Raw genomic sequence first — 72089 nt, 5'->3', positions numbered from 1 at the left:
TAAGTGAATGGCCCATATGAGGATCAAATCCACACCCTTGTTAGTATGAGCACCATACTCTAAGCAACTGAGCTAATTTCAGGGTTTATAATGCCAGGGATCTGCAAACATCTCACCAGGAGACAGTTTAAGAAATTTGGATGTGGGAACTGAGGAAACTTAGTTTTAGAGTAACAAAGATAAAAACCCACAAGTGCCTAAAGTCATGGAGTTTCCCTCACTGAAGATACCAAAAACTGTCTGGACATAATCCCATGCAATGTACTTTTGCTGATTTCAGATGGGGTACAGTTAATTTCCTTCACAGTGGATAGTATGGGGCTGTGTTTTGTATTGATAATGTGGAAGATGTTTTTCGTATTGATGAGCAGTGCTTACACAAAACCAAGGCTTTTTCTGCTTTCTGTACTGACACACTGGTAATGAGACTGTGAGTGCATGCATGGGAAGCTGGGAGGAGACACAGACAGGACAGGTGGCCCAAAGTGACAAAAGGCATGTTCCACATCATACAACATCAAGCTCAGTATATAGAGCAAAGAGGAAGAAGGAGGAAGGGGGGATATTTGGAATGATGGTGTTTGTCTTCTCAAGTAACCATTACATGTGATGGTGCCCTGCTCTCCTGGAGGTGGTTGAACACCTGCCTGCCCATGGGAAGCAGTGAATTAATTCCTTCTTTTACTTTGCTTGTGTACATGGCTTCTACTTTTCCTATTAAACTGTCTTTATCTCAGCCCACAAGTTTTCCAGCTTTTACCCTCCCTATTCTCTGCCTGATCCTGTTGGCGGGGAGTGAGTGAGTGACTGGGTGGTACTCGGCTGCTGGCTGGTAAACTGTGATGGTCCTCTAGGATGACCCTGCTTGAGCAGGGTGGTTGGACCAGATGACCCACTGTGGTCCCTTCCAACCTTCCCCATTCTGTGATTCTGTGAATGATATATAGCAACTGTGGAAGTAGTCATAGAAGACTCTACTTTAATAGTTACTATGGAGAGAGTAACTATAGTTCTGGAGAGCATGTATTATTTATTATTAAGAAATTTTCTGTAACAGTGATTTTTTTTCTGTGATTTGGTCTGAACTAATTATTTTTTTATTAGTAAAGGTTTCTATAATTTTTGCTATTATGTTTAAGGTGTGTTTTCTTTTTTGCTTATTACAAGATTTTGCTCATAACTGTATGTGTGCATGGCACAATGTAGAGATCTTTGAGTAGCAATAGGAATTTGATATATATTTACATAAAAGTCTAATACTTTTAGGTACACCAACGGTGCTAGAGTTAAGTTCTGGAATGGACTTTTGTCCATTCCAGAATGTCCTCTAATGTGTGGGATAGCTAAGTCTATCATCTTTTACTCCAAATGAAAGCATAAAAGTACTTATAAAATGAGATTATGTTTATTTTTAAATCTCCTGGCACTCATACACTGTTTCTAACATATAATATCAAGAAACACAGGAGTTTAAATTAGTGGTGAGTGGCAGCATAGGAGGGCTGAGACTAAGAATCCTACAAGTGTCTGGAGGTTTTCTTTTGAAAGGAATCTAGTGATAAACAAGATCCTTGGTAAGGAATAACACAGACTTTTACCACAAAAGGCACTTATTTTTGACAAATTTAACTAATTTTGTTATATATCACTTAATGATCATATATTCCTCTCCCCTTCTCATGCTTGCCTGAAATCAGTCAGGGGACTAAAAAGTTATTGCAATGTAAATAAAGACACATGTGCATGTAGTTCCACATACATGTGGAAGTAATATTTTCAGACAAGCCTTGTTTGTATAAGAAACTCTTTCTTCCTGAGGACTAAAACTAATCTGAACTTGCCATAAGATATACTAGTATAAAAGCTTTAATAAGTCTCTGCTATTTGGTTTATCAGTGAAAAGTTAAACAAAAAAAGTAACCAAATGTGGCTTACTTTTGGGAAGAATGCAGCTCAAAGATCCCAAGTGTACACATCCCAAGTGTATCAAATGTTAGGAGCAATTTATATTTTCAAGCGGTGTTATTCAGTCTCTCTTTTGCAGTAGGACACGTAAGTCAGTAAGTAATGCAGGACTCGTGATTGGTCATGCAGGTACTAACAGTGTATGAGTGCATGCAGATTTCCACATTAAAAAGGTAACACAGAGAAAGCTGCATGATTTTCTGTGCTGAACTGTAGTTTGGCCACTCTTTTCTACATTTTTCCTTTTATTGATACCTGATTTAAACCTTCTGTGTCTTTACTACGATTTTCTCTCAAGGTTTCACATCTTGACCATTACCCTTCTTACTTTATTTTTACTGGCATATATCATTCTGTCAAGTATCAGTATCTAGTATCTAGTATCTAGTGCACAGGTTCTTTACTTGCAAGTGACAAGTCTTTTATTTGTATTGTTTCCCTCAGGAAAGGAATAACTTGTCTCTTTTATTGCTGTATCTCTAACCATAATATTTTCCTTTTTCCACAAATTTGCTCAAAGTCAGAAGCCTCCTACAGTTTAGCATACTCTGATAGATGTCCAGAACTTAAATGTTCCTATGCATGTTGGAGCAATAAGCAATTTATAATTACTGTTCTGTTTCATGATGAAAGTTTTCAATCACAAGAAAAGCTTTTAGCTCTCATGGTTGTGTGGATAACCTTCATGGGTGGGCTGAACTGAACCTGTGCCTAAACCTGAGAAGACACTGCAGAAGAGACATATACATGTGCATAGATGTATTTCCAGTGCCCTTACTTTATGTGGATTGAGAAACAGGAAAAAATGTGACCACCAGGAATCTCCTAAATTCTGGTGACCTGAATCTTCTAAATCCTCATAGATTTATAAAGTTCTGAAAGGAGACTGAAATCTGTCTTTCTATTCAGGCTTTTCTAAGTGTGAGGTGATAAAAAACCACCTCCTTATCTTAAAAAGCAAGCTGAACCCTGTGTATAGGAAGGCATGCAAACTAATGTGGTTAAGCTCCAGCAGAAGAGGAGCAGACAGCCACTGCTGCTTGCTCAAACATGCCACAGAGGGAAAACGGGTGAGATGCCACCCCAGAGGTTGTTAAAGGCTAGAAACTCCCAAAGAAGCTGTCTGTTCAGCGTAATCAAATATAGACCTCTATTTCACCCTCCTCTCAAAACAATGTAAAGTCTAAGCTCTTCTGAAGAGTTAGTTAGAAGAGGAAGGATATTCTTAGAGAGCCTCCATCATTTTCTTTCTCCTGACTCTCAGGAGGTTTCTTTTATCTGTTGAAGTTGTGGAAGGAAAGTATGGCTTTTTAAAATTATGCATCTAAGTTCCTGATTATTACACAGGTTTGTAAAAACTGTGATAAATCTAGATGTCACCAACAGTTCTGTTACAAGTTCTTTTTAACTGGACTATAAGCGGTTAACTCTTAAAGAAGTGCCTTCAGCTGTAGCTAAGTTTTAAAAGCTGCCTACATGTAAAGGTATATTTATTGCACAAATTGTTTTGTCCGCCAGTGGCTTGTCATTTATACCTAGCTGTATCCTGTCCTATATATCTAGATAAACTAAACAAAAGTGTGTAATATTACAAAGGCACTTTCAGTCTTTTAAAGTATTTCCCACAATGACCTTAAATCTTTTTGTTGATCTGTGTTCTGCTTTGTGACTGCTTTTAGTTAAGTCTCTGTGATAATATTCTGTTTCCAATCTCATCATTATCATATACTTTGTTTAATAAACTGAGATAATTTATCAGTCCGTAAACTAAAACTATTAAAAATTAATTAATTTTTTCTGCTTCTCAGTATTTTCTCAACAGTATTGGCATTAACTTTATACAGCTTTTAAATCACACAAGAACTCACTCTTAAATTTGCAATGTGTACAAAAGCAATGAGTGGTTGTCACATTTCTTCGATCTCTGTTATGAAGGATAATCAAACCAGGAAGTGGTTTTGTGTCAAGGTCCTGGACTTTCTCCTTCCAAACAAATTGTAGTTTCTGGAAGAAACATTTGGTTTCAGTGCCCTGAATTCAGTTTCCCGTGGTGTTCAAGCTGATGTCCTCCAGTCTGTGGTTGTGCAAAGTTATATGAACATTCTATAAAGTTTAGAACGTCCTGCCCCCATTGTAGTAGATTAAACAGGCTCTGAATTAGATGAGGGACCCACGATCCAGGTGCACCTAATGGCTGTTTCTAGAAAATGGCAATCCAAGTTCTTGGTCCATAGGCTTACCCACTGTTACAGACAGAAACAGTAAGGAAAAAATGGAAATATTATTTCTGTTTATAGTGACAGAACTTAAGCACAGATAATTTCACTCTGTTTCAACAGAGTGCTAAGTTAGGCAGCCATTTAAGTAAATACCTGATATAATTCCTGTTCAGTAAACTTATATAAGTATAGTCTTGACATCTAAATGAATGAAGTAATTCACAAGCTCTAATGCTTTGCAGAATTCTGTTCTTTTCAGCACTAAACCTTATTTATAAAAAAAAAAAATAAAAATTGGTGAACTTAACATATGCTTATAAATACACAGCTAAGCTTGGCCCCAACTAGTTTAGTATCCATACTTGAGACACGAACTCTCCAATGATGAATTTACATATGTGAAAATTCATAACTGAATGAAATTCATGTGTGACAATTCTAGGTTTTTTGTATTGAAAAGTAATATTGCAAGAAGAAAGGGTCCTATAGAGACTGAAATCACAGTCTAAAGTATGTCGGTAATTTAAGCTCTTCTGAGGCACAAAAACATATTTAATATTTTAATAAGAGGCTTCATATTTAATGTATTGTTTTTGTTTATGAATCCAGTTAGGAACTTTGGCATATGAAACCATTTTGACTGCTACTAACTAGCTTGCACATTTTTGGTTTTACAAGAGCAGTTCTTTCAGTTTTTCAGGTGTCTTCATGTCTCTGATACCCCTCCTGTGGGAATTAAGATTTTTGCATATCCTTTTCATTCCATTCCTCAACACTGGTGTGGCATTATGTACCCTCCAGTCCTCCAGTACTCCCGGCCCTTGGTGTGCTATTGAATTTGGCCAATAGTTTTTTCCATTTTTCTGCCTACCTTCTGCAGAACATAATTCCTCTGAGCCTGGAGCTCTCACTGCATTATATAATTCTAATTGTCTATTATCTGTACAGTGTAAAATGGGGAAGGATTTTAACATTTTCCTTCCTGCATTTGGTTTCTGTCCTCTTTTCACCTTTTTTTTCTCTTTTTTTTCCCAGTCACATTAACTTTCTCAGTCTCCAAGTCCAGAATATCCTATTACTTCCCTTTTCCTGTTTGCTTTCCATAAATGTGTAACTAGAAGAACTTTTTACAGTATACTTTTTATTTATATGGTTATCTTTATATTATTAGCTGTTTTGCTGCAACCGTCATTATTAATTTTCTACAATCTTTAATGCTTCCCTATACACTAATCATTATTTTTTTTTCCCCTGGAATTTTAAGTGTTTAGTAAAGAATATTTTTTTCTCTAGACACTCTTTGTGTTATTTATGTCCATACTCTGCCTTATATGTGGTGTGTTTTTACAAAGTAGCATTATTATGTATGCATCATTTTTCTTTACTAAGTGTATCTTGTAGCTATCAGGTTGGTTTAAGGAGGTTTCATTTTTATTCTCTTTTTATTTTGATTACAAGCACAGAAATATTCCCTCCTTCCACAGATTCTCTTTTACCTTTATGTCTTCAAACATGTTCTCTGTGTTACTTCATACCAGAAGTCCCACTGCATTGTTATTTATTTGTAGAGTTGGATGTGATGCTGTTTGGTATTTATATGTTTGCATCTGCCTGTTCTTCCAGTCTCATTACTGCAGTCAATGTACTCCAGGTCTCATCTAGGAAATAAACCCCACCCTTTTCTTATTAGTACTTTGTCCTTTTTGTACTTTTCTTTTGTTTACTCAGTCAGTTTATAGTCTACTTGCCCCTTCTTTGTTGAGGAATTATAGTAGGTTTCTGTAATTACAATAGTTTGGGATTTGTAACACTTACAGTCCCAACCCATAAAGAATTAAGCTGATGTGGGTTTCACTTGATCCTAATAACCAACAATGGTAAGTAAATCTAATAAAGACACATACAGTTAAAAATATATATGTCTTCTACCATTACACATGGCATTACACATTTATGCCAGGTGATACTTAGTGATAAAAATGGTGGTGTAACCTTAGATGAAGTTGCTTCACAATTCACTGAAACTCAACAACTCCCTTACTACAATACATCCTGATGCCAAGGAGATAGGTATTGACTTACTACTCATTATTCTCTGGAAAATGCTATTCTAATCACTTTAAACCTCTGCAGTCTACCCTGGGTGAACCTGCTTTAGCAAGGTCATTGGACTAGCTGATCTCTAGAGGTCCCTTCTAACCCCCAACATTCTGTGATTCTGTATAATTCTGTGAAAAGATTATTTTGAGTTTGGTACAGAGTCTCATCTAATGAGAAAAATAAAAGCTATCTAAAGAAGCAGCAGTCCTGTGTTTGAAAGACTATCGTATTTTAAAGAGCACTAAAGAAGTATGTAGATATTCAATATCACCCTTTAGTAGTACACAGTTGAAGACCACTATATGAGTCTCTCATGTGAACACAGTTATTAATTCCAATAAATGTTCAGTATTGCTGCTGAAAAACTACTTTGTCTTATATTTCTCCATGTCTCTCGGAGACGTATTCCATTGAGTTTTGGTGTTAATTTGGCTGCAGAAAATGCTCTTCTATGAGATTTACTGATTATTTCAAAACAACTTCTGCCGAAAATTCAAAACATTCAGTTTCAACAGCATTTTCTATTTTTTTACGGGTGAAATGTCACAAAATGTGAAACAAATGCAATTAAAATATTTAATAAAAGCACACATAATCTTCTTTTTTCTGAAAAACAAATTAAGAAAAATGTAGGTGTAAAAAATCATCAGACTCATTTTCCTCAAAATGCATGATACAGACAGCTTTTACTGCCCTATGCAGGAAGGTACTTCAGGAAATGTTTAGTTGTTTATTTTTTCTCTATTCAACATTAGTTGTTAGACTAACCAGTAAAGGCAATCACTTGCTGCTTTCCAAATGGAACATAAAGCTCTGTCACTTTAGAGACAAAGATTCACTTTTTTGAATTTGAAACTGTCCTGTTTCGATTTCATCCCTTTCAAAGTACATATATGTAAATTGCTGATGCTTTCTTTGGTGTGGATCACTGTTCACACATCATTTATTTATGTTTTTAATATATTCCTAGCAGCAGTATTTTCCTCCTCACACTGTTTATCTTCCTTTTTTTTAAAACAATGATAATCTTAACATGCTGACAATCCTGGTTTTAACATCTTGTGAAAAATGGAATTTCTCTTAAGGGCATCAATTTTGTGCCATGTTTTGGCATCTCACTGATTTAAAGCTAGTTGAAGATATTAATTCCTTTTCTATGCAGCCTCTGACTGTCCAGTGTATTCTTTTTTACTTTAATAACCCCCTCATATTATTTAAAGTATTTTTATAATTATTTTCTTTTGGACATGTTTGCTAGTCTATAAACATCAGGATCATTTGCTCTATTACTTTTTAGATTTTATGAGCACAGAGTTGTAGTGAACGAAAAACAACTTTTAAGATGTTAACTGCTACTTGCAAGGCGTGTTTTTTGTTATTAGTTGAGTTTGTAATGGTAGGGCTCACCTTGCTTGTTGAAATGTTTCCTGGTGCAGCAGACCATGCATAGCACAGATGATGGAATGAGGGAAATAGTAAGCTCAAGAGACACTAGAGTATGTCCATAAAGTGCAATGCACTGCTGTGAAGAAATCCCAGAGCTCTGAATAAGATGGTTTTGGAGCTGGAAACATAATGTCATGTGTAAGGTAATTGAGGACCCAGGCTTGACAGTATTGGATATCCTGTGGATATATTAGAACTCTTGGCACTAATTCAGTCATCTCTAACACAGCACTGCTATGAAACATCTGTTCTTAATTTCCTATCCCTTTCTAATCTCCGGGATTAATGCTGTATGCTCGAAGAACTACTGTGCAGGCTATGTTCCATATAATTGGGAGAGTAATCTGGATGTGTGCAAGTGGGTATGTGTTTTAAAAGGGTTGAAATGACACTTATGGGAAACATATTTTTCCTCAGGACAAGCTGCCAAGTATAGATGACATACCCCTGTCCCACGGCAGCCCCTTTCAGCTTCTAGACAAGCCAAAACCAAAACCTTCACCTACAGGAGGCCTTCTTTGAGTTGGTGGAACTCTACACAACATCCAAGGCTGTGGTCCAAAATTTCCAAAATTTTCTTTTTTTTTTTTTTTTTTTTACGTTTACACAATTAGCATTACTAAATTTCTGGATTTGGAGAGTAGCTGGCAATACTATTGTATAGCATGGGGTAATGGAGTAATTGCAAACACATTACCCAAATAATTCTCTACTTCTTCTTTCCACAAATTGAGGAATCAATTGCAGTACCTCTGAGTGTAAATGATTATTAGTTAAGCATTTGTCAGATGATTTGTGTAAATACATTTTAGCTTGTGGTTCTGCAGAAAACACATTGCTCCATTTTCTAGTACAGTGTGTAGTCAATTAATCAAACCAATAATGTTGATTTGTGTTCTAATATTTTTGAAACAATGGGATAATCATTAGTATGAGCATGCAATGACATTTTGATTATATTTACTAATATTTTGACAAGGACAAGAGTTAGATACCAAAGGAAAAAAAAACAACAACAAACCGAAGTAAGCATTCTTTTCACTATACTGCTAACGATTTCCTATATCTATATTTTCTGGAGTGGAGTGTCTTCGTTATGCACTAGAGGAGGTTCTATGCTATAAACTCTTTCTTCAGTGTCTTCCTTTGAGATCAGCCATCTGCTTCAGACAGAAGACGTCAGAAACAATTACTATGTTGCAGTGAAGTGTTTTCTTAAGTACTACAGATTTATCTTTTTTTACAGCTAATCGTAGAAAGAAATGTGCAGAAGGTAAATCAAAAAAAGGGGGATTCAGAGGTAATAAGTATTTTAAATTGTGAGATAATATTGTGAGGATGACATTCCGGTTGTATGTGTTTGTTGATGCCCAACATTATACACCATTACAATTTACACACACACAAACTGAACAAGGTATAAAAGCATAACAATATATTTTTTTCATAGTTGTACTGACATGAGAAAAATACTTCAGATTCACTATCACGGTCTACAGTGTCATCCACCATTATTCTTATTAAACATGCTTTTGTGCAGAGCAATGGAATGGAATTTAGTTTATGCTCTGTCTTACACTTTTATTTTTTCAGTATATAAAGAAATAGATGTTCTTAAGTGATAGATAAGAAAAAAAAAAAAAGGGATCTCTTAACAGATCCTTGGCTTTAGATTCAGTAACATGTGTGCTGCCAGTTGTAGGGTGTTGTCCTTGGGCTCAGTTGCTGACTGAAGGAAAAAAACCTGGCATTTGCTGGAAATTGTTGTCCTGTAATATACAGAGTATTTAGTAGTCAGTATAACAGACAAAGGTACAGCACAATCCAAAGGAGTTTCTTATAGTTTTATCCCTCCCTCATATGTTCACCTTTAACAAGGCAAAACAGATGAAAATGTACTATGAGTATCAGTCTGAAATTTCTGGTATTTGTACCACTCTAAGTAGCAGACTGTAATGATACTTTTTTAAATGAGTGTATCTGTCTCATTTGATTAGGTAGGATAACTGTTGCTGACCTATAGTTTAGTAACAAAAAGTGATCTTGGTAACAACAATAGACTCCCATGGTGTGCTAACTATATTTTTTTTCATTCTAGTACTTCAGCATTGATCAAAATGATATTTTATACAGAAAAGAAACTGTAAAGCTGAGCTGGTTTGTATGACTCATGGGAAAAATGATGCACAGTGTTTAATTTTCAACTGCTAATCTTCACTGAACTGGTCGGACACAATTCTCTACATCATCAAAGTTTTGTTTCGCAGAGTATTATTTATTTTCCGGAGTGATTTGTCTACCTTCTCTTGTTGCCTCCCTCCTTCTCCTTCCTTCTCTTTTTTATCTTTATTGAGTTGATATCTCAAAACAGTTTTAGTTCCTGATAAGATAAATCATCATAAAATTTTTGAAAGGTAGTCTCACTCTCAGGATGATTCCTTTAGAAATAATAATATGTTGGGTTTTTTTCCAAGTAAATCTCAAGTAAATCATCAGGGTCTAATATCAATAAATGACTAGATGACAGGTGGAAAAGATCTGATCAGCAATCAGTGGTTCTCAAATACTTTACAAAAGTCTTCTGCATCTGTTTGGTCACATTCCATATCTGCTTCAGTAAATTCAGAAGTCAGTTGTATCCTTGCTTATCTCTCTCAGAACCTTTCTGGAGCTCTCTGCTCAAGCAGTACATACTGAACTTCTAGATGAATTGTCTTTTTCTTAGCATCTTTATTCACCTCTTCAATCATTTGATCTTCCTAAGTTGTCTAAAGATCTATTCTGAGCCTCCATTTTCAAGATGGATGTTGTTATCTGGGAAATACATCATTTGTACATTTAGAAGACAGCTAAATAACATCCATAGTTCAGCCTATATACACTAAAGTCCAGGGAGCCATAGCATGGTTGAAATTCAGGTGTAGTACGCTAACCCTTTCCCTTGATGCCCATATTAATTCCTCAACAACTTCCATCATGACAATGTAAGCATTTCAAAATGCCATTAGGTTTCCATTATTGCTATCTCTAAGGAAAGTAAGGCACAGTTTGAGTCTATATGTGTTTCATGAAAATGAGTAATTATAAAAGGCTGCATCAAAATGACCTTGGCAGATGTCAACACCAGCATTGCTGATGCATTAAAGTGCATTTTCTAAGTAGGATGCAATTATCCAGTAGTCAAGGAAGACATTTTTTTTCATGCTAAGTGAATGATATAGGACTTGCAGAGGTTGTCTATTTGGTTACAAGGATATCTTGCCATTACTACTCAGATCTCTGATGCAAAATTCTGCCTTTTTTTTTTTTTCAAAAGTTCATTATGGAATTTTTTCAAAAGTGAAGACAATGCGAAAGATAAACATTCTGTCACACTGACAATAATATTTAGAAATACATTGGAAAGAGTATATCGAAGGAAAAAACCTTTATAACAGAAGTATTTATTTTGATGGAACATGCATTAAAGACAATTTTGGAAGATGGATTCAAAGTTCTGCTGTCGTGTTTAGGAGTGCCTCCCATTTATCTCAAGAAAGGAAATCAGTTTTTTGTTTCCCAGTTAGAGATGGGTTAACATAAAAATACTTTGAAATTGAGCTTCATAGGGTAAAGCACGAAAAATTGTACATTCATCTTAATACCTGCAGGCCAATTTCATCCATAAATCATGATTAGAATTCTCACAGGATTTAGGCTTGCTTATGTTTACAATGTATCTTGATTCCTCTCTGATGAAGTTATTTTATGACCTTTCACTACCTTGACTGGCATCCTACCTGTATAAAATATCAAAGCTGGAAACTTGATTTTTATTATTTTCCTTTATCTTACCTTTAATAACTAGAGCTCAAGTAGTTATTGCTTTTTTCATACATACATGATTTACTTAAATCATGCATGTTGTCCATTATTAACATTACCACAGGGATATAAGGGCAGACTTGTCTGAGATTGTTCATTCTTGTTATAAACAAAGAAATCAGTGAGTGTACTCTGTTCATCCTTAGCTTATTTTTGGTCACAAGGACGTAAAATGAGCTTTGTAGCTGCAGCTTAATTTCAGCTATCAGAGATATCTGTTGCACAGATCAGATCGCAGTTTGTCACAAATCTTTTTACCCCAGGACCAGAACAGGTGTGGGCCATGAGTCAGGTGAATTGGCAAGCCCGTGTGGAATTCCACTCAGCATGTGTCTGCAGTCCAAGTAGTTTCCTATCACGAACAAGAACATCAATTAATTAGATATGCTACCAGAAAATCACCCCCTAAACTGTTATTTCTGGATGTCTTAATATCCCCATGCAATTATGTCAAAAGCCATGGCAACAACATCACTAAACATATGGGAGGCTTATCAATGGTGTTCAGTGAAATTTAGGAGCTTTTAACAAGCTGACTAAAAATAATTGCTTGGAGTCTAAATGCTTACTTAAAATGCTGTGTTTGATGCCTGCCAGGATAAAGGGACAGATTTCATATGCTGTTGATGGCCAGAATATACATGAACTAGATGTGGACTAGAGTTGAGCAAAAAGTACAAAATAGTGCTATTCTTTGATTTCAGAGGTAGGTTGGGTTTTCTTATTTGTTGTTGTTTTTGGGGTTTTTTTGGTTTTGTGGCTTTTTTTTTTTTTTTTTTGGTAAAGAATGTGCTGATAACTTTTCTGTGCTTGTATTTCAGAGTATTTTTATCTTAGGGACCAAAAATGGCTCAGTAACAAACTGCACATTTTTAACACTCAATTTTGCAAAATTGGGACTGTTATGGTTATGTGGCTAATAATAATTATGTTCAGAAAATACAATGTGAATTACTTAAAACTATTTTAGTCAGTAGTTTTCAAAAGAAGATTTTAAGGATATAAAATGAAAAAAATTAGACAAATCAAATTAGTCTGATTCACAAATTTTAGGTTCAATTAACTACCGTCAGAGAACAAATGTCTTTGATGTCTAAAGTAAGATTAAGTTGGAATGCACATATTATTACTCAGCATTCAAAAGGCCTTGAATAACTCCAAGAAAATTATCATAATCAATTAAAAGAGAGTAAATTTAGTAAACATGCACATACAGTTACATAAATTAATATAACCTACATGTATGTACAATTGCGTAAATAAATACAACTTATTTGAAGTGAGTCAATGTGAAGGGAAAATTTGCTTATTGCAGGTTTTGAAGTGTCTGTAGAAGTGATCTTGTTGATAAAGCATACTGGATTTCTCCTATGCTTCTAGAAACATCCCTCATCAAAACTTTTAAAGAACTTAGTGATTTCGGGAGTTTCCCTGCGTAAGTTAATCATTATTTAAAGAACTGTTCCAATTGTTTTAAGATTCACTAAGTGACATGAATATATCTTTCTACCAAGGAGGGAAATCACTGTGCAGTTTTGCAAGGGGTCGGTGCTGGAACCTGTACTGTTCAAAACAGTTATAATGACGGGGAAAGGAAGATGAGCAGTGAAGCAGGAATATTTGCTAACGATACAAAGTAATTCACAGCAGGGATGGTGAGACAATAATTGCAGGAGAACACTATGAAGCTGAGTGACTGGCTAACAAAATGGCATATAAAAACCCGTTTCAGGTAAATAGCAAATGATGTACATGGGAAAAAAGCATCTTAACTTCATAAAAGAAACAATGAACTCTGAAGTGACTGAGGAATTGTGGTAATACGAGATTGTCTCATGAAAATATCAGTTCTGTGCTCAATAGGAGTCCAAAAGCACACCAAATACTGTTAACTACTGAAAAACAAATAGAAAAATCAATGAAAGATCTTTTTTATTCTCTTGGCCGTGCTGTGAATATCGCAGTTTGTAGTGGTACCCACTTCTCAGACTATTTTGCAGTTTGAAAGTCAGAAAAGTAAGGACAGGAGATCAGTGGTGAAAAATATAGACTGTCTTCTAAGAACAACTGAGTAGGGTAGGACCCTTCATTGAGATTAAAAAAAAAAAAGGTGATTTAGAGGGAACATGTTAGAAATATATTAAATTTTGAGTGTCAAAGAGAAGGTGAACATGGATAGTTTGTTCACCTTCCATTATAAAACAAGAATAAAAGGCCTCTAAAAGACAGATTAAATATAATAATACTAATACTAATACTGTAAAGTACAATGTACTATAAACAGTTATTTATTTCTACTTGGCAATATGCTAAGAACTGATACATCAATTTAATTTCTTCCTTGCAGTTATGGAGAGTTTTGTCATGACTCCTGAGTATTCTTTGAGCAAGACTACATATTCTTCACAGAATTGTAATGTTTATTTTTTGGGCAAAGAACTGATATCATTAATTAACTTCTATTAATTACACACTGGTTCCTTTAGGAAATTTAGCATTAATGTCCATCCTTTCTGTGCCACTACAGATAACAGCAAAGAATAGAGTCCTTCTCTATGTCTACAGAGTTAAAATGGATTGAAATCTGATCTAAATTTTGCCTACAAGGGCTATCATGACAGCAGAAGTAAGGCGAACAATCACCTGAGCACTTCGCAAAAGAGAGACTGTCCCCCAGGTGGGGTGTTCCTTGGAGAAGATTAACCACATACCCTCTCTGTGGGTTCCGTGTGGCTCTGATGCCCTGCACCACTCACTGATTACAGCAGTGCAATGAGAGATGTGGAAAGGGAGCCCAGCAAGTCCAGGGCTTGGGTTGTTTGTGCTTTCAGCTTTAAACAGGGAAAGAGAGCCTGACAAGTTAAGGATCAGGTTGACTTTTCTGTTTTCTGGTTCAACAGCACATCTCATGTGGCAGAGTAAACTACTTGCTTTCCACTGGCCAGCTGCACCTCTGAATTTGCACTTAAAACACTTAAACAGTAATAACAAAAAATACTTATTTTAAATAATTTGCATTTTCACTTGGCAAGAGATAGCATATGCTAGCGTTCATTCTCAATTTCTTTTTAATCCCATAAGGAGAAAAAAAAGAATCTTAAAGCACGAAATATATCAATAATTTAAAGAAGTAAAACTTTACAGGAATTTTGCAATTACCTCCATAGTATGGATTTGAGGCTTCCAAATTAAAGTTAATTTACCTTTACAAGAACTGTAATAATTTTAAAATCAGAAGTGTGAGATTAAAGCCACCATGCAGTCTTAATTTGGTCCAATAGTAATATCTAGTGAGAAAAAAATTATCTTTATAATAAAAAATATGCCATTAAAACCCAGCTAAATCTAACTTCAAGTTTCAAACTTTAAAATGTATTTTTCATAACCATATGGTTATTACCTCATGTCACTATAAAGCTGAGATAAGGTTATTGCATGTAGCATCTTAATATATATTTTATCTGGGAGTTATATACATAATTCATATTTATTAAAATAGTTTATTAATATGTCCAAGGTGAGTCAGTTGACCCTGAAAACCACCATTTTAGGCTTTCTAACTGAAGCTAATAGAACTGTTCATCTAGTACTCTTAATGCAAGCAGTGTTACAGAGATCAGAGTTAGCAGATCAAGTATGCACTGGGATTTTCTTTCTCCCTCTCCATCTTCCAGTCTCTCTTTCTCTAGCAGTGCAGACCTGGTACGGATAGGACAGTGAGCCCTACCAGGGCAAGACAGAACCTACTGTTGAGAAATATAATCTGCTTCTGTAACTTTGAATATTCATTTATTTTACTTGTAAATGTCTCTGGAAAACTGCTTGAGTTTTCATCAAAGTTTAGAGTTTCCATAGAGAGTCTATTGATATGGATAAACCACATTTTACAATATATTAAAAGAACAATCTTACATATTCTTGGGTGTAATTCTGTAGATCTGTGACCAGATCCTTTGTCTATCAACAAATGAAAACCTATTGAGAAAAAAAAAAGCTGGGAAGCCACAAAATAGATACTCACTTAATGAATATTGTAATCCTATAGTAATAATTATTCAGAAGGTATCCTTGCATTCAGGTGGGCAATGGCTGGAAAGAGGAAGATGGAAGACAGAGCTTTGGTCAGTGCTCCTCCTATAAGAACTAGTGCAATCTACTCAGTGTGAGAGCAAATGTGGCAGGTGCAGCTGTGACAAACCTGTCATCATCCATCTTAGGCCAACTCACAGAAAAGATTCTTCTTTCCATTAAAACTTATCTTTTCTTACTTGCTCTTTTGTTTCTGAACTTTGGAGGGCATCCTAGAGTTCAGAGTTGATATTAATCTAATCTTGGCATTATTATGAGGATAGAATATTTAACTGCTCTCATTCATAATTAATGACAAAGGTGTCTAAGAGGGCATTATGCTTAATTAATGATTCCTGTACTTCAAAAGCAAAGAAACTGCCTTTGAAAGGAAATGAAGCATCAAAATTTCTAAAACCTACTGTTGATAAGTCAATAAGAACAGGTAGAAAGTTATCGAACAATGGATACACAGCTAAGTGGGGAATGGTGTGGATAGGCTCTGGCTTCTGGCATCCACTGAATGACCAGATTTGATACTGGCAACAGACCTGGCCCTGTGGATGGCTTTGTGAGGCTGCTTAGCTACTCTTTCTCCTGTTCCCACACGAAACCAGTCTTGTAGTCTCTGGCCTCCCAGTAATAAATAGTATTGGAAGTGTGGAGGACTTAACAGGTGTTATGAAAAATTAGAAGGATGTGGACCTGTTGGAATCCAGAGGAGGGCCACAAAGATGAGGACTAGAGCACCTCTCTTGTGTAAACAGGCTGACAGAGCTGGGGCTGTTAACCGTGGAGAAGAGAAGGCTCCAGAGAGACCTTATGGCAGCCCTCCAGTACCTGAATGGGACCAACAAGAGAGCTGGAGAGGGACTTCAGACAATGACAGGTAGTGGTAGAACAGGGGGAAACGGCTTTAAACTGAAAGGGAGTGGATTTAGAACAGATATTAGGGCAGAAACTCTTTACTGTGAGCATTGTGAAACACAAGAACAGGTTACCCAGAGAAGTTGTGGGTGCCCCATTCTTAGAAGTGTTTAAGGACAAGTAGGATGGGCCTTTGAGAAATCTGGTCTAGTGGAAGGGAGTTGGAACTAGTTGATCTTCAAGGCCCCTTCTAACACATAATCCATTCTGTGTTTCTACGATTCCATGAAAATGAGTAACAAAGCCTCCTACATTTTTTCCCAGCTGGTAAAAATGCACCTGCTCATAAAAGATGAAAATCCAGAAAAGATAATGGAGAAAAGTTATTAGGATTACTTGCCAATAACCATATAAAGTAAAAAGAAGACATATTTGGTCTATCCTAGTTTTGCTTTCTCAACAACTTTGGGTTTTTTCCAGTTAGTTTCTGATGCAGTGAGGCCGATAAAACCCTAGAAGAGTTGTAGATATACTAAGTCTTGACACTTCAACATATATTGTTCACTGAAATAAGAGATACCAGCAGAAGCACTTATTTGCAAATATAGTAAAAATCAGTAAGAGAGTTTTAGTGGCAGAGCTATGGCAGTAAAATTAAATCAACTAAGCACTTCAATTCCAACAACTTTAGGTACAGAGAATCCACCAGGAAAAATACGTAGAAGGGAAGTTAGAGTTTGGGAAAGATGCAAGAAAATCAGGAAAGCAGGATAGATTGTTTCAGATGTTTTTTATTGTTGACTTTTTTCTTCACAGTAGCTCTTTCTTCTATTTAGAAAGGCATATGGAACTGATAGAAAAAACTAAACATGCAAAAACTAAAACTTGTAAAAAAGTGTCTGCTAAATGTGAAGAGATAAAGTAAACTTCACTTTAGGAGATAAAAGACTTGGGGATGTAGTCTTTGAGCAGAACAGTAAATTTTGCTTTAGCGCTGTGAATACAACAAAGGTTGGGAGTGAGAGTTTGGGAGGTTATAGGTATAGCACTCTTTTCTATATGTCTGTTCTGTATAAATGTACCTCCTGAGCTGACATCGTTCAGTCCATTCATAAATCTTACCTGAAAAAGATGCTACTATTTAGTACTAAGAAGTTAATTTAATTTTTATCAAAATTAAAATTTTTCACTTAAAAAATCTTAAAATAAAAACAAATTTAAGTTCCTTCAGAGTGACTCTTGGTCATATAGTAAGGTCCTCTGCAACTTCTCCCATGAGTTAACCATCTCGTACTTTTTTAATGTGAATCAGTTTTGGCTAGGACCCACTAAAATTGAATCTTGTGAATTTACATGGAGTCCTGGAGAAAATCTACCATTCTCACATACCAGAAGCAGAAAAAGGAGACTGAGGGGTTATTGCTGTCAGAAAGGTACCCGTATGGTCCTGGAAAAATCGAGTGATGAACAAAAGAGGTGGTGAAACAAGACTGAGATGGTATGTGAAGATTTTACTCGTCCTATAGACTTCAACTGTTCCAGGTCTAAAAAGTGATGAGAGACATGTAACAGGTCAGTATTTCATGTGCAAGGTGGATATTAGATGATGTGACTTAGTGGTTCTTGACCCTTTGTGCCTCACATCTTCCTTTTCAGTCCTTCTGTCCATGCCAGATACAGCTATTGCTCACTGCTTTTACTAATAAGGATAGGGCAGACAATCAGGGCTTGCAGTTTGAAAACTCATTTGTTTTCATCTCAAAAAGGCACTTTTGTCTCTCTCAATCCAGAAAACCACTACCCAGCATTTGTTATAGTGGTTTTGTCTTTCATATATCTCCAGGAACAGCAATTAAATAAGGTGAGATCATCAAACTGCTTGCTGCTTGGGAAAAATGCATCTTTGTAGAAAAAACGTACCAAAAATGCTCTTTATAGACCCACTCCATACAAAAAATGTTGTATGAAATGAACAAGCAGAATTTCCTTCAGGTAGGGTAGCTCTGGATAATTAAGATCTGACACATACTGCATATCTCTAAAAATAATTTAATCACAGTGTGATCAAAGTTTCATAAATCAGATAGTGCTTTACATTGTTCAAGACTTATGACAGTTAATTATAATTTTGATTATATATCCATGCTTTAGGCTTCTTTATACATCAGAAGGATTGCTCCTCTTATTAGAAAGAAGTATACTGTAGTTTACTTTTATTTTGCTTTGATGAATTACCCCTAGAGGTGTGCCTGGTGCCTACTCGTTTGGATGTGCATGTTCAGTAATGACTTTGAATGACAAACATGACATGAATAATGTTTTTTTTATTATAACTGCACCACATCATTTATAGACTGATTATGTGCACTTAGTCAAAATATACACAAATAAGACAGCTGTGCTCTACTTTTGTTTTACCAAACCTAGTAAGTATTTTATTTGCAATAAAGAAACTGAAAGACCATCAAAGTTCTATACAACCATCTGCTTCTGGAATTAGTTTCATATGAGGGATTTAAGTCTTGGAGATGTTTTTCTGTGCAGAAAACTGAGCTTTTTTTATTTTTTTTTAAAGTATGCCGTTGAGTATTAAATATATTTTTAACAATACATAGCTTACTCCCATCTCTCCTCATCTCAATTAGTGAGTACTGCTCTTCTATATTACACAGATATACCTACGTTGAAGGTTTTGCATGAGAAATAAGTTGTTTCACTAGTGCTTAGAAAAGTGCTTATTTCCTGATTAAATAATAAGCTCACTGCTGAATATGATACATAACATGTGATCATAACAGCATAAAACATAATGTTGTTGAAGACTGGTAGATGAGAGATCAGGCTGGTGGAGCCAACTGTGGTATCTGCTATACTAAAATGTTACTGCTGTGATACAAGTTCCAACTTGTTAGACCAACAGGAAAACCCATTAAAGCCCCATATATTAAAGCATTTAAGATAGTCCTGTGAAAGTAAAATGGGACTTACCACAGGGCTGTTGAAAGTTCACTATGGAGACTTAGATTCTTAAAATGGCAATTAGGTTACTAAGTCCAAATTAAGCATCACTGGCATTCAAAAAAATCCCTTTTGAGCTGCTGCATTTCCTTTGTGATGCCTAAAGTCCCTCAACACTGAATTTTCTGCCAGGACATGTATAGAGATGCCTAAATCTTTAATTACCTGCCTTTTGCTGTATCCTTAGTCTACAGGGGATGTAAAAATAAGGCATTTTCTCATTTTAGCTATCTTGGACTGCCTGAGCCAGGAGGTGTGATCAGTGTACTGTGTGTGCACTTGTGATTTCATACCTTAGAGGGTAATGACTAAGAAATAGAAAAAAACTTGGGAAATCTTATGAGGGAAAAGGAAGAATTGCATGAGGACAGACAGCCTTCTCTCCAAAGGCCACAATTAGATAAGTTGTCTGGATGATAGGAGAGTCAGACTCAAACTCCTGCTTTGAAGCAAGGGCTTCAGCTTCATCATGCCACCTTCTAGTACACCCTAAAAATAAACAAACGGATATCCTGACAAAAACCTCTCAATTTTTTTATTGATGTTGCTTCATATTTTATAATAGCATACATGAATTTTTGCTTGGCTTTGAAAAACTGGTACAATTCATTAGACTGAGAAGTGAGCCAATGCTGTAATGCAAGGTAACTAGTTGTTACCCAAGGTATTGAATGGGTTATCCTAAATTTAAGTCCTTTTTCCAGTGACTGCAGTACATAAACAGGAACAGCTTCAACAAAAGAGACTGAACAGGACTCTGCTGTTGTGGGATGTGGTCCATTAGTGCTGGTCACTTTTTAAGCATCACTTCCTAAGGGCACAGGAGCAGGCGATCCCCAAATATCGGAAGTCAAACAGGCAAGGCAGAAGGCCAGTTTGGCCGAACAGGGATCTTTTCTTGGAAGTAAGGTGAAAAAGGAAGGTGTATGCTCAGTGGAAGCAAGGTCAGGTGACATGGGAAGAATTCAAAGATGCTGCTTGCCACTGTAGGGAGAAAATTCATGTGGCCAAACTGGAGCTGAACCCGCCACAAACGTGTGGGAGAATAAAAAGAGATTTTTAAATATATTAATGGTAATAGGCAGTATAGAAATATCATTGGCCCATTACAGGATGAGGATGGTCACCTCACAAACAGGGACAGAGACAAGGCAGAAGTGTTCAGCACTTTCTTTTCCTCTGTCTTTTACAGGGATGATGGGCCGGGGGGTTCTCAGTGCCCTGAGGTGGATGACTGCAAGAATGATGAACTCCCAGTCGACCCTCTAATTATGCAGGACCTGCCACTCCAGCTTCAGATCTATAAGACAGTCTTTTTGAGTGGTCTTGGGAATCCAGAGAGGTCCCAGGTTGACTGTATGTTGATGAATATTGTCCTGGTTTTCAAGAAGGGCAAGAAAGAGGAACCCAGAAGCTCTAGACTTGTCAATCTGAATTCAGTGACTGGTAAAGTTATGAAGAAGTTCATTTTGAGAAGTATTGAAAACCACTTGAAAGACAACTCAGTCATTGGCCACAGCACGACTTCATGAGAGGGAAGTCCTGCTTATCCAATCTGATTTCCTTCTATGACAAGGTAACCCCCCAAGTTAATCAGGGGAAGCCAGTTGATATAATCTTTTTGGATTTCAGTAAAGCTTTCAATACTATTTCTCACAGGATCCTTCTGGACAAAATGTCCAGCACACAGTTGGATAAACAAATCATGAGGTGGATGAGCAATTGGCTCATGGGTGGAGCACAGAGGGTAATAGTGAATGGAGTGACATCAGACTGGTGACCTGTCACTAGTGGGGTTCCACAGGGCTCCATCTTGGGCCCAGAGCTCTTCATATCTTCATAAATGACTTGGATGCAGGACTGGAAGGAATACTAAACAAGTTTGCAAATGACACAAAACTGAGAGGAGCTGCAACGCTCTTTGACATCTCAGATTTGGGGTTGTTCTGGGAGTTTCTGTTCAATTGGATATAAGCATCTCTTTATCTCTCCAGCCTCTCTGTTTTAGGTCGTAGGAACCTACTTTTGAATCTCACTATTGCAGTGTTTCCAAAACTCCCAATTATTTGTTTAGATGACTTTTATTTTAATAAAATGACAGTTTATGCTGTATAGCAGGTATCTTTGTCAGTAAATCCAATTACAGTAAGACTAATTGTCTCTAGGGCTTTGGGGCTTGGCCACATATCCTGCGCTCTGGACTGACAAGTTTGCTGCTATCTGTCTTTATTATAGCATGTTCTGGGAGAGTATCCTTTTTCTACACAGCCATAAAACTCTCAGTTTCTCTTCTCAGTTCTCCTCTGACAGTCCACTTATAATTAGCCACAATATCTTTGTAATTTTTTCCAAAATCCTATGTAGTTCTTTTTTCTATCAATTTATGTCCATGTATATCTTCTTGCTCTTTGTCTACTGACTTGTTCACAGTATTCCTCATTTAGTTTTGGAACCAGATTCAAGATCTTCTCTCTCATGTACTTTTCTACTCTTACATTTCTGTTCCAGAGTATCCTTGATAGTTATTAGGCCTTTTCTTCAGACAATATCTGTTCTCAACCTGCTTTCCGTATTACTGGATATTACTGTAATTACTGGAATTGAATGGGATAGTGGGAAACTGGGTTCAAACATACATTGATTGACTGAAATGTATTTTCTTAGTTCATCTTTGCTTCTAACAGACTCTATGACTCCTAAAGCAGTCTTTCTGGAGTCTTTGACTTTTACAAAATCTGGAAGCCTCCTGCTTCTCACAAACTCCTAAAAGCTTTCAGTTCCTAAACTGATGATCTATTATACCTTTTTGTGCTTCTACTACTGTAACTTTTCTACAGTTCCTTTGACCATGACAAGATAAGCATGTGGTTCAACCTGAAGGTTACGCCTTTCTCTTTCAAAAATGGATATAAATGTGACTATTGAATAAACATAAATTTCGTGTCATATTTTCTGGCTATCTACACCAAAAAAAAGTGTGTTATTAGTTTCCCATTTAGCAGTCACTAGGTAGCTTTCTTTTGAATGCCTTAAAACACCTGAAAAAATGAGGCAAGAACAAACAAGAATGACAAGGAATCAGCTTGGGAAATTCATACTCCTATCTTCCTTTATCTGAAATTTTACTGTTAAACTTAAAACAAAGCTATCTCTTAACTGTTACATATAAATATCACAACCATTCCATAAATCGTCATCATTTCAGGCACTTTTAAAACTCACTCATGACACATTAATATATAGCTTCAAATAATCTACCCAACATAAATGAAAATTTTTTCATTTTCTTCAATACATCTTTATAATTATAAAATAATTATTCACTGTTTCCCACTCTCTGACAACCCTTAACCTTTCTTCTCATAATTTCTAGTATTGAATAAACACCATTATATTTAAAAAAATTTATTGATGTGGTTCAGAAAGTTCTTTCAGATCATACACAAATAAATTATGAGTTTTAAGGCTTTAGCTTCCACCATGTTCTTTTCTGTGTTCATTCTAATGTGCATTCCTTCTTTCCTCTTCACTTCCTGAAGCACTATAGAAGCTCTACTTTTACTTTAGTACTATAAAAAAATATTTCATCATATTCCCAGTCTTCTTTATCAAATGATCAGAAATGTATCCAAAGATACATTCAAATATTACTGATTCTTTGTCTTTCTCAGCTTTTCTGATCATCTCAATAGCTTCAGTTTCCTAACTATTATAATAGGAAGTTTCAATTCTTTTCTTGTTCAGATATATTATTACTGACCTGCCACTTCATCCTTTATTCTCTATCTTTTACTTCAGCCACTGGATCTTCCCGCTGATGTCTTTTTGATGACTGATTTATTTATTTCTCACAACATTTTCTAATACTGCTTTGTAGTCATGACTACGTCCTAGGGTGAATCTTGCTAAACTATTACTTCTTAGCAGTCATCCTTTCAGATAATATATTAACAGTTTAACAGCCTAAGCAGTTCACAACACAGAAAATGTCCCTCTGCTATATAGCTTAGCACAGAAATATTAAAAAAAAATTGAAATATGTGTGTACCAGATTTACTGCTATAGAACCCTTTCATGTTGTACATCTTCAAAACAACACCAGTTAATATTTAATCTTTAATGTGTTTGCTCTTCCACCACCATTTATTTTTTTTTCGTAAGTTCAAAAAGGCTTCCTATTACCTTCTTATTATGTGTGAGGCATCATAGTCCATGCCTGACACTTTTAATGATAGGATTCATCGTAAAATGATGAAGTTGTAACAACATAGAAGAGCTTTGGGTTGAAAAAGATGACTTGCAGCTAGATATTTATAGAAATAAGAGTGTTGGTCAATTAAGTGTGTTTTAATCCCAAAGCTACGTGGAACACCACTGCTTTTTCTTGTCAGCTGATACAGTCAAGAATGAGATAGCAAGATCAGATATCTTCAGGGCTGGATTTAAAAACTTCTATTTTTTGGCTACTCCTGTCCAATTTAAGCAGAGTGAGGGGAATAAGTAACCAATTAGCAAAGGTCTAAGGGCTCTTATCTAGACATATACACTAATGAAATTTTTTTTGTTGGAGAAGTTTATTTGCACATGGGCTGAGGCAGTAGGTCTTGACTTAGTGTCATATGTAAAATTTTAGGAGTATAAGATTAATCCAGGTGATTGACACTTCCGCCTCTGAACATCTAAGTCCATTATGATGAGCTGGATACTAAAGTTCTGTGTAAGCCAGTAGCTGTGCTCCAGTCATAGAATCATAGAATGGCTTGGGTTGGAAGGGACCTTAGAGATTATCTAATTCCAACCCCCCTGCTGTGGGCAGGGATACCTGATGTGATGATGTGATGTTACACTGCTCTATGAAAACTTTGGGTGTATGATTGGCATTTCACTTTGCTTCTGTAAGATGAGCTGTTCTTTTGATTTTTTTTGTTTTGTTTTGTGAAAAATAAAAGCCCCTGTGTGCTACTGACAGAGTAGGAGATATGTGAAAAGATCAAGTGCTACCAGCTGTGGAGGGATGTAGCTGCAGCTCTCAATTAAGCAAAGCTACAGTTCTAAATGAATGTGAAGACTAGGCTCAAACGCTATCAAACTTAATCTCTTTACTGTCTCCATCAGTTTTATAATAATTTCTAACAGCTCTTTTGTAAACTCCTGCAAATGTTTGACTGGGCAGCTTTTGAAAAAACTATGTCAACATACTGGTTGAATATAGATTAGATTAAAATCAAAATTTATAAACATTAGAGAAGGCAAAAGAAAGAAAGGAAAGCCCACTCCATTTCCCTAACATTGTGAGAATAATATTTATTTCAAAATACAAGTATTATTTGGATGTTTGTATTCTGTGAAAAGTTGTCAGAAATTTAGATTTTAAAATCCATGTCACAAACCTCTTTTTGACTTTTAATATGTATAATTTAAGAAGAAACAGTGTTATTTCTGGGATCAGTGTTGTTTCAGCATCACCTGTAGTTGTTTTAAGGAAAAAGGAATTTGAGTTTTTAAATACAGGAACCTTTACTATTACTCTGTTAAAAGATATTGTCTTTCTTGTAACTGTCAAAATATTGAAGTCATTCTTCCTCTTCCACTTTTTGAAGAGAAAATTAGCCATCCAAAAGATCCAAGTGTGAGTATCCAAAAGAGTATCCAAGTCATAACCTAGAGATTCCACCTTAGCTGAACAGTAATGAATTTTTATTTGAATTATAGTACTGTTGATAGGAGTCTCTCTAAACGAGCCTTAGCATCAGGTTAATAGTTAATTAAGTGAATTGATTGTTCCTCAAAAGAAACAGCATTTTCTTAAAACAAAATTATGTTAAAGGAGAAGGTATATGTAGTAAATTGGAACAAATTGTAATTATCTACTGCTATGTACCTCTGTGTATAAGGGAATGATTATTTTTAATGACTTCTCCCCTTTTCAGTGATTATTTAGATATTATGTAGTCGTGTTTCCTAATAACATGCTGCAAATTATATCCTTCCACAATGATGACATCGTAATTAAGAAAAGAAGTCACATTCGTATTATCCCTTGTATATTTTGACAAAGAACAATTAAAAAACTTTCTGTGGGGAACAATAAAATAAATGAAAGAAAATGTCCTACCAAATATTTCCCTTTTGGTATCCCCTGCTAACATTTTTATGAGTCTCTTAAGCTTATCTAAGAGATTTTTAATGCAGCATGGTGTGTTATTAGGTTTGTATTTTTTTCCACAATATCATACATTTCAGTCTTTATCACAGTGGGAACAATAAAATAACAGACCACAATGCATTAGCATCATAAAGAAAATGTAATAAATGGCTTTATAACTGTAGTAAAAGTTGCATGAACACTAGCAGCTGTAACAGAGATGTGCTACAGCAGCATTTTATGACCTAATAGCACTCAGTGGGCTGATAATATTATGTGTGTGTGCGTAATGCCAGCAATTTCCAAGGCCTAGATTTCAATTCAGATAAATAATTGAAAGCACTGTTAGACTTTTCCATAAAATGTTTAATAAGAGATCAAATCCTCCCTCCCTGTAGTGGAAAATTAAATAGTTTTTACAGGGATGTTTTATGATGAAATTCTAACTATTATCTGTAGGAAGAGAGGGTATTGTTTTGCTGGGTTTTTTTATTTAATGTGGTTGTTAGAACTAAAATATGATTGAAGGAGCTCTTGTTTGCTTTGTTTCATATTACTGGCAGTAGAGAATGATACTTGTTTTTACCTCCAGTTTCCATGTCCTGATATTTGGAAACAAGGACTATAATAACAAGAATTACTGAACTACTTTGAGTATGATAGTAATCATGACAATGTGTCTGCATTTCTAGAATAAGAAAAGAACAGGAGGACCGCAGAAGAGTCAGTCTTTGGAAAAAGATGGCACTGATAATAATATGGTATAAATATGGAATTCACCTAGGGTTCTCTAAAAAAAAAAGAAAGAGATAACTATTTTCCTATCTCCTTTTCAGAAGAGATTAAATACAAAAGGACCGCTGGATGAGTGAATAAAAAGATCATACAATGTACATCTGCAAGATCATGTTACCATTCAAAGCGCACAAAATAAGTAATATTCTCTGGTTATTTTTTTAAGAGGATTTTGGAATTGCTTCTTTTTCTCTGTTTCACATGGGAATTACTTGTTTTAAAAAAGGTGAATGAAAGAGTAGGAGGGATATATATTACATTAATTACTATATTGAATAGTTTTGTTTGGTACATTAACCTGCTCCTTCTGTTCTCACTGCTCTGAATGCTTACATAACAGATAATACAAGATTACTTGTTTGTCAAAGTGCTCTTTCTAGGACTTTTTTGCTTCCTTTCTATGTAACTTAAATCATCCTTCGAACTGACAGAACTGGAGCAATTTTGAAAGTGTGGGTATTCCAAGTTCCCACTTATTTCTCACTTTGAAACTGTCTTCATCCTTTGACTTTAGCAAAAGTTAAAAGAAGATGGTAAAAATAAATTCTCCAAATATTATTTCTTTTTCTTTTTTTCTATCTTCCCCAAAAGAAAAAAATCTTATTGTTTGTAACAATTAACTTCATTGTCATAAAATTAAGTCACTTTAAAATAATTTTATATTTGGATTCTGGAAAGGCTGAAAATACTCAGGTAAATGACGATGCTCATGAAACAGAGTACAGAGAAGGAAGAACAAAAGAATATTCAGAGGTAAAAGAGAATGGAGTTGAAATATACATATTGAATTCTTTTGGGAAGTATTGCTTTAATGTACTTCTGAATTTTTATATTATGAATGTTATAATACATCATCTAAATCCTCTGAAAAGAATTCTTTATTATTTTAAATCAATGAATTAATATAGTAATAAAAAGGAATGGAAATATAACTTTTTTAAAAATTCATCTACATGTAATGAAAAATCCACAGAATTATTTTGGATGGGTCTAATACAATTTTTGCGTGGGACAATGTAATTCCCTTGTGGTAATCAAATATAAGTAGGTAGGAGTTGATCTTATCACATTCAAGTCAGTTGAAATTTTTTTACTTGGACATTTGACCTTCAAGTTGAGACCAAACTTAAGGCTCATATTTACCTTTTACTGCTTTCTCTTTGTAAAACTGTGAATCTAATTTGGTGAAAAAAGTGGATGTTATGACAGTTTGATTACTATGGTTAATAGCAACATTAAATGAACAGTTAAGCTGTGATTTAGTTTACACACTTAATAGAAAAAGATCTGCTACTGCTGACAGGCTCTGTGAACTGTACCTGACAAGAAGAGAGAACCGTATTCCAATTACTTCCATTTCTGTTGCAGGGAGTTTATTTCAGGTACATCTCTGCAATAGAATAAACTATAACTTGTTTTGGATTACCTCAAGGGTCAGAGGTAAGAAATCTCGACATTTCACAGGCCTTCCACAAGGAGTTTAACTATGTTCAAGATCATTTGTTTCTTATATAATATGGAAAGTAACACAGATTACCAGCTTATTACCTTATTACCCGGGAACTCACGCAGTGCCGCCGCTGGTGGGGGAAAGGAGAGAGGGAGCTTTGCTGGCGTGGCTTTGCGCCCTTGTGAGAGAGGAGAGAGGAAGGCTCGGAGCACACAGAGGTTTGCCGGTCCGGTTTGGGGAAGAGGAAGGGTGCTAGGTGGGACGTGGGGGTCCTTGGACTGGCGGGTGGGTGGGCAGGGCAGCCCTGCATGAAGTATTGCAGGTAAGTGGTGCGTGGGAAGATATGAGGTAACACAGTGGGGGGGAGGATAAGGTCAGGGTGGATAATGGTTTCCTCTGGGGGGTTGGTTGCAAGACAGGTCAAAACTGTAGGGTCAGATACAAGACATCCTTGGGCATAATGAGCTCGTTAGCCTTCTGGTAGTCATCCTAGGAGAAGGACAACCCTAATCCCAAACCTGGGCAGATGGAGCTCGCTTAGCCCTGTTAGGCCATCCATCTAAGAGAAGGTCACTCTAATCAAATCTATGTCCTGAGGACCTCACTGCCACCATCCAATCTTGCTCAGCCCTGGCAGATGAACCTTAGGATTAAAGAGTGGGCCCAGTTCCACGCATACTGCATCTCACCTAAAAAAGTCTGCTGTGCAGGCTCAAAGGCTTTACCCACATTCACAAAGCCCTGTAGCGATGGGCGAGGGTTGAAACGGCAGGTGAAAGGTGCACTGGAAGCCGCAACCCAACCCTGCATGCAGGCGGTTCAGGATATTTGTCATTAGAGACTGACTGGAGATGACAGTCCCTTGGGGCAGCACCCTGAACAACCAAGCAGCCTTTTCAAGGACAGCATTGCTTGCTTCACTCGGAGAGGGACCTAGAAAAGGTGGCTTAAACAAAGGTCATCTCCACATTTCACCCGGTTGGTTAACCCCAGCCAACGGGCATCTTCTACTAATGCAGTCACACAAAGATCAAGAGACAAAGGCATACACCTGCTTCCAAAGGTGTAACCAAACTGACTCTAGCATGCTGCAACATCAGAACCATGCTTGATTCTGCGAATAGTGGACGCCCTGAGTGTCGCTCTGCCCTAATCTCCCACAAACTATCACGTCTCAATATTGACATAACTGCTCTCAGTGAAGTCCTTCTCCACAAGGAAGGCAACCTTAGAGAACACGGTGCCAGTTACACACTCTTTTGGTCAGGTAAACCAAGAACCGAAAGACATCTTTCAGGAGTTGGCTACATGATCAAAAACTCTATTGTTCCTAAACTCAAAAATCTGCTGACGGGTCATTCTGACTGCATTATCTCCCAACACCTTCCACTACACAACAAGCAGCACGTTGTCCTCTTTAGTATATATGCCCCAACTCTCCAAGATGACCCTGCCGAAAAAGATAAATTTTACACTGACCTGTGCCGCCTTACCCAAAAGGTTCCTGCAGATAATAAGATCATTATCCTTGGTGATTTCAACATCAGAGTAGGAAAGAACTTTGAAGCCTGGAAAGGAGTATTAGGCAAGCATGGTGTTGGAAACTGCAATGATAATGGTTGACTTCTGCTAGAATTCTGTGCGGAGCAACAGCTCACCATCACTAATACTATCTTTCAACAGAAAAATAGTCTGAAGACAATCTGGATGCATCCTAGATCTAAGCATTGGCATCTCATCGATTATGTCTTGGTGCGACGGAGAGATGTTCGCGATGTCCATCACACCCACCTGATGCTCAGCGCAGAATGCCAAACAGACCATTGACTTGTGCACTGCAAACTTAACTTCGATCTTAAGTTCAAACCTAAAAGGGGCAGTATCTCAAGGAGGAGACTCCAAGTTAACAATCTCCAATCAGCCACAGTGAGAGACAGATTCCAGACAAATCTTCAAACTAGGCTCGAAAATCATTCTATAGATTCTACAGATCCCTCTCCTGAAGCACTTTGGCACTATATTAAAAACAGCATCCAGCAGTCCTCTGAAGAATCCTTAGGGTTCTCCTTCAAGAAGAACAAGGACTGGTTTGATGAAAACAATCAAGAGATCCAGGAATTGCTGAGGAAGAAGAGAACTGCTCATCAAGCACACCTTGCACTACCATCCTGTCACGTAAGAAAAGTAACCTTTTGTCTTGCATGCAGCAAGCTCCAACAGAAACTCTGTGACATCCAGAACAAGTGGTGGATCAATCTAGCTGAAAAAACTCAATTATGTGCAGGTACGGCTGATCACAGAGCATAAGATGAGGCCTTGAAAACAGCATACGAGCCTACATATCAGGTCCAAAGCCCTCTACTCAACGCAGATGGTCAAACGCTTCTGACAGATAAAACCTCCATTCTGAATCGTTGGTCTGAACACTTTCAGACTCTCTTCAGTACCAACCGTGTAGTCTAAGACTCAACTATTCAGTCCATCACACAACAACCAGTGAAGAATGAATTGGATATTGCCCCCACTTTGGGAGAAACTCTTAAGGCCATACAGCAGGTGAAAATTGGCAAGGCAGCTGGGGTTGATGGAATTCCACCTAAAATCTGGAAACATGGGGGCCAAGTACTCCACGCTATATTTCATGAGTTTGTGGTGCACTGTTGGGAACTAGGTAAACTACCATTAGACCTTCGTGATGCAGTCGTCATCACTCTGTATAAGAAGAAAGGAGTTAAATCAGACTGTTCAAATTACCATGGTATTACTCTGCTCTCCACTGCTGGCAAAATCCTGGCAAGAATACTTTTGAACAGATTAATACCCGCTATAGCAGAAGGAATTCTACCTGAAAGCCAGTGTGGTTTCAGAGCCAATAGGAGTACCACAGACATGGTGTTTGTTCTCAGACAACTGCAAGAGAAGTGTAGGGAACAGAACAAAGGTCTCTATGTAACCTTTGTTGATCTCACCAAGGCTTTCGATACTGTGAGCAGAAAAGGTCTATGGCAGATTTTGGAATGTTTAGGATGTCCCCCCAAGTTCCTTAAAATGATCATCTCACTTCATGAGTATCAGCACGGACAAGTCAGATATGGCGATGCAGTTTCTGAGTCCTTTCTAATTACCAATGGTGTGAAACAAGGCTGCGTTCTTGCACCAACTTTATTCACAGTCTTTTTCAGCATGATGCTCCAAAGGGCCATGGCAGACATCGATGATCAGGACGGTATCTACATTCGATATCGTACTGATGGAAGCCTATTCAACCTAAAGCGACTGAAGGTCCACACTAAGACCTTAAACCATCTTGTCCAGGAGCTGCTTTATGCTGATGACGCTGCCCTTGTTGCCCACACAGAAGCAGCTCTGCAGAGTTTCACATCCTGCTTTGCAGACGCTGCTGAGCTTTTTGGGCTGGAAGTCAACTTAAAGAAGACAGAAGTTCTCTCTATCAACTGGCACCTCAGGAATTCTTCCATCATCCCCATATCACCATTGGCCAATCAGAGCTCAAATCAGTCCAGCTCTTTAATTACCTAGGTAACCTCATCTCCTTGAATGGTAAGGCTGATGGAGAGATAGACAACAGGATAGCAAAGGCATATAGTGCTTTCAGAAAACTCCATAAAAGAGTTTGGTGTAATAAACACTTGAAGAAAAGTACAAAGATCAGTGTTTACAGAGCCATTGTGCTGTCTACTCTTTTATATGGTTCTGAATCTTGGGTCATCTATCGCCACCACCTGTGACTCTTAGAATGCTTCCATCAATGCTGTCTCCGTACAATCGTAAACATCCACTGGTCAGATTATGTGACCAATACATCTGTTCTAGAACAAGTACAAATCACAAGTATTGAGGTCGTGTTACTGAGAACACAGCTGCATTGAGCAGGGCACATCTCAAGGATGAAGGACCACCGCCTCCCTAGGATCATGCTTTATGGTGAACTTGCCACTGGCTGCTGCAAGAGAGGAGCCCCGAAGAGAAGATACAAAGACTCCCTGAAACAACATCTCAGCCTTGGCCATATTGATCAACATAACTGGTCTACTCTGGCCTCAATTCAGGAGGCCTGGAGACACACCATCTACAACGCTGCTGCTTCCTTTGACAACACATGCAGGATCACTCTTGAGGAGAAAAGAAAATGCAGAAAGAATCATACCTTGCAGAATTTACCACCCAAGGAGTCTTTCTGCTGTGCCTTTTGCAATCGGACGTGTCTATCTCGTATTGGCCTTATTAGCCACCAACGTGCTTGTAACAAATGTGGATAGAGCCTTTCCCAAATCTTTGTTCGCAAAGCCTAGCCATGAGATGAGATCTTATTACCCTCTCCTGAGACAGAAAACCCCTTATGCAATTATTGCTTTTTAAAATAATCTATATGCTACTTTAGAGAGAAATGCAATATAATATATTTAGTTTTGCTATCAAAAAGTGGAAGGTCATGCTACAAAACAGAATTAATAAAATGTGAAAAACTGGAACATGTAAAAGATTTCTAATTATAAACTCAGAGATGTTCCATTGTTCTGTGGAAAGAAATGTAAAATGTATCTGTAAAATGGATAAGTAGACTCAGGTACACCCTCAAATTGCTATTTAAGACAAATTATTAATTGGTACAGAGTAGACAATAGGTACAGGAAGAAGAAGCATATGGTTCTATGATTTCTCAGGCAAGAAGCAAGCACTGGACTTACAAATGTACTGTTGTGTCATGAGATAATTTGTAACACAAACCTCTAATTCTGTTGATTGAACAATAAAAACTTAGCAGCAAATATTTATATTTCTTCAGCTAATTAAATTGGATGAACATAGGTTTCACAATTGAAAGCAGGTATTTACATTAAATTTTAGAACATTTTAATTATAATGCTTGAAAGGATTTACAAAGGACATGGTAAGAGATCTGTTATCTAGATTAGGGCTCTCAAGTTTTGTAATAAGGACTGTATCATCTTAAGAAGTTTATTGTATTTTAATACTAACATATGTAAATACTACCAATTCACTTTGCTTACTTATCATTAAATAAATATTCTTGTCTCTTGTCAGAGAGATAAAAGATCTAACATAGCTAAAATCATAAACTGAAAAACATAAAATAATCTGGGCAAAACTCCACATAAATAGTAGCTTACTCATACCCATTTTTTTTCCCACTTTCTGGTTTATTTTCAGTCTGACCCTGAGCAGAGTATATGAAGACAATGCTCTTAGAGTATTTCTTTTTTTTTTAAGGATACTGTCAAGGTTCAATTTTCTTGGGCTGTGCCCCGTATTTCATGTTGTTGACCATTGCTAGTTTTATACAAGTAACTTCCTTGTAAGAGTAATCTTAATTAAGTAGAAATTAATGGTCTTCTGCAATTTTGAATTTCCTTTGTAAGCTCTCAGACAGTAGGCTTGGACAAGTGATCTCTCTGTCCCTTGAAAACTACTCCGTTAGTATGAAATTAATACTTGGCTTCACCTATTTTCCTTTTGAAACTTGGTTTCTTGATTCTTTTTCAGAGTTTGACTGTAAACCTCTGTGTGCCTGCAGCAGCTTCACACCTTCTGGGTCTGGAGGCAGAGAAAGAGGTTGGGAGGTCTCAGAAGAGATGCTTTTAAAGCTAGTTGACTGTATGAGAAAATAAACAGATCCTGAGGAGAGAATGAGGTGTCCACAGAAAGTATTTTACATAACAAAAAAAGTAATTAATGTACGGTTGTCTCTCAGCCATAGTCCCTGTTAATAGAGGCAAATGCACCTTTAACTGTCAACAAGGTCTGAAGGAATACATACACTCACCATTTCACAGAATCACAGAATGTGCCGAGTTGGAAGGAACCGGCAAGAATCATCAAGTCTTACTCCTAGCCCTGCACAGGACCTTTACCAGGAGTCACACAATGTGCCTGAGAGTATCGTCCAAATGCCTCTTGAACTCTGTCAGGCTTGATGCTGTGACCACTTCCCTGGGGAGCCTGTTCCAGCACCCAACCACCCTCTGGGTGAAGAATCTTTTCCTAATTTCACTCGGTCTATCCTCCAAACCCTGATTTTCCTTCCAGGTGCAGATTTTGATTTGTAAAGACCTTTATGGTTACTAACTTGGTCTCCTTAGAAACCACCTATGACTTATTCTCCATTTATGATTTATTAAAAAAAGGTCAAATCACCTGAGTTTTTTTTGGTTAAAAGAGTCTGGATGAAGTCTCTGAATGTACTGATGACAGAGCTGTTTTGATGGCTAGCCCTTATATCAGGTAATTGTTTGTAATTTTTTCTTCTATTTGCATTTTTCTTAATGATGGTTTGAGCATGATTTACCATAAAGCTGTCTCTATAATTGAGTTTTATCTAATCAGTCTGATGATAGAACAGATGAAGTGGCTAGCACATTGTATATATATTTTGTTGGTTTATGTATATAAATATATATATATGTCCATTGTCTCAGAGTAACTAGAGTACTTAGCAATTAATCTCTTTCAGTTTAAATCTTGATGAGGTGTTCATATTTTATTGTTGTTTTGTTGCTTCTTTTAATATAAAAAAGGGTATTTTTTATTTTTCTGTTGAAATTTCCTTATTCATAATATATATGCATATTATTAGGCTGATCCCAAAATAACTAATATAATTAAAACCAGAATATATTTTCTCAAATAAAGAACTGAAGTTTTAAATGATTTTATATATGTACATTTGTATACAATATGTTTGCATTAAGAAAATGTTCCACTGTAATATGGACACACAAAGTACAGAATTAAGTTTATACATTAAAAATTTGTTTTATCATCTTATAATTTTTGTATGACACTCTGTACAACTTGTATTCCTTGCCTTTCTGCTAAATGGCAGTTTGGGTTGTTTTGTTGTTTTCTTTTTTTTAATTTGAGACTCACTCAAGCTAAATATTTGACTGTATGCTTATTGTTGTAGTCTAAAGTTAAAATATGTGCATTCACACCATTTTATTTCATTAAATCAGAATTGATTATGTGTTATGTATTTCTCTACTGAAGCTGCATTTTATGCTTGATTCCAAATGCCATTATATATGTTGTTTATTCCTCCAAGCAGAGATGTTAAAGGTGGCTAGGTGAGAATACTTCAACTTTCATTCCTTGCTACCTTTATTTCACCTGAGACCCAGCTAGCAAACCCAGCGCTGTGCGTCCGTATATACCCGCTACATCTGGAAGGCCTTTACAATTCACCTGTTAGCCTGAGAAAGAAAACACCTCAAAGAACATACAGTTATAGCCCTCCCATTGTTTGCTCTGTTCCATACCCAAGCTTACAACCAACCACCAGGTAAGTAGTTCAGAGTATCCATCCTTATCATGTATATTGCATATAGGAATTTAGTACATGGTATAATGCATAATATTATGTGTTAATGAAGAGTTAGGAAAGCTTTTGTAAAGGGAAGTTGTGCCCCAGATTGGAATAGAACACTTGTTATAGTGTACACTTGATATAATGTACCTGAATTTCAAAAAGGCATTTCACAAAGTCAGCCACCAAAAGGTCTGAAAGATGCTAAGCTGGGCCAAGAAGAAGTGTTATTATTGAATAACTGGTTAAAGGGTAACAAAAGGCAGGAAACAAATTCTTTCAAGGCAGATGGATTGTGACTGGAAAATGACTGGGTTCAGTGTCAGGGCCTACAATGCCTGGCATATTTGTAAATACTCTGGGAAAAAAGGGAAGAGATAACCAACTGTGCCAAAGTTATTAAACTGCAACATAGGACCCTGTGGAACTGTTGATGGATTCATGATACTGAGAGACTAGATAATAAAATGGCAGGTGACATTCGGCATCCAGAGATAAAAATGAAATCTGTGGAAACACTGCTCGAATGAAGGACTGTGCACTCAGAAAAGATATTTGGTGTTTATATTTTTCTGTTCTATGGCAAGATCAATTTGGCACTGGGTAATATTTAGCAAAGCAAAAGGTAGCATTTACTAGGAGTGGAATAGAAAACATTATTATGGTCATAATACTGTGCATTACTCCATGATTTCTGCCCATCTTGGACCCATAAGAGTCCTACTCCTGCACCATCATGAAATAATAGAACTAGAAAAGATACAGAGGGAGGTAATGGAGATGAAGGAAAGATGCAGAAAAGTCACTTACTGAAGAGAAATTTTCAGGAATCTTCAGTCTGAAAAACAAGCGACCGAAGGGAGGTATGTTCAAAGTCTATAAAATCATGAACAATATAGAGAGAATGATTATAAATTATTGTTTATTTTAATTTGAGAAAGGAAAGTGCAAACTGACACTATCAGACAGCAGAATCAAAACCAACATAAGGAAGTACTCCACAAGGATAAACTGCAGTGACAGCCAATTGCAAAGAGGTGCAACTCTGATACGTGACATCACAGATGTTAAATAAATGTGTGTTTAAAAAGTCCAATAAGGTGAAGTTGCTGAAGGAAAATAATTTAAGACTCTAAAAACACAAGAGACCTACATCCACCCTAGGAAATGCAGACTGCTGAAAGCTGGAATGACATACTGGAAAGTATCTCTAAATGTGTTCCTTATTTGTGTATTTTCCTTAGGTGTCTCTATCAGAGAAAGAATGTTGAATCTCCTGAACCTTTTATCTAAACACAATGTTCAATCTGATGGTCTCACACTCACATTAATATTACACTCTGACATGTGTGACTTTAAAGCTATTTATTTTTCCTTCCTTCTTTAAAAATAACCAGTCTATGCAAAATTCCACAACACCTTTTTTACAGAGAATGGGTTGATTTCAGTTTATTTTGTATGTGTGTTTCTCTTTCTTACATCAAAGATTTTGGTTTCGCTCTAAAATTACATTTTTCTCTATGATTACTATTCAGGCAGATGCTAGTTTACTCTGGAAGGAAAAAAAAAAGACACATTAAAGTGTCATCTATTTTGTCTAAAACCTGCTAAATTAATTGAGAACTACCACCACTGAAGCAGAAAATAAGGTTGGATTTGAGTAATGAATGATGCCTGGTTAATGATACCAAACACTATTAGAGCAAGGGAGACATTTTTTTCTCAACACAGCTGATTGAAGAGGGGGTTAGAGTTGGCAGGAGGATGAAAGACTAGGTGAGAAGAATATGTTATTCACTGCAGAGAGCAAAGACTGAAATTTGAGAAAGAAGTTAGAAAGCAAGAGAATCAAAGAAGGTCAAACAGATAGAAAATAAAGAAGAACAAAACTAGGTGAAAACTGAGAATTTGACACAAATCTTTGGCAGTGTAAAAAAGAGTATTATGCTAGCTATCTTTTCTGCCTCTCAGTTTGCATGTGTTTAGGATATTGACCACATGAACCTGGTCAGAATCCCAGTCTACATAGTGGGGCAACATCTGAAAGTCAATGCTAAGCATCCTTATTTTTCCTTCTTATTATTATCATTAACATTATCATTCTCATTATCGTTATCCTTTCCATCATTATCATGGATGGTGGGATAATCTTGCATATAGTTCTCACCAAAAGTTTTGGAATAAATGTAAAGTAAAAGGACTGAGTTTCCCAAGTTAGAGAAAACTATTCTTTACTCTGATGAGGTACAAACTTTTTTAACTGTCCTGTGATGTGACTGAAGTGACAAAAATGAAGTACTGTGGCTTGCTTAACTTCAGTACAGAACCCTCTCAATTTTTATATTTTTATGTCACTCATTTAAATGATCTTCTAAATCTAAAAGGGTGATGAAAAGATCAAGTACGTTTTTGACATTTTAGCTCCCTTTAGGGCATTATTTTTACTTTTTTTTTTTTTTTTGTCTCAAAAGACTGGACTCTGCAATTTTTCTGAAGAGTCTCATTTTCAGAAAGCAGACTTGAATTGTCACATCCAGAATGACGTGATGTAGAAGCTGATATGAGATAAAAAATATTTTCTTCCTAATTAATGTCAGAAAAATTATCCAGACTTTAAGAAGTAATGCTGTTACATACCAGTGAATTCTTCCTGACCTTCTCCCGACAAACAGGTACTGAAAACTGTGTGGGCTGTCATCATGTAGGACCAATATTTTTTTCAGTACCTTGTGCATAAAGCGAGTTAGCACTGCAGACGTCCCTCGTTTCAAACCTAATGCAGTCACAACACAGCTTGAGTATTTGCTCCCTCTCTGGCTTAAAATTAGGTGTCTGTTTTTCAGTCTCAGTTAGTTTAGCTTTACAGAAACCAACAACACTGCAAAATGCTACTTGGATGGCTGTAACCGAGCTGACCTTACTCTCACTCGTGTAGCTCCGTGTGTTCTGGAGACAGAATGATCCCTTGTACTGCAGTAGAGAGAGCTTCACAGGACTCTTTCCCTGTGATCTATTGATAAACTTGTCTGTTCATTTGGGTACAACATGGAAATTGTGGAAAGGTAAACTGCGGATCTGTTAAGGCAACAGCTTGTGACTTGTGTTGACCCAATTTAAATCATGCTCATACTAATGGGCCAGGTAGCTGCAGCACTATTACGTTAAATTTGGAACTGATGTTATATTTGTGCAGAGGACCTAACTTAGTATACTAATTCTTCTTAGCTTTTGAGTGTTCCTACTTTCAGTTAGCAAAATATTTTAAATATTGAAAAGATCCCAAAAATCTAAACTATTCTTTTAACATTAGAAGTGTTTCTTCTTGCTTCTACGGATTTTATTCTAGAATTATTAATGAAACGACTACAGAAATTACTTCTATTTTATATTTGTAAGAATAATAAGACAACTACCAGACATTTGTCTGATATAAGGTCTAAGTGCTTGATCCACACTCCATATAGTTTTTTTCCCTTCTCTGTAAAACAGAAAAAGAATATAAAACTGCCTAATAACTAATATGCTGCTTTTTAGACCTACTAGAAAGTAAATAAAAGGAATGTACATTTAATGTTTTGCTGAAGCAGAAAGCACTGATGTCAAAATGACATAAAGTTTGAGAACCATTAGGCTTATACATAAGCATTGATAGGAACATAACTACTCAAAAAAAATGAAACATGACTTAACATGTAGAGTATCTTGACTTTCCAGGGTAATAAAACTAATTTTTTTTCCTGTGGATATTTTCACTTTATGATGACCTTCCAGCTTTCTTTCCTTTCCCTTGCTGGACAGCACCACAAAATTTTTAGGTATGCTTCTGTCTAATAATACCTTATTACTTTCATTTAGCACCAGAGAATGAGAAAGCATTCTTGTGTATTTCTCACTTTAGTTGATCATATTTTATTGTTAACAGGACAGGAGGTGTTGAAAAACACTGGTATGACACTGAGTTATCATTCAGAACAGGAGTGTATTACTGGCTTTGGAAAGCAATCTTGGATGGCAGGATGTCTGTTCTCTTTAGGTCCAAAATTAAACCATTGTCAAAAAGTTAATAAAACCCCAAAAGATTTTGTGAAGCAGAATTGTTATGCTTTGTAAAGTCCTTCTTATACCAAATGTTCATTAAAATAAAATTATAGCACCTGGAACTAGCTGAGCATAATTTACATTTTTACTTCATGTATTTCTTGTTTAGTTTCAGTTTCATGCTAATTAAAATGTGGGCCAATATCCATTAGTATAGGCTAGAGGGGTAGTGATGCAGAGCAATGAGCTGGAGGGCACTGATGCATGGCATGAAGCTGGGGGCACCAGCATGAGACATAAGTAAGACAGTTTTATGGAGTAGACTAAGAGGCTCCAGGGAGAAATTATATGCTAGAAAATGTTACTGAAGTCCTGTAGTCTGAAAATTACTGGAAGAAGACAGATGGATGGGATGACCGATAAAGGACAGAAATCTGTAAAATGGTTTATTTGAGAGAACTGGTAGGCTGAGTCTATGAGGAAAAAAAAATCAAAACATGGAAGACCACTGGAACAAAAAGCAAGTGCTAGGAATCACTGAAGTATGCTACAGGCAAGCTTTCCAAAAGCTCGATTAGCAGAGCACAGCTGTTGCTTTGACAGAGTGGGTCAGCCAAAGTAAAATTTGAAACCTAAGTATCACTAAGGGTAGCCAAGATGTCAAAACATGTGTTCTGTGTCAGGTCAGAAAGGACAGACTAGAAAGAAAGAATTGCACTCTTATATTTGTACGTGGATGTGGTGTGCTGCGCCATGGTTATCCTCATCCTGCAGGTGACAGACCTCACTCTGCCATACACAAGTGATGGTGAACTGGGTGGCCTTGGGAAGTACTTGGTACATATATATTGAAGCTCATTGAGCAGATTTGTATGTGGTGCAGAGCCCTACGCTTTTGGAGGTCACAGTGCTGCAGAGTACACTGTGCCAAATACCCTTCTGCATTCAGCTCAGCATCCATACCAAGACACTGAATAAATTAGCCGGTAAGGAGATGCATGCTGCTGCAGCTACTCTGCAGTGACTGCCTGAACTATTCCATTTGCATATAGCTTCACTTACATGTAGTTAGGGTACAACCACCTTGTACTGAAAGCTATGATGTATATTTAATTATGGAAGAATAATAATGGATTTTAGTTATATCCTACATTTTTTGTACTATCCAAAACTGTATTCAGAACTCAGAAAACTGATAAGAGGTTAATATTCATTCCAGCATATTGGTACAGGCAGGTTCTTAACTGAGCAGCTGCATGAGGCTTTTCTATTATCCTACCAATTTGCCTGTGCTTGTCCCATTATTAGAGTTTATGCCTGGAATTAGATTGTTATGCCTTGTGAAAATAGTCCCCTGTATTTGTAAAGCACTTCTCAGTTTTGTGGATGTTTCCCTGATGCAATTTTTAAATTCTGTAACATCAGAAAATAATCATGTGAAAAAAACTCCCAACCCCCTGATTAAATAATGGTGAAAATAATTTGGATCATATACTCTAAATCAATATTTGTCTCTCATTTCCTGATTCTATTCTCATAAACACATCCATTAAAAGATTTTATAAAATTTACTTCCTGTCAAATTTTAAATTTGGGGTTTTGATTATGGTATATATTAATAATTTCTGCTTAGGCAGACAAAATTTCTAAAAGGACTCAGAAAGCCAAAAGTTTCATCATCTGAAAAAGAATGAATAAAAGTTAGTGAGGAACTTAATATTTTATTATATGTTACTTCTCTTTCCTTCTAATGTGTGTATGCATATCTTCTTTAATACTTGTATTTATGGTATATTGGGAAATAAACCAGGGGTTAGAGCTTTTCCTTGATTAACAGTGTTCTGGAAGAGGTTTTGAGAAAGGCCAAAATTGAACTAGGATCTAAAATTATAATTCAATGCTATGATAATCTATAAAATAAGAAACACTATTAAATCAACGGGAAATGAAAAAGACTGCAGCTAGCCAAGCAACCATCACTCAGCACAGAAGCCAAGTGATCCTTGAACTGGACGAATCAATCTAGACTGCCAAGGTCAATGGTTGCCATACTCGAGGAAATATGAACATATGTAGTAGGAACCTTGCAATAAAATGAACCATGCTGCCATCTTTTGTTAATAGGAGTTTTATCTGATTAAAGGGCTGAAGGTAGCCCTTGTATCAGCAAATTTGAACTAGTATTTGGAGCAAATTGACTGACAAGAGATGATCCAAGGAAGAGTTATGAAGTAGCAATGCTGCAGTACAGTCATACACTATTAAGCTGAGCATAGAGGTACTGCAGACAGTAGATTTTAGTATCTCCCTACAGCTGAAAAGGGTTTAAATAGCTGTGTTTAACATAAAAGGGTTTTGTATCCTATTTTATTTTCAGACAAGTTAGGCACAAAGCTGAGAAACAAAAACATGGACTTGGACTTTTAAATACTTTCCCAGCAGCACCTGAATAGAAATATTCTTCGTTTCACCCTTGTGCATTTTTATCTCTCATAACTTACAGCCTCTATTGCCTTTCAGCCTCAATCAGTTCTATCACTCTCATATCTATTTCACAAAATAGGATTTGCATAATGAACAATTTTGCAGAGATTCAAAATATAAATTAGGTTTTTCTGACACTGCAGTGAAAGAAATTTGAAAAGATTTGATCTTTGTGACTGCCGGAGTCAGCAGGGGTGAAAGTTAAGTTGTGTAGAAAGCATAGCAATCATACTTTTCATTAAGACATGCATATTTTCTCATTGATCATTCTCAGTGCATCATCCAGATGGAAGACCAATCTCAAACATGACCCATTATAATATTTCCCATACATGAGTATAATAATTCACTGCCTTTTCAGTTACACTAGCTGAACTTAACAGTGGCTGCACTCATTTCTGTAGTCAAATAAACTTAGTTACTGAAACACCTAGTAGGGATAATAAGCACTGTAGGGAATTACATTAGTGCCTTTAATCATTAAGAACTATCCTACTCGACTGGATGCCGGTATGATTATGTGAAAGAGGATGGAAGAGGGACTGCTTTAAGGATAGTGATAAGAAATTGCAAGGCTCACTGTTAGATAGAGAAGCAGATGAAATGGAAATCGTTCCATCCTGAATGCCAGCACATGCCATTGGTAAAAATAAAATCACTTGAAGTACACTTCTAAATGCCTTTTCTGAAGTGTTTCATATGTGAATGTGTGCATCTCTGAGGGCTGGGACAAGAAGACGAGACTTGCAAGAGACTAGTGAGTTAGTGAGTTGTAGTGTGTCTCTGAGAAGAGAGAGAACATTTGAAATCAGGAAAGTGTTTCAGGTTCCCTACAAGTAAATAGAAACATGAAACAAACACATTCAATGTTGTTTTTCCCTTTGCAAAGATACAGCTTGCAAGGCTTAGAGCCACAGAATCACAAAATATGCTGAGTTGGAAGAACCCACAAGCATCGTTGAGTCCAACTCCTGGGCCTGAACAAGACCGTCCCCAAGACATCCCCACACCATGTGTCTGAGAATATTGCCCAAAGTCTTCTTGAACTCTGTCAGGCTTGGTGCTGTGACCACTTCCCTGGGAAGCCTGTTGCAGCACCCAACCACCCTCTGAGTGAAGAACCTTCTTCTAATATCCAAACTAAACCTCCCCTGACACAACTTCAGGCCATTCCCTCAGGTTCTGTCACTGGTCACAACAGAGAAGAGATCAGTGTCTACCTCTCCTCCTCACAAGGAAGTTGTAGGCTGCAGTGAGGCCTCCCCTCAGTTTCCTCTTCTTCAGCTGAACAGACCAAGTGCCCTCAGATGTTCCTCACACGGTTTCCCCTCAAGACCCTTCGCCATCTTCGTTGCCCTCCTTTGGATGCTCTCTAATAGTTTAATATCTTTCTTACATTGCAGTGCCCAAAACTGCACACAGTATTCAAGGTGAGGCCACATCAGTGCAGAGCAGAGCAGAGCAGGACAATCACCTTCCTCGACTGGCTGGCGATGCTGTGCCTGGTGCCCCCCAGGACACAATTGGCCCTCCTGGTTCAAGCAGTCATGAGTGAAGAGAAGTCCGGGGGTGGAGAGCAAGCTGCATAGGGGGGTTCCTGAGTCCAGGAACACCCAAGTAGCAGCCCCATGACCCAGAAGCCCTCGGCAGTCAACCAGATGAGGAGGGAGTGGTGCCGGGAGTGACCAAGGGGCATTTAAATGTCATCAGGAAACGTGAGCAACCCAGACAGCAGTGAACTGAACTTCAAATAATTCCTTATGTAAAAAAGGGATATATTAATCGAGGAACTTTACATTAATAAGCAATTTCTCCAAAAAACCCCAAGAGAACATGAAACAATAATATCTATTTTGAAGCAGTTTCAGTGGTCCTAAACATCATGAGACCTGTGATCCCGAGAAGCTTGTATAACCTCTGAAAACCACTACTATATAATATACAGTATAGACATAAGTTATAAGATGGTGTGTTCAAGAACTGGCAGAATAAACATCCTCATGGAACTCAGTTATCAACACTAGTTATGGCAGGTTAGCCTTGCTGTAGTAAGTTAGCTTGCTGTCCTAGTTAGAACAGCTGGGACCGATTCATCACTGGATGGGTGTAGCCCAAAACTGTGTATTCTATAGCCCTCTATGCCATTTCCCAGAAACTGTTGTCAGTAGAGGCCTGCGAGGTTACCCCCCCCCCCATGCTCCTGTCCTCATGCCCTTTTGTGGAATTCCCTGACTGAGCACCCTCACACCCTTTTATGGAATTCCCCACTCTGAGGGAAGGACTGAACATCCTTTTATGGAATTCCCTGCTCTGAGGGAGGGACTAATCATTCCTACCTGAGCTGGAGAATATATAAACCTGGAGTTTCAGAACCTTTCCACCTCTTGTGGGATCCAGAGGAGGACTGCAGCTCACCACTGTGAACCAGACTGCAGCTCACCGCTCTCAGCCGGACTGAGACCACCACCCTCAACTGAACTGCAATCACCACTTTGGCCGGACTGCAGGCTCTCCCACCAGCAGGGTTTTTTTTCCCCTCTCCCTTTGCTTTGGACTCAGGGGGGGCCCAGGGAGCACCGTTTTGTTTGTGCCCTGGGGTGCTGGGTTGTACATTTGGGCTTTGTGGGTTAGGGCCGGTTGCTTGTCTGTGTGGTCGTACTTATTATATTATTTTATTAAATTGTTATTCTGATTTGTAATCTCTCTTTTGAGTTGGGTTGGTTTCCCCTGCTGGTTAACTTTTAAACCAGCACACTTGCAAAAACAGATGATTTGCCTGTCCAACTAGTAGGCATAATGGGTAGCCTTTCAAATGCAAACTCATGACTACATGTGCAAAAAAGGGGGTAAACTTGTTTTTTTTTTCTGATTTTTTAAGTGTTTATTTGAAACGTAGGCTTTAGATACCATCAGAGATTAAATGTTACCTATTAAGCAATGACTGAGAGAGTCTAGGAAGCTACTTATTCCAGAAGAAATATTTGTCTCAACCAAATTCTTTTACCAGCCCTAAATAAGAAAAGGAGCAAATCTCTACTTCAACCAAAGGTGAAACTACAGTATAATTAAAGCCAGCCATTAATCTACCTTGCATGAGTAGTAATATAAATGAAGATATGATACATGAACTCCAGATCAGTCTGCCACTGGATAGAACTTTGTCAGCCTGTCAGGTTCGTGGTGACCTTCTGCTGCTAGTGTACAGGCGCTATGTGTCATTTGTGTAAGCTCTGTTACTGCAGTGAAGGTACATGTAAGAAAGGGTTTCCTAAGTAAAGGGCTTTAGTGTACATCGAGATTGGGAGGTCTTGGTGGAAAAAAGCTGTGTCATCTCACCCCTTATGAAAACAGAAAAGTGGTTCATGAAGTATCATTTTAGCTGCAATAATAGCTTTGACAGAGAATGTTTCTTATGTAGGTTGGTCCGGAATCTTCCTAGCTGTTCACTGATTTCTGGGTGTTGTGGTTTTAATTAAATGAGAAAGATTTTTTTTTTAGTGATTTTTTTCATACCACCACATGAGTGGGAGCGTGAGTAACTGTCCTGCCCCCCGCCCCACCCTGTCTGAGCTGAATCGGGGAAAGATTGTCCCCAGTGTCTTGTGACCTGCTGGAAAGGTGGGTACCTGAAGGGAAGCATCCTAGAACTCAGGAGACAGGCGTTTAAAAAAAAGCATGCACCAGAACTCTTTCTCTCTTGGTACCTGGATATTTGCTTGCTGGAGCGCCGTGGACCTTTGGAGCTTCTTTCATGGGAACCAATCTGCCTCAGCTGCTGTTTTCTGTCTCAGCAACAGCCATTTTGCTCATTGGATTGGGACTGCCCCAGCCCCCAGCTGAGCTGTCCAGGTGTGACCAGTCACTGCTGATAGCCTGGAGATTCCCCTTTCAGGAGCTGCATGGAACACTGTCACTGTGTGGCCCAAGACTACTGGAGGGGGTAGCTAGGTAATATTTTCTGCTGTGATTTTTTTTTTGTTTGTTTGTTTGTTTTTATTTCTTTCTGGTGATGGCAAAAAGGCACAAAAAAAGAGTTAACAATGGTTCAGCTGGTATACCTTGTCCTGTTTCTCTACCTGTTTTGCTAGAAGAACATTTTAGGAACACTGGCTAATATCATGTTCTGTTCTGCTCACTGGCCCAAAGGCCTTATTATAGAAAGAATAGGAGTAGTATACACAAGGTAATAAATTAGGTAAACTAGACATTTGAATAAGATACAGAGGGCCCAGAGCCAGGATTTCGCAAGCTTGAAGAATTCAGTTCACCTAACTTGAAGAGGTCAAATTGAGGAAGAGATCTGTGGCGAAGGATGAAGGCTTGAGGAGAAGATCCTCACAGTAGAAGACTCTGCATACCTAAAAGGATTATAGAAAGACTCCACCCAGAGACTAGCCTACTTATTAATATGTAGTAGCCATGTATCTAAAGTGTATAAAATTACTTGCTTTTACACTTTCAAGCTGAGCAAGTTTGTCCAGTGAGAGCTGACTTACTCCCAATGTTGACTAAACAAATACCTTGCTGCTTATAGATGCAAAAGTCTCTGAGCAGTTAAATATTCCAAGGTTTTCTGGCATCACTGGTTTTAGCAAAATTGTTATTTTTCCTTCTTCATTCAAACTCCTTATAATTTCTATCTTGTCAGTATTAGGGGGAGAGAAATAAAAGAAAATGAGGGTTCATCTCGTTAGCAGTCTCACCTCCCAAACATATTGTCATTAAACCACAACACTGGGCAATACAAATTACTGTGTATCCCTATAACTACCCTATCTCTTTATGTTTTAAGGTCTTTGTCTAAGCTATGGTCTTCAATGACACACTTTTAAATAGTTCTTCAGTCTAGTACTGGTGTGGCAGCTTTGGGTCTACAGACTTCCTAATAATGTGCAGATGGTTCTCAGGAGGATTAACACACCTATGTTGCCTCTGTAGCTCAAATAGCAGGTGGCAACGTTCACTGAGAATATAAACTTCAAAGGGGGGTGATGGCCTTCTTCTGGGGCAGTTTTCTTTGTAATGAGTATACAAAGATGAACAAAACCAACCTCATCTCTTCACATTTGTCATTGAATACATATTTAATAGTGGCAACTTTCTTCATTATTATCAGAGAATTGTCCTTATTCATTACCTGAAAATGTGTAGCTAAAAACCTATGTTTCTGCTCCAGTGTACAGGAGTGAAAATATCTTCATTTAATGTATTTCAGTAACAACGTAAAGAGATTACCTTTTGAAGATTCTGTGGAACAAGAAGGCTTTCCTAGTTACTTGCCTTTATGTCTCTGATAGTCATGGAGTGTCTGTCACTCCATCTGCCAAGCCCCCAGTATCCAAGAAACAACACAAGTTTTAGACATAGATTTTATCTAATGAAAATTATTCAAGATAACATAATCTTAACTGATATGTTGCATAACAGGACTAAGAAAACTCAGCAAAAGTGAGAAAGGTGTTGAATTAACCACACACACACACACACACACACACACACACAAAGGCTATATACATCACACACGCTAAACAAGATGTGGATAGGTGAACTGAAATAAAATTATCAAGAAATTATTTCTATTGTGCAAGATTCCCATTTCTCTCTTGCTAACAAATTCAGAACTGAAATCTTCATATTATATGCAACAAAGTCATGTATTTGTGATGCTAGCCAAGCTCTTCTCTCATCTTTCAGCCAGTATTTCATCTGAGTTTATTGTACATCCTTACTTCAAAAAGACAGTGTGAAAGTAGAAGAAACATATTTACATAATAAATTTAAGGATTATGCTTAAAATTGTGGCTTGGTCCAAATAGCCTTATTATAAAGTTCTTTGAAAGTGATCAGCACAGAGAGATTTTAGGGACAATAATTGCAAATTTAAGCAGTGAAGGAAACATAATGCTTGAAAAACAATTGTGGAGAGGATAGAAGTCACTGTGACCTAGATTGAAAAATGAAATTTGTAGACAGCAGATGTTTCACGTGAAAGAAGACCCAGTTAACATTTTAAAATGCACAAATCTTACCTGACCCTGGAAAGAATTGAGCTAACCTACTGACTATTTTCTGTTATTTAAATAAATGTCAGATATATTACATTCAAGTAAAAATATCTACCTGCAGTCAGTAGAAATTTCCTTTTCAATCCTAAAAGATGCTTATGCTTGATTATGGATGGGTATGGGTAATTAAGGTAGTTATACAGTCCAAAACTCTTCAAACTATCAGTATTTTAAGTACTTTAATAAAATCTGAAATTTGAAGTACTACATAAAGTTATTCAGAATGAAAATATCTTTACATCACAACTGATGTTTACAATAAGGTTATTAAAAGGACATGCAAGTGATAATGAATCTTAATAGATCAACATAACACATTGGAATTTCTTATGCTGTCTTGAAAGATATATATGTTCATTGTTGCTCTTTTTATTAATAGAAACAGTAACAAAAAAAAAGTTACACTGACAATTTTTTTGAACACAGGCCAAATAAGTTTAAAATTACCCTAAAGAAAACAAGGCTTAGCAAAAATAAAATAATTAAACATGCTCATTACTGACTTAGGGCTCATAATTAAGCTTCTTTGTATCTGGCTTAAGGCTTGTAGTTAAGCATACTCATAGCTGCCTTTTATGCCAGAGGAAATAGGATTCTTAGAAAACCTTAATGGTTCAGTCACACCAGGGTGCTTAAGGGCTGGCTCCTAATTTAAAATTGACTGTTTTTTAAAAGAGGCTGAGCTGTCTTTGGCCTTGCTGACCTGCATGGAGCTGTGAGAAAGCTCTCTGTGCATGGCTGAGGATTGCTGGGTCGGAACAGACCCCTCCACAGGCCAGTCCAGGTGCAGGAGCTGCCATCCTGACTTCTCTCTGAATCTTCCTTCCTGCTTGTCTCAGAGCTTTCTCATGCCCCTTCAGACAAAACCTGGAAAGCTGGAGTAAGTTACAGATCAGGCATCAATCTGGCCCCAAAAATAAAGAACTAAGATCAACATTTTCCAGGGAAACTGGCCAAGAGATCCACATAGATTACCTAACTCCTCAAAACAGTGAAACATCCCACATTCAGGTATTTGGCTGAATACCCAACTGCTTGTAAATGTGCTGTACACTATTTAAGTATCAGCGTTACAGACTGTCATCTCTGTTTCCCAAAGGTTGGTTTTTCAAACGTCTGGCACTTGGATGCCCTTAGCTATCATGGCAGCGAGTGTTCTGTAAGCACAGATACAGAAGAAGTTATCAGTTATATTTCCACCTTTAACTGCTGTATTCTCAGTTCTTCTATTTTGCCTCTATGAGTCACTTCATAACCAGATTTGTTTATGTTAATTTTTACAGCTATTTTAATAAATATAGGAAAAAACCCACTGTAACTGTCACTAATTTTGTCCTATACATGGAATAATAGTTATTTGTCTAGTAAAAAAGCACTGCCATATTTTAAAGAACCCTCCAGAGCATATTTGTGCCAAATATTTATTTCTGACAAATGTAAATGTGTCATCCATGCTGTTTAGTCTTGTAACTTTACAGCCTGCTTCATTTTGTATATATCCCCGCTGATCACACCTACTGCATCTGCTTTACTAAACTAATATAATAAAAAAATATTATCCAAACTATTCATCTGGTCTTCTTTTCTTTACTCCTTCCCTCTTCAGCAGGATTGATAGCTCTAACCAGTAAATTCAAATGTATATTCTACAGCTTATTGCTGTGAGAACAGGGACGCTATTGAACACACTCCAAGGTGTTTAATATGCGCCTTGGAATTAAGATTTCAATCACTGAGGGGGTATACAAGAAGCATGAATTTACAAAATGTTAGAGGCCTAATTAGATGGAGGGGTATTTTGAAACCCCTTTTCAGATGCATCAAAGTATTAGATGGTTTTTGACAGGGTGACTTCTATATTGCAACTCTCATGAAATGCCAAATCTCATTCTCCATGCCCATGCACAAAATTTTCAAACATTCGTGGGGGAAGACATTTTTTGGGGTGAGAAATAAGTGTAATTTCTGCAGTGCAAGTGTTAAGAGATAGGATCACTCAGGATTGCACTGGGGAAGGGCCTTTTAAACCCCTCCAGCAAACTTCTGCATTATATCCTCAGGAAAAAGATGAAATCCTGCTCTTTTTCCCCCTCTACCCTTTTTCAGAGGGATATTTCTTTGAAATCTCTGTATGAAGAGTAGAGCAAAAAAAAAAAAAAAGAAAAGAGACAAGAAACCTTATCTTAAACATAAGAAAAATTGTATTGACTTTGAAAATGGAGAAGAGTATAATCCAGAGGAGCAAACAGCAGACTTGAGAAAATACCAAATGCTCTCTCCCCTAATGAATATACACATACAAAGCAATCAAACAAAAATGAGATTGTGTAGCTAATAAAATCAAACAGACCAGGCTATCTAGAGCCATTTCCAGATGGCAGCTGAGAGTTCCCCATCACTTCTGAATGCCTACTGGTGAATGTGTACCAATACTTGAACTCTTGTGGGAAGCGATTTAATTTATCTCCAAATCATCTGTCTAACTCCCTGGTGGCTGTTTACCTTGTATCAGTATGTTTCTCTTATCATTACAGGATTCCTCTCTTTTTTGAGTACTTTTTCCTATGTTTCCTCTTTCTTTGCAGATTGTTTATCTCCAGTTTTCTCACTCTAGGGGAAGATGTGCATAATTTGTTTGTCAATAATAAATAATGAACACATTTTATTATGTGTTACTAATGTTTCTGTGTAAAAATCTTATAGAGCTGCAAATGCTCTGAATGTGTATAAATACCAGTGGCACCTGGCATATATATTTTTATTCACTTTCCTTTTTCATTTTATACTTCCATATTGATATCTTTTTCTTTCTTCAGTTATAAGTAAATAGTGCATATATATATATATATATATATAATTCAGTTCATAAATTGGTTGGGTGGTTTGAACTTTTTCTGGGCAGAGACAAGACATTTCTAGTTACTTCAAAACATCAAGGAACGGCTACGACTTTTGCCTTTAACATCAGATCTCAGTCATTTTATATATTTTAGCATTTTACTCTGTCCCTAACTCTCAACCTGAAAAAAATAATCTTGGTTCCTCTCTTCAAGGGTGCACTGAATAACTTCTACTTTCTTCCCTTTGAAGTCTGCCTTCAGTGATGGCTTGAACTTGCCTGATCTGTCTGTATTAAGTAGTCTTATGGGATCAACCTGTTACTTTTGCTCACTTATGATAGTGCCTTGCTTTCACTTATGATATTCTTGAGGTAGTTGAACAGATTACACTGTAAGTCTGTGAGTAATTCACAGCTCTCTTTCTGCCGAGGTCCTGTGACACACACAGATCAAACATGAGTATATGGAGGCTTCTTCTGGTTGGTAGAGCAGCAAAATTTATAAAAGTGAGACTGATACATTGTCAAACAAAAGCAAAGATACCAGACACTGTCCCATGCGCTTTAGCATGAAGGTTGTAATGGTGTAAAATACCAGAGTCATCAATTATGTGATTCTGTACTAAGAACAGGAGAATCCTTCTGAAAATGTGCCAAGCACAGTCTTTTGATGTCTTACTCTTTGACTACCCAATTGCTTTGTAGGTTAAAAACCTGTTTGGATTTATGATATATGTATGCACAGGAATTTTATCTCCATTTGCCCTTGTTTCAGCACTGACCTTGTCTTTAATGTTAGTATTTGATGTTCTCTTCTTGATGCACAAAGACAAATCTGTCATCTCCTTTTTGTTCTACATTTTGGGTTACTGGACAAGCACAGTCTCATAGTGTGCCTTAGTGATACAGGCCATACAGCCCCTTAATCATTCTTATGTGTCTGTACTGATTCCAATCCGAATACATCTTTTGTGGTAATGGCTCTGCACAGTGTTCCATTGAACTCTTACTGGTTTTCTGCACAATAGACTGAAGATTTCCTAGGTTTACCTGAAAACAGCTTGATGGCTGCGTTTTAAACTTTCATTACCTTTTCACAGGCACTGCACTGATGAATTATATACATAATGAGATCAAAACAAGGACCAATTTATTTTATTCAGTCTTCCCAGTTCCCTATCTCCAGGCTCATTGCAGAAATCAGCATTATTTTATCCTCCCAGTGTGAAGCCTTACATTCTGACTATTTCTGCGCTATTTTCTTCTATTCTCCTATCCTGTACCTTTCACCCCAGTTTTATTTCAGCTTTAAGGTGATGTTTATGTTCTTTCTGTACAGTCTATCCTCTGTTCATAATACATCTCTACTTCATTCTGTCAACAGATTTTTTAGGACACATCTATATTTTACCAGAAAAATCTGACTTCTCTCCTAGCTCTTGATTTCAGTAGGATCTTTTCAGATTATTTACTTACGCATTTTGCATTATCTCTGAATAGAAATTCATTGCTTGTCAATGACCTGTCTGGTATAAAATGGTTGTTCTACTCAAAGGGAACTTTGCATTGAAGGACTGCATTAATGACACACTACAGGCAATGATAAACCCATTTCAGGTTTGTTGGGAACTTCCTTAGGTCCAAGTCATTCATTACTTGAGTCTGTGCCGGTATGACAGCTGGGTCTCGCTGGTGTTTAAGCACCTATGAAAGGGACAGCTCTCCATGATATGCCAACAGCCATTCCCTCATGTGACCTTAGCACTTAAACCAGCAACTGTAGTTCATTTGTGTGGGTGAAGAATTAAGATCTGGTTCAGTCATTTCCTTCTGACTCATGGAGGGTTCTGGCTGGGATATTGCTTCTCTAGGGCTCTGAATTCCTGCTTGTGTTTCTTCTTGTCCATGTTAGAGAGTGGCATAAGGAAGTTATTTTGGATCAACTCTTATTTTTGGATCACAACTCTTTTGTGATCTTAGGCAGGTTTACAACAGAAATAAAACCATTTTACTTTATGTATTAGGGATACTGTAACAATAAATTCACTCCTGTGCATGTGAGGAAGTAGGAAAAAATAAACTGTCACATATTTTATCATTTTTAATCTTTAGTCTTTGTGTAGTCATAGAGAGTAGAAGTGTATTTTGATTGGTTGTTCCAAGTCCAAATTCTGTAGGGCTTCAAGAATTTTGGGTTGGACAGAGGCCTGGAGTGGTTGTGTGTGGATACTGTCATGACTGACACCCAAAGAATTACTTAAAGAGGCTGCAATTTGTAACAGAGAGCTAGAACTTGTTTCAGTTAGAAAACCTGCAAAGTGCTTTTTCAACCAGGTTAGATGTTTTCTTTTCCTCCTTCTGTGTTTCAGAGAAAGTTGCAGGGAGAAGTTGTAAACAGCTCTCTGTCTCTGTGGCATGCAGAAAGATAACATGTTTGCAGAATATACAAGGCCTCCTTCCGTCAGAGAGGATGGGGGAGGAGAAAGAGAAGATAAAAGAAACCTTGGAGAAGGTGGGGGGTTGCCTTTTGCCCCTGAAAGGTCTGATGTGCTACATTGTAAAAAAGTCATCCTTGCATCTGAAATAAACCTTTTTTTTTAATCCTTCCACTGCCTTGGTATTCTTGGGAAGAATATCTGTGTATGTTTACCTTACATATTCATTTGGAACCTCTCTAATCTGAGCCTTCTTGCGGTTGTAAGAAGAATGTGTAATGAGTTTAGCTGTCTTTAAAGGCAACTGTATCTGGAAATTAACCTCTTTTTTCTGAGATGCCCTGTTAAGTTTGCATCTTTATTAGATTTTTTTACAAACACATCAACAAAAAAAGAAATTACTCTTAAAAATAAATCCATATATTGGTGCAAAAGCAGTATCAAAAGTCAAACTAAGAGCTTGAATATGAACACCAGAGAGCCTGCTGCTTAACAGGGTGTGACAGCTAATCATATTTATAAGAATTAAACAACAGAATGCAAATGAAAGTAGCAGGAATCTGTCAGGCTTTCACAAATTAAAATCTGGTTCACACAGAAATGTTTTTCAATGCCTGCTTTCGAAATTCCTGTTGTCTGGTGACCTAAATTAAGCCCTGAGCTAATTCTCTGGCATTAACACTTTTCCACTTTCTTCTATCAGATCTTCACCAGCTAGGACAAGAGGTGAATTACAGTGTTACTGGACATCATACACAACAGCAGTTGGATCATGGCCACAAACTTTTATATTTTTAAGCAGTTGCATATCCAGCTGCAGGATTGAAATTGCATCTTGAGGTACTCATTGTTCTTTGCTCAAAATCCAACACGTTACAGTTTCTTAGTAGTGGTTTGTTTTCCTACTCTGACAGCACAAGCTCTATTAATAATCTGTGTTCATACAGCCACTGGCAAGTCAGGAAAGTAAGTGATGTGGTGGCACAGTAGAAACAAGAGCTTTTAATCACAGAAACAGTGTTGTCTGGGGGGAAAAAGAGAAATTCAGTGCTAGATGTGCAGAGGAAGTAGAGAGAGACCAGAGTAAGCTCATGGAGAGTTTTATAATCAAGAAGTTCATTTTGCACTGGGTTCTGAAATTAATGAGCAGCCAGTGGAGTTGTCTAACAATGGGGGTGATACGACTTAGTGTCCGGGGATCATAGAAGTTATTCTGAGTCCAGACATATTGAATTGTTCATTGTTTTCTCCCACTGAACAGTCTTATAATTCAAGTACTTAATCATAAAGAATAATCAAGTTCTCTCTCACTGACTTTGGCTTTTCCACCCTTCTCAGCTGGCTGATCATGGCTCAAATAATCAGACTCATCTCATCTCTCAGACGTACAGACCTGATGGTTCCCCTCTCCCTCTGTGCCTGCCTTCTCTTTTGTACTATAGTTCTATTTTCTCCTTCATATTCCATAGCTGTTATTTGCTGACTTTTTTTCACAGGTTTCTCATAGTGATGGCATTGCTTACAGCAATATAATCAGGAAGACAGCATTCTTTTCCACCCCATCCCATGCTGTTGCTCTCTTACACTGTTCTATCCTCTTTACTCTTTTGCATCTTGAGATGCTTTTTCATTTGTAACTTTTTAGCTAGAGACAACATCTGAAGTTCAAATATCAGGACATTACAGATTTCACTAATCACACTTAACGTTTACGACCTTGTGTTTTTTTACAGAATGCATTTCCAAGCCACATCCCTTGTCATGGCATCCTATTGACTTGACTGAAATTCTGCCTTATGCAATCAAATCAGATTTCCTTGCAGGATAATCACTAAGAGTTTTGGTCTCTTTCACTTAATCTGAGTTGTAACATTAAAAATAGAGTGTATAACAATATAGAATTGCACTTATCAGCTGGTAGTGCTACCTGATTGTGAGACTCTGATACATAAAAGCATTTAACACTGACTATGGCAAACTGAGATATAAGTGGATAATAGTCATGATAGAGAACTACTAAAAGTATCTTGGAACAAGTAACTTCAAATTTCACTTTTTAAAGTCTAATTATTTTTCACAGTAGCCAATCAAATGCAAGATATTGAGATATTCAAATAATTGTTTTCCTAAAGACAAAAGAAAACTGAGATAATCAAAAACATTTCAGAAGGCTTAGCAAGATATCAGTTAAATAGATATATCAATAGAAGTAGAAGGTCATCTCTTTGGAGTTAAGGGGAAAAAAAAGTATTCTGGTCCCACTGAGCTTTAAAAATGATAAATCATTGGCACAAGGAAGGGGTTTTTAAATTAAATTTTCTTTTCAACCTAAGGCTTTTTTCATTTATACTATCTAGCCCCAAGAAAGGGTCTTAATTATTTTTGATTTATTTCCTTCATTCCTGAGAAAGGTCTTTCAGCTTTTCTTTATTATTATTGTTTCAGTTTTTCTTCTTCTTCTTGTAAGCATATCTATGATTTCTAGCTCTTATTTTTACTGCTAAGTTTTCATGTTTTCTTTTCCTCTGAGGTGAAATACTCTGGCAAAAGCCTTCAGGTCTTAAAAAAAACAATTTACTTTCACAAAGGTAATGCAAGGTTTGAGTCTTTCAATTTTAATTTCAATTTGTTCATGTATTTCCCCATAAATTCTGGTGTGAGATTATAAATCAGATATCCTATCCCATCTTCTAAAGTAAAAAATTTCCTGTGCATCGGTATGGCCTCTTTTTCCTCTCAGTTGATATTTTTAGGTAAAATATTTTATACAAGCTTAGTAACTTTTTAGTGATAAAATGGGTTTTAATCAACTGTTTTCCCTTCTGTATGAGAAATAGTTGTGTTTTCCTTTAATTATGTGTATAAATGGAAAAAAATACCCTGAAACACTTTCAGGATAATTATAGGAAAATGTGCCTGCCCAGCACAGCTCAGCAATTAAAGCATTCTCCAGGATTGCAAAATCCTCAGTTAGCATAAGTTGAACCTTTCTCCATTCAGATCCAGTAAGCTGTGGCTGTTGGTATATAACAGAGAAAGGCTGCTGTTTTCCAGAAGTTCTGTTGATTTTTATGGGGACCCTTCCAGGCTGGAGACACCCTGCCTGGCGAGGAGATCCTCTTGGGCTGTGGGGCGAACAGTACATGGGGCTGCCCTGTCTGAGCCAGACCAGGTAGTTCTACCAAAATGCAGAATTTTGATTCTGAGTTCCTTGCAAGATAAAAGAAAGCACTGAGAGAATTTAGGGTCTCTCAGAGTTTACAGAGTGGGACCTTTTAGTATCCTCATCTTAGCCTTCTCTTCTGTAGTGCTTCTCTTCCACCTAAGTCCTGCTGAAAATACCCAGATACATTTTTTTTAATTGAACTGCTGGTCCCATGCTCGTAAGATGAAGGAAGTGACAACTTTCTAGCAAATGAATTTAAATATATATAGAAGTCAAACATATTAAAGACTTATTTAGATATTACAGCGACAAGAGCTCTATAAATACCTGAATAAATACTTGGATGGATTTTTCACCTGCTTGGTATCCACGTATTTTCCCTGTGAGTAATATTTCTAGCGAGGTGAGTTATATCTCTCATGCTGCCAGTGCCAGCACCTCATGCTGAAAGTTACTGCAGTCAAGAGTGATATTGCATTTTGGAAAATCTTTTACAAAACCTTTGTGATTCCCTCAGATTTTTTTTGTGGAAATGAGCACCAGATAGTCATAAAAGCAAAAAAATATCTGTTTGTGCCTGTCATTAAACAACACATTGAAAACAATTCTGCTCAACTCTGAGTTGGTTAGAAGCTTGATTAGGGACTCTGTATCCAGAAATGAAGCTGCAGATTAAAAAAAACCAAAACAACAAAAAACAAACAAACAAACAAACAAAAAAACAACACCCAAAAAACCAAGAAAGCATTTGCAATTGTTTTGTGGAGTTACACTTGAGGGTTGGGACCATCAACACGCTGGTTCACTCTTTGATAAAATATCAACAATAGTTTGGCTCCCCACTGTACTGCCCATGCTAGCTGCAGCTCGTGTGTAAACACTCAGTAGTTACTTTCCACCCAAACCATCAGGTACACAAGCTTACCTACAAAGGAACTTGAGAAATTCATGTTTAAATTAGAATGTGTAAAGTCTATAGGTCAAAATTAACCACAGAATTCAACCTAGCAGTAACAGTAAGAACGTATACATCTCATGAATTTTTTTTTTGTTTCAATGAAAACCAATTCACTTTATCTACAGAAACCTATGGTCATAGCCAGTTAAGTACTTTGTGTGTATCAAACACTGTAATGTGACTTTCTTCCAATGGTGGCATTTTTTAATTGGAACAAATGCAAAATGGAAATAATGGCTTTGCTATATGTCCTTGCAAGATCAAAAGAAAGTTTTCTTTGATGCAACTGAATATTTAGTTTCTATATTAACATTTTAAATGTTATAAGATGTATTTTTATATAAAATATGAATTTAATACAGAAAACTTACCCAGAAAGGAAAATATAATTCCTTTCATATATTTCAGTGCTATAAAATAAATGCTAACAACCGAAGCTGTATTTTTCCTAGAGAAGTTTATTTGTTTATTTCTGCTTATTTTAAAGCAAAAATTTAAGTTTAAAATCTTAAATTATTTAAATCTATGAAACTATTTTATGGTTCATGATTACAAGAAAAATTTTTGAAGTAGAAGCCTGGTAAAGCAATGCTGCACATTTTGATTCCCATTGCATATCAAAGATCTCAGTTAAGGCAAAATATATATTGGCTTTGCTGAAAAGAGCTGTAATCTAGAAGAAGGTTATGCAGAAGATAAACCCAGCAGCAGAACTGATATGGGAAAGGTCAGTATCCAGTTACTGGTCTTCACAGGAAATCAGAAAATATTTTGCAGCTCTGTCAGTGCCTAAAAAAGCAAAGGAGCAAAAAAGGTAAAATTAAACACAGGAGAGCAACTTTTTGCCATGTTTTCAAAATGCCTGAAAATAGATTGAAAATTTCAAATCCAAGGCCTGAAGTTGACTTCAGGTTTTATGAATTTGTGTTTAAGAATGTTTTGATAAATGTTGTTCAAGAAAAAAGGTCATAACCATGTATGCTGTAATACTACTGCAACAATAGTGAGAAGTAAAGACAGCAAAATAAAATGCTAACACACCTGAGACTGCTATAAAAATTTAATCATTGTTGTAACTGGACAGATTTATATCAAGGTGGGATTGGGAGTTTGAATTTTAGTACAAGGAGGGGACTTGGGGGAGGGGGGGTGTTTGTTGTTTTGTTTTTTTTTTGGAAAAATGTTTAATAAAGTGAGTTTTATACTAGGATAATTTACAGTTTGCATGTCTGTTGTGACACAAAGCAAGGAAAAGCCAGAGAAGAGTATGTAATCTTCTGTGTAGGATGTAAAGACCACGAATTCCAGCAGTCTCTGACCATAGTCTTGGTACTTCCATATCCATTCTTATCTCCCTCTGTAACAGGATTAAAAATTCACCAATTACTAATTCACCCCTTACCAGTGCAGCTGAGTTGTCAAAGGTGATTTTCACTGTGGAATAATTGCATTTCTGTAATAAATTTAGAAAAAAGGTAAAAGCTATGAAATTGTGTATGTTCTGCAAGCCAAGGCAAAGTCAGTGAAATTGTTCTTTTGTGTGAAAACAGGGTTAATTCAAGAAATACTTTTGCCAGTTTTATAGACATTTTTTTCACTCTGATGTATTAATTTTTAGTGATCCAAGGAGGAAGAGGAGAAACATATTACCATGATGACTTTTCTTGCTTTCTGTTCAACCTTCTGTATATTTCCAATGTAACCCTTTAAATTTCAACGTAGAGGAAGGACTAAATTCAGAGCTCAGGGTTTCCAGGGCAAGAATCCTCATACCTCCACCTAGAAAAAAGGGTGTGGATAGGCTGAGGCTTGCAAAATCTTTGCATGAAAATAAATGAGCATGAGGCACTGAAGTAAAAACTCTTCAGTTTAGTAGGGAAAGACTCTGCTTTTACATAGGTAAAAGAGATTATATTAATGAGACATGTTTACTCTGGAGAAGAGAAGGCTTAGAGGCAACCTTATCACTCTCTTCAACTACTTGAAGGGGGGTTATAGCCAGGTGTGGGTTGATCTCTTCTCCCAAGCAACCAACAATAGGACAAGGGGAAATAGGCTCAAGTTCTGCCAGGGGAGGTTTAGGTTAGATGTTAGGAAGAAATTCTTTACAGAGAGGGTTATCAGACATTGGAACGGCCTACCCAGAGAGGTGGTGGATTCACCATCCCTGGAGGTTTTTAAAAAGAGATGGGACGTGGCCCTTAGTGCCATGATATAGTAATTGGAGTTGGATCAGGGGTTGGACTTGATGATCTTGGAGGTCTTTTCCAACCCAATCTATTCTATGATTCTATGCTTCTATGATCTACACCCATTTTAAATTTCATACCAGTCTAACTGTCAATGCAAAGCTACTAGTTTACTCTTAGGATCTAGTGACATAAATGCTGCTATTTGTCAAAAATAGGTGTAAAAATGGGAGGTAATACATCAGAGAAAAGGGCTTTGGATGGTCTAAATGCTCTTGTCTCTCTTTCATCTCAGAGTACCATATAAGCAGTGTAAACACAGCATCCAGAACTGTTTTGTAACAGGCAGCAAATAACACAGTAAAATTTTTTAATAATGAGATTGAAAGGAAGAGAAATATACACAGAAAGTAAAGTTTATATCCTTGCAGATGCTGGAACCTGACTTTTGTGCAGCATTGGATGGAATCCAGGTGGACAGCCGCAGTGTGATGTGTAGGTCCTTTCTATGGAAAGGTTCACCCTCCTCCCCATACTGTTGCTCTTTATAGCTAACGTAGCAAGCACAACTATATATCTTGTCTGGAGATGTAGAGATTTTGTTTCTTAATGCCCACCAGAGGATATCCATCTGCGAGTATCTAACAACTGTTTCCAGGAATGGCATATATCCAGGATATTTCCGCACATTCCCTCACACTGGTGTATATATATATGGTATATAACAGTATATATGGTATATAACTATATATATATGTATGGGATTATACTCTGTTCATTCATGCTAACACATGGGCTTGTTAAGTGCCTAGTAGAGCAGACATGGGTTGTTCAAGATCACTAACTCCTGAAATGCAAATGCAATGTTTTCTGCCTCCCAATACAGAGGATCAGATCTATGAAATAGAAAAATTCATAGGCAAATCAAATACAGCTGTCAGGTAGGTAAACTCATGTTATGACAGCTGGATATTGATCAAAATGGTATGGAAAAGGCTGGACAGAAGTCAGGAAAATACTAGGGTAATCAAAAGGTAGATATTTAGGGTATTCTGCTCTGAGCTCACCCTTAGGTTATGCAGCCAAACATACATAATTCATCCCATGTGGACGGATTTAACCTAAAGTAAGAAAATATCATAAGACATTAAGGCTAGTGGATAAAGAAGATAAGAACCAGCTACAGGTAAGCAAGTTCTTGTTTTAGAAGAAAATATATAAACAGAATCCCTGCCACATTTTAGCATTTGAACTACAACCAAAGACACAGACCCACTGAACCTATAAAGCTATCTGTATTGAATTACCTTTGGCCTCATCTGATTACAATTTGCAATGGTAAATCTTGCCTTGATATAACTGGCAGTTGGAATATGATAGTAAATTTCCCTCGAACCTAAACTGTAGTTTTGGTTCCTGGGGACATTTTGTAAACCTTAAACTTGGCCATGTTGTCAAGATGATACTTTCTTAATTCAGGAGAACTAAATGGACTCAGAAAGGTCAAAAGTAGTATCACCACTTCTTTAGTATGTAATATTAAGCAGTTAAACACTATTCAAGATTTTGATTTGGGACCTCTGTACTTGCTCCCATGGAAGACATAAGGAATTAAGCCCAGATACAAAATTAAGAAATGTAATGTGCAGTGTGAAAAGGAGGAGGGGAAAAGAAAATGTGGGGATTATGCAAAGCAAATGTAATCAAAGCCTGTTTGCCATAGAGGAGTTAGTTGGTAAATTTCTATCTTTCCTAAACAGGACATATGAGCAAGAAAGAAGTAGTTAATTTTAACCCTGAAACAACCTCTGAGCACAGCAGTTTCTTTTCTAATTCTGACAACACGGACAGCCAGAAAGACAAGTGTATGCAGTATAATAAATTGTGAGAAAAATGTACCTGTAAACATCAGAATTTAAGACAGTTTATCAGTTACAGGGGTATAATTAGAACTGGCAATCTGCCTCCCACAGCTATTCCCCTAGGACCTGATGTACTTTTGTTATCTCAGGTGGTTTTTTGACTGGCTTGGTTAGTCCTTCTTCAACTCATCATTCTCAGGCATTGCAGAGGTAGACTGTCTCTCTGTCCATATGCAGGAGTAATTCAGAACACAAAAGTAAAAATGTGAAAATGGCAGACAGAAGAAAACAAGTACAGAGGAGAGTCACAGAATAAGGGATCAAGTGGGAGGTAATCCTTGCTGGTTTGGTAGAAAAGGTGAAAAGCATTCCATTGCTCTATACATCCTGATAGCCAAAAAACCCCTATACAGGTGTTTTATTTGCAAACAAAGTAACAGCAAATTCACTTTCTCCATGAGATTGTCCAGGAGCCATTTAACTTGGTTTGGCCTCAAAAGGATAGATGGGTAGAATGCATCATTTTCTCATTCTCTGCTCACTAAGCTTAATTTTTAAAACGGGGTTCTGGTCTATTACTTTCTACTGTACCTAAGATGATCTCAATCTACATGATAACAGTAAGTCGCACACTTGGCATCAAATTGTCTTGTATTTTTGATATTTGTGCCAATATTCATTTCTTTGCAAGCTATTGTAAAATTTATAAAAGTTTTACCTGCTTCCTAGAGGCAGGTTAACATTACTAACTTTTTAATCCTGATAACTAGAAGAGTAGTAGGATATTAGAGTATAATTACTTGAATAGGCATGTTTGATTGGGTAGGTTGTGGTCTCACTATTGAAGCATCATGTGTAAGAACTGGATGAAATGAAGTTATACTTAACTTGATGACTTGCATTCAGAAGTCTGAATTACATATCCTCAGGCAAAGAAAGGTGGAAAACAATTCTGCCAATCCATTTTTTGCCACATAGTTATTTTTCCTTATATCCACATTGGGAATCAAGCTAAGAGTCTCTGGAGAACCAAGAAAAATGTTATTCTTTCTCTTGCTCAAGCTCAGAAATTGCTTGGCCTGGTGAGTGACATATTATACAAGTTTCAATTAACATAACATATAAATGAGTACATCTTTCTGTCTTAATATCTGTATTTTCTGAAAAAAAAAAAAAAAGGATATCTGCTTCAAGTATTATAGTGTTTCTGTCCTTTCTGAAACTGTTTTGGTGGCCTAGCAGACTCTTTTACCTGAACACATAAATTGTGATATGTTAAAATTTTGTGTGGTCTTCAGTGAAAAGTGATTTAAAACCTACAAATGCGATAAAAAAGTAGTTCTAGGTAATTATTTAATTTTAATTTTGGAGATATTCGTCCTGCCTCTGTGAAACGAAGGAAGGAATCCAAAAAGTTTTATATTTGGTTCTTTCATTTAAACTTTAGATATTACATGATTCTTGTCAATATTTATCTAATTTTACTTAAAGCAGATTGAAAATCTAAGTTCTTTATCTGCCTTCCTGGATATTTTTTTTTCAGCTTACAACTGTGAGAATTACTCTGCTATCAGGTAGCAGTAGCATGTGTTCTTCTGCTAAGGTTATAATTATCTCTGTAATTATTAGCCTGATTTTTGACCTATTTATTCTGCTTAAATTCTGTAAGGAAAAACCCATCTGGCCATGACTCTTACTGAGGGGAATTCTACAGGAGCTAGAAGTTAATTGGGCTAAACTTTTTGGATAAAGAAAAGAAGAAAGGGGAAAGAAGAATAAAAATGCAAAAAGCTTATAATAAAAGTTTTCTTTTATATTGTACTGTATTCTTTAACGTTTGTATGGAAGTGTGAGACAGAGTTCTCACTGCTGAAAGATCCCTTGAAATTTGAAGCAGACATGGTTTTGGAGACCATGTCCTCAAGTGCCAGACAGGGAGCTATGAGGATATTAGTAATATGAGCCTATGGTAGATTATAATATAAGTGTTTCATTGAGAATAACCATATGTAAAAGGAGCATGATGTTTTCTCTGGAATAACAATAAATTTAAATAATATTGAAGACAGAGTAATCTTTGAGATTGCAAACATTGGTAATTTTATGTTAACATCAAAAATCTTATAAAAATTCATGTTTGTTTTATACAAAGCAATAAACAATTTATTTGAAATAGAAGGAAAGGAGATTACAGAACTGAGAATATTTCACTCCCCAAATAACTTAGTGCTAACCTCAATTCAATATGTTTCTTTTAATTATTGATCAACTAGCTTTTTACACTCAGCTAGTATAATGCTTCTGACTGTCTGCCATGTCTACAAAATCTCAGTTCCCCCAAAATCCATATATATTATCTGCTAGGAACTAATTTGATGTGGAATATCAATAGAAGATCTCTCTTAACAACTCCAGATCAATCTGTCAAATATTAATCACTGGAAAATTACTGACACCTCTTTTTTTTCTTTCTCTCACCTTCCAGGCAGAGCCCTGTCTCTATTCTACCATTCAGCCCCTTTTCTCATTCATTCTTCAGAGCAAAAAGCATTTATAATGCCCAGTAATACTTACATGATTCATCTGAACCATTTGACATGGCTCAGAAAGCTTACCAAAGAATTCAGCCTATGGCTGCATGAACTCTTGAAGGAATCAGAAACTATACTGTATAGATAAGCATTATACACAAGTACTTGTTGTCATGGTTACACAGATAGACTCACTTCTGACTTTTCCCTGGTCTTTCTGAAAAGGAAATAGGGATCCAGGGAGACTTTCAAGCCTCACTCAACAGACATTGGTGCAATTTAAAATGGTGTGCATGTCTGAGAAAAAAAAAGAGTGGATAGGCTGTAATCCACCTACTTTACCTTTTAAAATATTTATAGATAGCAGAGTGTAAGTCAACATAAATAAAAGAAGCCTGTACAGGTTGCACTGCATTTTTCAGAGCCAAAATAATGTTTTGCTGTCAGGGAAATCAAAATGAAGTAGTTAAACAAAGTATTGTAAAGAGAAAAAAGAACCGAGAACCTCTCAGTGCATTATTTCAGCAGACATTTTATGTAACCAAATCTTTTTGAGAAATCCATGAGAAAAATTTGTATGTATGACTCTATGCAGGAAATAATAAAGGATAAATAAAACAGATATGCTGTTTGTCCTCGACAAACATGCACCCTGTGCAAGTCTGTAGCTCAACGGTTGAGCACTTTAATCTTAAGGTATGTGATAGAAGTTTAAAAACAGATTATGTAACTTCTGAGTGAAAAATTATACTCTAGTGATTGAGACATGAGGTAGGTATTTAATGCACAGTAATCTCCTCTTCAGACCACCAAGCTGTGATTGTTTGCCTGACATAAATATTTAAATTATTTTAAATGTTCACATGTTTGCAGGTTATTGACCTTTAGCAGCCTCTAACCAGATCTCAGTGTCTGGGCTAAGAACTTTTCTAAAATCTGCTGTTTTAGAACAGTGCCAGTTGGCAATTATAACTTCTTGCTTATGGGGTGGATTCACACATTTCTCTTACAATAGACTAGTTACAATAAAACAAACAATGTTAAAAAATAATAAATGTATATGTGTACCTGTTTTACTTATAGTGTGCTGAACAATCCATTTGGAAGGGCAGGTTAGTTGCTGCACCCTTACTGAAGAGTGTTTGTTTTTTCAATGTTCCTCAAAGAAACTGCCTAATGCCATTATAGAGAAAGAAACTTTCAAATATAGATAAATTTCTAATCTGACTCCCAATCTTGGCAAACACCACTTGAAACCTGAAATTTGCAAGCTTATACCTTACACACTGTGTCGTTACAACCAGGACTTATGAATTTGATTTCTGGAGCCAATCTTGCTTATACTTTCCAAACCACATTCCTGTAGCCTCATATAAACTACACAGAAGTTTCCTCAAAAATTTTCTTACAGCATTTATTTTTTATTACAGGTCAACTCAAGAATCTTCTTCCTGGTATCATATTAAAACATCATGAAATTCTGACTCCACTGTTATGAGAACTTCCACTGTTTTTGAAGAAGCCAAAATTTTTCTCTTAGCCAATCAAAATGCTAAGAAACTGAGAGCTACTCAAGCAAAACATGTAAACTCACAATGAAATGTTAAGTAAATAAGGCATTCTCCTTAATCAAAAAAATCTATTGTGCAGAAACACAAAATCAAAATTAAAACTATCTGGTGATCTGTTACACATATAATACCTTCACATTTTGTCAAGCATTATGGTAATATGTTTTTCTTATTGTTTAGTGAACTTGCACTTCTTTTTATGCTTTTCAATGAAACCAATATGCAAAATACTTTTGCTTCTTAATATGAATATAATCTGAATTTGTCAATATAATTTTGTTTCCAGGGAAATTGCCTGGGAATTTATCCCATGGTTTTAGTATTTTAGTTAATTAATTTTCTTGTCCCTTGCTTAGGGCAAAGATTTATAAATATTTTTTAAACAGAAAAGTTTTCCCCCGAATTTTATATAACATTTCAACAACCCAGTTGCTCTCTGTAACGTCTGTTTTTTTGGTTTTGTTTTTTTTTTTTGTTTTGGTTTGGTTTGGTTTTTGATTTTTTTGTTTTGGTTTGGTTTTTTTGTTTGGTTGGTTGGTTGGTTTTTAACTTGCTTGGTTTGTGATAAGTTAGGTATTTCTTTCTGGCCTCATCTCTTTTAGCTGTATGTAACATAGGTCTGCAAATACTGAGATAACTTCTGTCTCTTAAAATGCAAAACTGAAAGGAAACACCAAGAATGCAACCCGAGAAAGACAGTCAAACAGTTATTTTGAGAGTGAATCAATGAAAAGTAATCACATTAAGTAATTTAAACATTACAGGTTGACTGTGAGGATGCTCTGGGTTAAAACATTAGTAGGAATATGATGTTATCTGGTGAACTGAAGTGGGAGTATTCTGCTTTTACTTCCATCCTTCAGGTTTTGAGCAGCGGATTACTATGGATATGACAGCTGAGAAAAAGTTGAATGTTGGATAATAGAAGGTCACAGTGGTACAGGGAGCTCCAGAGCCTGTGCTTTCAAACTCAACTTTTTGTGAAATATGCCTTTTAGTTTGTTTTGAATGTTTATAGCACCTTTTATGCATTGTGTGCAGGCTATTTTAAAATATATTATTGTGACCTTGGTGACCCTCCAGATGATTATTCTTCCTTGGGTTGCACACTTTTTCCTCTGTCTTTTTGAACTTTTTCCTTACTTATTCTTTTTTTCCGCCTAACTATTTCCTGAAATACTTTTCTCATTTTATCAGTAAAAGGTTTCCATCTGATGTCTCCTTCTACACCATGCACTCGATCAAGTCTTCAGTTGTAGTATGCTACTTGTAGTTTGGGAGATAGGATTTATTCAAAAATTTGTCAGATATTTCTAACTGATTTTTTTTTTTTACTGAAGGATCTGCTTTCTTCATAATGAAAAATAGGATACAGACTAAATCCTCATTTAAAGGTATTCCAAAATTATCTTAATATAATTTATGCCATTTCTTCTTTTCTTGATTGGGGATAGACTAATTGAAAAAGCCTATAGAATAAGGAATCTGGATTTTTTGGTTTTAGTACTCATTCAGAAGAAAAAATCAGGAGGAAAACGGGCAAAAGTTCTCTTTGTCACTCTTCAAGAATGACATCCTGCTACTATTGCAGTATGGTGAATGGATCTTGGCTGGATGTCAAGTGTCCACCAAGCCACTCCATTGCTGCCTTCCCAGCTAGACAGGGGAGAGAAAATAAGATGGAAAATGAGTTATAGATTGAGATAAGGTAGTTTACTAAAGCAAAAGTGAAAGTTTGTGCACCCACAAGCAAAGGAAAAAAAAAAAGGTTTATTCTCTGCTTCCCGTCAACAAACGATGTTCACCCACTTCCTGGGAAGCAGGGCTTCAGCACACATAGTGGTTGCTCACGAAGGCAAATGCTGTAAATAATGAATGCTCCCCCTTCCTCCTACTTAGCTTTTATATCATGTGGTATGGAATATCCGTTTGGTTAGTTTGGGTCAGCTGGCCTACTTGTGTTCCCTCCCAGGATCTTGCCCACCCTCAGCATATTGATGGAGGGAATGCTGGAGAGACGGAGCTGATGCTGTGCCAACATTGCTCAGCAGTAGCCAAAACACTGGTGTGTTATCAACACCCTTCTAGCTACCAATGTTCCTCACAGGACTGTGAGGGTTGCTATCGGAAAATGAACTCAATCTCAGCCAGATCCAATACAAGCAGTTTCCTCGGTCATCCATATCCTGCAAATATTATAACCACAAAAAGTGATAAACAAGATTATGCTCTTTTCTATCTTCCTTTTGATAGAGAAAGCTCACTAGCTGTTTGGTTTTGAAAGCATTGGCAAGGCCAAATCCAGGAAAACCTCTTTTCTTTGGGAGTCTGAATGAATGTGCAGTGTATGCTGTGTATAGCAGTTATAGTAATACAGAATGAGTATAATGGTTTATTAAAATCTGATTTTGTGTCTCCTCTGTTGTGTGTGAAAGCATAGATTTTTAACTTCAGGTTTTATTTTCGGTGAAGTTGGAACACCTGAAACTTAGATACTGAGACAGTGTGTGGAATTGCCTTTCTGTTTCTTGGGATACTAGTAGACCTGCTTATCGCCATACCTCTAGTACACGTCAGTGAACTGCTCCAGAAACAGATTAATCCAAAGCACTGTAGTTTTGTTAACACCACATTTCTCACACACTAATATAGACCACTTCTGAACAATATTAGGAAACAGCAAAGTGATATTTTTAGAGAGCTCTCAGTACCAGCCTAGAGTCAGATTCGAAACCCCTCCATCGAAGTGCAATGGTTGTAGGCATATCACTATGTTATGTCTAGAACATTGAGCTCATTTCTGGATATCATTTTACCAGAAAGATGTTGACAAATTAGAGGAAAGGACAGTTACATTAATTGAGGTTGCACAAATTGAGAGAAAGTAATTATTTTATTGAAGTAAATGGTGTAATAATTATGAAAAATTGAATGAAATTAAGAAATAATGTATTTAAATAGAATATTAGAAAATGTTCTCTGACAGGGAGATATATGAAGCCGCAGAACAGTTTCTAAGAGTGGTAGTGGGACTCTCATCGCCTGAAGCACTTGAAACTATAAAGGAAAAGAAATGTTGGAAATCTTGGAAAGCGTCCGTGCCTAAACTGACAGGAGAACTGAGTGACCTTTTCCTTCTTTTATTCTATGAATATTAAAAATGGCACTTTTAAACGACTTTAATATCCATGTCAAAAATTATACCTACCTTTTCCAGTATTTTGAGCTATTTTCTTCCTTTTCTTTAATCAGTATGGAAATGTCACTGAATACATTAACTGGCACACTCTTTATCTCATTAAATTCCTGGATGCTTCTCCTTGTTAATATTATATCTAACTTATAGTGATCATTAATTGATTTTTCTTTATCTTTCATAATTTTCCTTTCACATGCGTTGCCAAACTCTTCCATCTAAGAATATTTTCAGTTTTGATGGTTATTTAATCTTCTATATAATGAAGATTACTCTGAGAACTTCACTACTGTGCAGAACAGTGTTGAGGTAACTGGCCTGGTCAATCAGTTCTATCACAAGAATTTAATTGTTTGTTTAGTTTTAAACCTACACCTGATTATCTTTAATTTTTTTTAAAGTTTCTTTTTATTCCTTTGTTTTGTTTTATGTTTCCCTGAGACTAAAATGTAGCCTATGTAGACTTTTGTATTATGCAATATATATATAACTGAATCAATTTTTCTCAACTACATCTTTCATGCTGCTCAAAATTCAAATTGCCTGTAGAAACAGCATTTCCAATGCAGAATCAAAAAAATACCTGCAGATGTATTTATTGTTTATCAGAGCCTTGATGAAACATCCAGAAAAACAAACTTATTGGCATTAAACACTTTACTTAAAGAGATCTCTGCTGTAAGTACTTGGTTTTATCCTTTGAATCTGCAGGTACAGCTTTACTGTTTTACATCACTCCATCTCACCTCTGGGCTTTTAAATGAGCAGTGAACATCCCTCCTAATTTCTCTGATAACTCTGCCAAAGCATAGGCACTTTCAACTCCTCCTCAGTCTCTGCAGGTTAGAATTTTTTTTCTGGGAGCTGTCCAATGCAGTTGTCCTGTGATTGTAAAGTCAACCTCAGGTTTTCCACCATTTTTCGTGGTTCCTGTCCTTTGACAAGTTCAGTGACTCAATACTTTTTATCTAGAAAATGGATTTATTTTTACCCCTGCCACTGCCATATATTATATCCCTTTCAAACCTAAATTCGTCTGCACACTGACATGCTCTATGAGATGGTGTTATGATCAGGTTGTTTAAAATTATTAGAGAGATGTCTCTATCTGAATTAAGGTAAAAAGGAGACCATATGCCAAAGTCAATAGTATAAATTTTTATTTGACAGTAAATGTGAGGTAGAGAAAGATAGAAAGAAACAGGAAAGAGAGAGAAAGAGGGAGAGAAAGAAAGTGAGAGGGAGAAAGATTAAGTAGAAAAAACACCACCACTGTGGATTCCAGTAGTGTCCCATTGATCCTCTTCCTGTTGTCTCCTCAGTGGTGAGAAAGCAAGTCTTGTTGAAGTGATGGTTGCAGTCTGGATCCATCGAGGGAAGCCTAGTGGTGAGGTAAAAAACCTATGGTGGTGAAGGAAGAAATCTCTGTGCGCTAGGGAAGAAGTCTGTGTGTTAAATCCGTGGTGGTAAGGAAAGTCCCATTGTGGCAAAGGAAATCCTGTGCTGGTGAGGAAAGAAGTGGCTTTTATTAGACTTAGGCTGGGTGGGAATGTCCCTGACACCTCCCTTGGGGTGGGGAGCTTTACATCGGATAATGTAATAGTGGTCACTGGTCATTTCAGGAATCTTTGACACCTTCTAAGACATTACAGCTTCCTGTTATATCAGCAGAGTTGAGTCATTTATGGCCCCATCTGCAGAGATGAATACCTTTAGGCTATGTGTGAATTGTTCTAGTAGTTCCCGGGAGGGGAGTTATCACAGCTGAGTCATTTGTATCAGGATGAAGAAATACTCCTCTGCCTTGCAGGATTTACCTCTTTGCTTATCTTACCCAGCTTGCAGTCTGACGTGGTGAGTGTGCATGTCCTCAGCACCTGGATGGTTACTTTACACATCGTCAGCTTGCACCTTGATTGTCTGAGCCATCAGCATTCCAGTCTTTCACATTTGTGGGTAGTTCTTCTCCTGGGATTATTGGACAATAGTGCCATCTTTATCTTATCTCAAGTTCCAGTCACAGTCCAAATTAGTAGTCATATTCAGAGTGTGGTAGCCTTCAGTCATCAGTTATTTTTTTGTAGTTTGCTACAGTGGCCAAAAATCCTTCAGTGATTTTAAAAATGTTTGAGCCATAAACCATTTCACTGTCACAGATGTGCTAAACACATCTTTACAAAAATTCATTTTCACCTTAGCCACCCTCCTCTTTCTGACTTACCTAATAGTGACATAATCCTCAGGACTGTCGTGTCTTTAAACAGTGTGTGAAATGCTCAAAAGAAAAGCTGTCCCATTTGCAGTCTGACAGTCCTGTATTGCTGAGCATAGCTTTTTGAAGATTTTCCTTGAGCAAACAGCACTGGACACTTTGTCCTCTCTAAACACCTTCCTTTGGCTCTTGGCAGTGATACAATTCAGTGTAGCCCTTTTTGTCTCAGATTCCCTCCCAAATTCCAGCTTTTACCAGAGTTTGTCACAAAATATGCAGGTGTTTTTTGGAATTAAATTTTGAGCTCATTGTGTCTTTTTAACACAAATGTCCTTTTTTGATTTAGTTCAGTTTCTTTTATGATGGCCATGAAGAGTCTTTCTTCACATTGTGAAGACTTCACGACAGCTCATGCTAGACTTCAAAGGACTTGTTCTGAGCCTTTCATGGCACCACTCCTACAAGCTTTTCCTTTTTTTAAAAAAAAATTTCTGATTTCCTAATGAAGTATCTGTAACTCCTTCATTCTTTGTGCTACTTCATCATTATCATTAATGTTTTCTGTGGTCATTTTTTTCCAAAATACATCAAAAAAGAAATCAAATCACCTCTATACTTCATTTTCGCAGGGAGTGCAGCACTTTCCAGACCATTAACACAAAAGTCCATTGTTAATTTCCTCTGCCTGATTTAACTGAAAACTGCTAAAACATTAAGTTGCTTCAGAAGCAGCTTCTTTCAGAAATATCTTACTCTTTTTTTGCAATCTATTCACTGCAATTGCAGAATAAAGCACAGTTAAACCCTTTTTCCAGTTGTTTTCGGCATTCTCCTGCTGCTCAAACACAACTGATCAGTACCTTTCTTTCTCACTCTCTTCTTAACTCCTGCCTCTGCATGGGAGTTTTCCCTTATCCACATTCCTTCTCCTTGGACCCTGCATTAAACACAGTTTGGACTGATAGGCTATAGATGAGAGGAGACAGTTTTTCTAACATTGCTGCCACGTTGATAGCGATTTTCATCTCCTCACAGGAGCAGGTCATACAAATACCTGTGTTGCAACTTCAAAATGGTATCCAGTGCGACAGAAGACCAAAGAATCTGTTTGCAGGAATAAATATGGTCATGAATTTGGTGCAGTTAAAGTCAATGAGAGAAGGAAGGTTCATGAAGTTAAGATATTTATTAGGCAGATCCAGGGGTTGTAGGAAAGGATCAAGGTGACAGTATTTCAGAAATATTATTGCACATTATGGAT

At 36.8% G+C, this 72089-nt stretch overlaps 1 long non-coding RNA gene across 1 annotated transcript; it reads left to right on the top strand.

Annotated features, from left to right (window-relative positions):
• The first annotated feature begins 34137 nt into the window (after positions 1 to 34137).
• On the top strand, positions 34138 to 43223 carry LOC113943937. The gene is made up of 3 exons (XR_003526510.1): positions 34138 to 34201; positions 35025 to 35258; positions 43208 to 43223. It is a non-coding gene; the product is annotated as an uncharacterized LOC113943937 (long non-coding RNA).
• The last annotated feature ends 28866 nt before the right edge of the window (positions 43224 to 72089 follow it).

This window comes from Corapipo altera, unplaced genomic scaffold, assembly GCF_003945725.1.
Source record: "Corapipo altera isolate COAL_440 unplaced genomic scaffold, ASM394572v1 22b, whole genome shotgun sequence".
Classification (NCBI taxonomy): Eukaryota; Metazoa; Chordata; class Aves; order Passeriformes; family Pipridae; genus Corapipo; species Corapipo altera.
Note: the sequence above shows the minus strand (reverse complement) of the source record. Positions and strands in the feature narration are given on the sequence as shown.